This window comes from Erinaceus europaeus, chromosome 1 (assembly GCF_950295315.1).
Source record: "Erinaceus europaeus chromosome 1, mEriEur2.1, whole genome shotgun sequence".
In the NCBI taxonomy this organism is placed as follows: Eukaryota; Metazoa; Chordata; class Mammalia; order Eulipotyphla; family Erinaceidae; genus Erinaceus; species Erinaceus europaeus.
The window spans coordinates 169,880,524-169,952,612 of NC_080162.1; the positions used below are offsets into that span (position 1 = coordinate 169,880,524).

At 37.8% G+C, this 72,089-nt stretch overlaps 2 protein-coding genes across 3 annotated transcripts in view; both read right to left on the bottom strand.

Annotated features, from left to right (window-relative positions):
* The window catches only part of LRRCC1 (leucine rich repeat and coiled-coil centrosomal protein 1), a 36,910-nt gene extending 32,183 nt beyond the window's left edge, over positions 1–4,727 (bottom strand). Inside the window, exons 1-3 of one of the 2 annotated variants that reach the window (XM_007535343.3) lie at positions 4,595–4,727; positions 1,087–1,292; positions 1–25 (exon numbers count right to left, since the gene is read on the bottom strand). The exon at positions 1–25 is cut by the window's left edge and continues 41 nt beyond it. In XM_007535343.3, coding sequence (XP_007535405.1) covers positions 1–25; positions 1,087–1,292; positions 4,595–4,683 — 320 coding nt within the window. In that variant the 5' untranslated portion in view covers positions 4,684–4,727. Of the gene's footprint in view, positions 26–1,086; positions 1,293–4,594 lie in introns of those variants that run through there. The other variant, XM_060199421.1, reaches the window with a different exon arrangement.
* A 15,840-nt stretch (positions 4,728–20,567) lies between these two features.
* Positions 20,568–30,094, bottom strand: LOC103124620 (solute carrier family 7 member 13-like). The gene is made up of 4 exons (XM_016193544.2): positions 29,342–30,094; positions 28,673–28,804; positions 23,269–23,630; positions 20,568–21,209 (listed from the first exon to the last, which is right to left on the bottom strand). Exons 1-4 carry the CDS (start codon positions 30,024–30,026, stop codon positions 20,916–20,918), a joined length of 1,473 nt encoding a protein of 490 aa, XP_016049030.1. The 5' UTR covers positions 30,027–30,094; the 3' UTR covers positions 20,568–20,915.
* Positions 30,095–72,089: the final 41,995 nt, after the last annotated feature.

Consider the following 72,089-nt stretch of genomic DNA (forward strand, 5'->3'; position numbering starts at 1 on the left):
GTCAGATTAACCAGTGTTTCCAGCCCTAAAATGAAATAAATACAACCTTTACAGAATTCAAATAATCAATTAGAGACAAACAAGATTTTAATATTTCAGATTATTCCAAAGCAAATCTAAGTCATAAGCAAACCTATAGTGAATTGGTATTTGCAAAGTCCTTTAATATTTTTCTCCCCCTTTACTGGGAGTTAATGGTTTATAATACAGCTGTTGAAACATAAGTACAACTTCTCATCTCCTCAGGATTGTATCTGCAAGACACTTTCTCCCCCAGTCTAAGTCCTTTTCCATCTTCATATACTAAGGACCTAGAGCCCCTCCTTTCGATCCCTTTTCCTCTATCCCAGAGTCCTTTGTTTTGGTGCAAAAATCTCTTTTTTTCAGTAGTACTGAAAATTGAACCTAGGACCTTACATCTATAAAGCATGCATGCTACCCACTGAACCACCTCCCAGCCCATTAATAGTTTTAAAAACTTAAAAAAAAAAAAAATCGATGACTTTGTTGAAAGACTTTTTATGTAATAATTTTTTTAATTTATTTTATTTTTTTATTTATTCCCTTTGTTGCCCTTGTTGTTTTGTTGTTGTAGTTATTATTGATGTCGTTGGATAGGACAGAGAGAAATGGAGAGAGGAGGGGAAGACAGAGAGGGGGAGAGAAACACAGACACCTGCAGACCTGCTTCACCGCCTGTGAAGGGACCTGCCTGCAGGTGGGGAGCCGGGGGCTCGAACCTGGATCCTGACGCCGGTCCTTGAGCTTAGCGCCACCTGCGCTTAACCTGCTGCGCTACAGCCCGACTCCCTTATGTAATAATTTTAACATCAGTTTTCAAAACTTTATTTATATATTTATGAGAAAGACAGAGACAGAAGGAGAGAGAAAGAACCAGACATCCCTCTGGTACATGTGCTGCTGGGGATTGAACTCTTGAACCTCAGGCTTGAAAAATCCAATGCCTTATCCACTGTGCCATCTAGACCACATCAGTTTTCAAAACTTTGTAATATATAATAACTTCATTGTTTTGAATAGAAAACTAAACTTGAATCACCTTATACAGACATGAAAATCACAAACCTTCTATTCTTGTGATCAAATTGCAGGACAGATTTAAAGTGCATAGTTTCGTCAGTGTGTTTAGACCTTCGATTTGACTTATTTGATTTGATGACAGATCTAAATGTCGTAAATTCCAGATATGATCAATGGCTGAGATCTTTGAGATGTTATTGCAATGAAGATTGATGGCATGAAGGGTTGAATCTAATGACAACTCTGATATACTACAAAAGAAAATCATATTATCAAACCAAGTAAAAATTAATTTTAAAAATCATGATGAGTTAGAATTAACCAAGCAGATTATAGGTGATAAATATGCTTTACTCATTGTTATAATGAAATCCTTCCTATTGGTGGTACCTTTGAAATGGTTCACAAGATCTAGAGCTTTGTAATGTGAATTATTAACTGTTTGTCTTTGAAAAACACTAAGCTGTGTTTTTCATGTAGAGAGAGAAGGGACTCACGGAGAGATTCTATAGCACTGAGTGCCATGGGGACTGGACTCAAGCCTGGGTCATGAGCATGACAAGGTATGAATATTAAACCAATTATATGAGAGGTGGGGAACATCCAATCTGCAAAACATAAGGCTGTGAAATCATTTGGTTTGGTCTGGCCAAGGCAATTGCAGGCAGGACTTGAAATTTACTAAATCAAGGTTTCTCATAGCAACATTTAAGTGCTATTTTTTTTAAGTTGGTAATTTTGTATGGCCAGTGAATGAAGTCATAAATATCCAATGGCCCATGGTAGAAAAAGGTTCCTTACTACAAAAAGACGCTTAGTTCCATCTGCTCTATTCTTAACTTTGGGTTCCTGATTATTAAACAATCTATCTTGATTTATATCTTACAGCTTTTCAGCCACCAAGTTGCTACTATGATTCTATCCTGACTTCCCTGGGTGATGACCTCACCAGTGTGTTATGAAACCTCACCTCAGAAGAGCCCTATCCCGCTAGAGAAAGATAGAGACAGGCAGGGAGTATGAAATGACTTGCCAATGTCCATGCTCTGCAGCGAAGCAATTACAGAAGCCAGACCTCCCACCTTCTGTACCTCATAAGGAATTCTGGTCCATATTCCCAGAGGGATAAGGAATAGGGATTCTTCCAATGGAGGGGAGAGGGTATGGAATTCTGGTGGTGGGAATTATATGGAATTGCACCCCCCTTATACTACAATCTTGCTAATCATTATTAAATCACTAATAAAAAGATCTCGTCTGGGAAGATAGTGCCACTATTGAGAATAGGACTAGAAAGTTGGATTGAGGCAGAAGTAGCTCCCAAATTTCAAGAGAGTACATTAATATAATTAACTGTTTACCCCATAGATCTGACCCAAGGCCCATGTATATTCATATTTAACACAGGAGGCTTCGTAACCTCTCAACCCCTGTTGCTCTGAGCACACAGTCTACGGTCATAGCTGGCAATATTCTAGACAGCACTCATTTCAGGACCAGTCTTCCTTGAGTGGCAGAGTAAGGTGATCCATCCTCCCTTTAGAGAGTGCAATACCTACCACTGCTACTTAATAGTGAGGGCAAAGTTCTGGAGAGGTCCACAATAGGGCTGATGATGACATTCCTGACGGAAGTGACCAGTGATGGTGGAGAGAGGGATCTATTAGAGGTGTAGGCCCATATTATCTATGTGGAAGTCCAAGGATTCCCTGACTAGGGCCCCAGATGATGGGGTGGCCTTGTATTGACTAAAAAAGTTGTCATTAAGTGAGCCAGTCTCTTTCCCTTATCCAGCTTTTGCAGTCCTTTTTTTATCTGACAAGACTTTCATTATTAAAATGTTGAGTGCCATTTGTTGTATCCAAACAGGTATTAGGTTTGCGGGGTTGTGCCCCAAGTTATGCTAACCTTAAATTATTTTTTTTTAAAGATTTTATTTATTTATTTATTAAGGAGAAAGATAGGGAGAGAGAGAGAGACAGGCAGACAGACAGACAGTCAGACACAGAATCAGACATCACTCTGGCACATATGCTGCCGGGATTGAACTAATGACCTCATGCTTAAAAGAGTCCAGTGCTTTATCTACTGCGCCACCTCCTGGGCCAAAGGAAAAAAAAGGGTAAATCTATATAAATATAGTTTAAAAAGTAATTAACAACAAAACCCTAATGAATGAAGCACATAAACCCTGGCAGAAAAAAAAAAATTAAATTTCAAGTAAGCAACCTCAAAATGTGACTGAGAACATTTCCAATTATCTAGTTTCTCACTTATTGAACTCTTATTTAGTGCAAGGTCTTCAGCTTTTAATGTTATACCTTTTTTAAATTATCACTTCAATTTCTGGAAAATCGATATAGTACAGAAAACATAGCATAAGAAAAAATGCAAAGAACAAAGTTAAAGGATTGAAGTTGAAAGAATCGCTCACCAGTTGCATGTAAATTGAGAAAGTTATTTCTTCTAAGTCTTAGATTTGTCACCTGTAAAGCGATACCTTGTGGGTGTGTTGTGAGGATAATTATTGAAAACACAGTTAACAGGCATATAAAGGTGGCGTTCAGTAAATGTCAGCTATTATTAAAAAATGAAAGCGAATATTTCTTTCTGGAGTCTTTTGGCAAATTTGGAATACAAAATGGAACTAAAATGCTTTAATAATCAGAAGCAAATCTGCACAAAGGAGGGTACACCACAATGGATTTGCAGGTGCAGGTGCAGGTGAGGAGTCTGTTATCCAGGAACTGCCTGTAGCCCAGTACAGCTAATCATACAACGTATAAGACGAAAAAGTAGGCAGAGCCCATCCAATAAAGGACAACCAAGAGTCTGGTATGCTATGCACAACTTGAGACTGCATGAGAGAAGTGGCGAACAAAATTCAGCACGCTTAATTATATATATAGTTTAATTAATTAGTTACCAGAGCACTGCTCAGTTCTGGTTTATGGTAGTGCAGGAGATTGAACCTGGGACTTTGGAGCCTCAGGCATGAGTCTTTTTTGCATAACCATTGTGCTATCTACCCCCCCCCCACAAACACGCCCTGCTTAATAATTCTTTTAAAGAAAATAGATGGATATATGAACCATCGCGTCCTGCAAAGGGCATAATCAGGATGAGGTAAAGAGAAGAGGCAAAACTAATAAGAAGGAATAACCCCACCGCTGCCAGAGACACCATGCTGTCAGCTCTCGTCAAGGTGAGAAGAAGAAAAAAAAACAAGGCAGAATCCGAGAAGACCTACAATTACAGGGCAAGCAGAGGCAGAGGAACAAAAGCCAAGAAAGAACCAGCAGAAAAAAAACAAAAACAAAAAAAACAAAACAAAAGGTAGGGGACGGGGCGGATGGTCCCAAACTGGTGGAGATCCAGGATGTTCGCGGGGGCAGTCTCCAGGTTGCTCAGTAATCCGGAAAGGAGGGGAGGTTTGCTCCGTCTCCAGGGCGGGAAACCGACGGCAATCGCCGCTCAGCGGAGGCCGCCGGCCGCCCGGGGACCGGGATCGGGATCGCTGCGCGGGTCGCTCGGGGCAGCGCGGCGCTCTTACCTCATCAGGCCTTTGTCCATGAAGCACAAGTCCCCGCAGGTGCTGTCGCCGTCTTCATTTTCGACTCCCGCCTGCACCAGCGCCTCCATGGCTCCCGCGACGCGGAGGTGGATCTTAACCGGCCACAGAGCTGGGACCGGGAGCCCGGGACACCACTCCCGGTGGGCGGAAGTCGGGCCTGAGGGGGCGGGGCGGAGACCCGCCCTTCAACCAACGGCTCCGCGCTTTCCCGCCCAAACCCGGCAGCGAAACCGGAAGTCTGGACCTCTACCCGAGGGCTTCCCGCGCCTTGCAATAAAACGAGGCTGCTTTTTTTTCTTTTCTTTTTTTTCCCTAGGCGTGAACAACTTGAGCAATGTTGGATGTGAGTCTTAGGTTTGATGTAAGGCGATTTCACAGCAATTTGTCTCATGTATATGTATATGTATATGTATATGTATATGTATATGTATATGTATATGTATATGTATATGTATATGTATATGTATATGTATATGTATATGTATATGTATACAATCTGTCAGTTCAGTTGTTTCCCCATCAGTCACTGTAACTGCTGTTAAGTTGGTAAATTTTCATGGATTAATGAGTTATCTTGCATCAGGGTGGCATTGGATCCACCTTCCCGTGGTGCATCCCGTGAGTACCCATTCATTGGGGAAACTGACGATCCTTCCTAGCCGACTGAATCCACATGGATCCCAATCACTTTCAAAGCCATTGACTGGCTAAGGAAGAAGGGCAAAGGCTAGAAGAAGAAGAAGGGTGACTATTTATGATAGCACATAGCACAAGGACATTTAAGCAAAGTGTACAGTGCTGTAGGTAGAAGGGATGCTTTCTCAAAGGAAAGGTAGATCCTTTGAGCTACCAAAGGGGAATGAATGAATGAAAATATAATAAAAGAACCTTCCTAAATAGATTGCTATCTGAGTCATGGAATATTTAAAAGTGATGGGGGTATAGTGTATGGACATTGATCATGGGGTGAGGGGAGAGACTAGAAACTACATATTTTTGTCTTGTGACAATTGTCCTCTGAATTATTATTTCCCTCCACTAAAGTGATTTTAAAAAGAGACAAAAGATATTTCTCAATCTGAATGTTTTACTTTCTGGAATCAAAAATTTAGTGGTCCCACATGAGCAACCAAATAAAGACGTAACTTGCAAATCTAGCATTGAAGATATTTACAGATTTAACTACCCTTAATCTCCTACTGTTTTGCAATTTCTAGCATTTTCTAAAATTCTTTACCACAGTTCACTTTTCCTATAATTACATGCTGTATCTTCTGTCGAGCTTTTTTTTTTTTTTTTTTTAACAAGAGGTGGAAATAGAAAACACTTACTGACTGCTTAATTCTAGGTTGGCTTCTGACTTATTTTTAAACCTCTAATATTCATTGAAGAGTTGGTGTGTTAGTTATAATTCAAGGAATCAAGACATCTTTGCAATACTTTTTGCTCCCTCTTTTGGAAGATTTGTGAGGTACTATTTGCCAGGCACCAAACTATTGATGGTAGTCTATTAGTTTAATAAGATAATTCAGTATCAATTAAAAATAGGGATTTTCAAGAGGAATAAATATTTCAGTTTTATATGGTCTCAGACTGATATGGGAAAAAAGCTACGTTATTAAATGTACTATATCTTCCAAAATCATAGTAATTTAAATTTGTCTGAAATATTGATTATAGTTAATAGAGTTCAAAAATTACAGGTTGTATCTGAGTTGTGTCAGCACTTTACGACTAAATAAAGATCTTTTTAAAAAAATATTTATTTATTCCCGCTTGTTGCCCTTTTTTTATTGTTGTAGTTGTTATTGTTGTTGTTATTGATGTCGTTGTTGTTGAATAGTACAGAGAGAAATGGAGAGAGGAGGGTAAGACAGAGAGGAGGAGAGAAAGATAGACCTACTTCACCACTTGTAAAGCGACTCCCCTGCAGGTGGGGAGTCGGGGACTCGAACCTGGATCCTAGCACCAGTCCTTGTGCTTTGCTCCATGTGCACTTAACCCACTGCACTACTGCCCGACTCCCAAGATCTTTTTTTAAAAAATAATTTGGTTAATATATTTGTTGTTTGCTTGCTTTAAAAAAAAATCAAATACTTAGAAACCTGCAGTTTTACTTCTAATCCTTTATCTGCCAAGCAAAATTTGTTGAGTTAATTTCTATTTATTTGCAATTTCACTTCTAAAATTCAAAGAGTCTGTCTTTACTCTTCTAAATAATCCATAACCATTGCTTCAATTACTACACTCTAGTTTTGTTGTTTTCATATTTATTTTATTTATTTCATATGAGATAGAGAGTTTTACATAAGAGAGACTGAAAAAGAGAGAGAAACCAGAGTACCACTCTGGTATATGCGGCACTGGGATCAATTGGTCCTACCAAGTCCTGTGCTTTCCTAGTTGGGTTATTTTCCCCAACCACCTAGTGCTTTTGTTTTTTTAAGCTGCATTTCAATCTATGTAGAACTAGATTTATATGAGATAGTTGTCGAGTCAGATGGGCAATATATTTGCAATCAGTTTTACTAGTGTGAGATCAAGCATGAGACAGACGGTCACTCTGGGCAATTAGGTGACATTGTGAGGTGAGGTAGAAAAAAAATCATGTCTAATTTGGACATGGCAAATTGTTTAGAAAGGCTGGAGTGTGGTGAAGGTGTTTGCCTGAAGACAAGAGATGAGGGTTGGAACTGGACTGGAACTAGAACTTTGTTGTTGTGCATGGGCTGCGGAGAAGAGAGAGAGGAGGGGTCCGGAGCAAAGAGGAAACACAAATCTTTATTTGCGCTGGCACCTCAAAGTTGGGTGCTAGAGAAGCAGGTTGGGCCACGTGGAGGTAGTGAAAATGGCCGCCTCACGCAGTAACCTTTCCTGTGTCTGAACACCGGAGTGAAGCGCTGGCAAGAGAGTGAGGTGCGGAAGAAGAAGGGCTTTTATAGGAGTAGCTTTCTCGAAAATGGGAAGGGGGAGGAGTAACCATAGCACTCCAGGATAGGATAATAACTCTCGTGAGAATGGGAGGGGGGAGGAGTAACAAAAGCACTCCAAATATCGCGGGGATATAGACAATGCCTTGAGGGCACAACATGGCTGAACAGGCACTCTGAGAATGTCCTAACTCTCTGGGGAACTAGCAGTAGCCTGAGGGGACAACATGGCAGATGTGACTGCATCGGCAAAATTTCCCAGCAGAACTTGGAGAAATGCTTATTTTCAGCTGTGAAGATGCTATTTTGTCTTAAGGGAAGTGATGATGGTATGATGATTGCAGCACTTGTGAGGCTAGGCAAGGAAGCAGAAACAGTGTTTAATTAAGCAGGTAACAAAAGGAATGAATTTGTGGTTTCTCATATTACCCATAGATAATTAAAGGAGGCTAAATTGGAAGAGAAGATTAGAGACAAGTGTATACGTTAGGAAATCATTCTACTACTAAACCTGGTGAGAATAATGAAGACTAAACCGTGGAATAGCAGGGAATGATGTGAGAAAAATGCTTGAGAGGATACTATACGCTTTTTTGAATGATTTGAATGATACACATACATACACACAAACACACACACACACACACACACACAAGTTGCTCTTACTTTTTTTCCTTCACAGTTTTAAAATACCTTTTTGCATTTTATTTCATTGCCATGAGAATATAATGTTGGCCAAGTATTGACTTCCTGTAATTTGTTTTTTTCTTTGTTAAACTTGATATAGCACTTTTATGCTAATTTTTCATCATTTAGCTTTTTTTAAAAACATATGTTTACAAATATTTTTTCCAAAATGAATCTCAAAGCATTAAAAATTGTACAGTGACTTTAAGCATAATATCTCAATGAACATCATCAGGTCAGAGATATTGGAGCATGAAATTGGTTCCTTTGTGACTTCTAGTCTTTGAAAACTTTATATTACTCATGAATCCTAATTGTATGTACTAAGTAGTATTTACTATTTCCTCTCCAATTATACAAACTATTTACCTTTTTCTATGTCAACCTTTATAGACATTATTTTGCAGTTTGTTTTTTGTGGCGTACTACTTTATCCAGGTTGGTTGGAGAGTGACTTCTCAAAAAAATTAAATTTCCCAATAATGACATTTTTTTTAAAGAATCAAATAACTCTTGCAATTTAAAATTTGATGTTATATTTTCTAGTGTACTCCTTCTGTGTATTCTTAAATTAATATAAAATGTTATTTAAACTTCTTAAAGTCTTTTCTGACAAAAATTTGCTAATTGTAGAAAATGTTGAAAAGGATAAAAATGAAAGATATATCACTTGTAGTGTTTTTTTTTTTTTTGCCTCCAGGGTTATCACTGGGACTTGGTGCCTGCACTACAAATCCATTGTTCCTGGAGGCCATTTTCACCATTTTGTTGCCCTTGTTGTAGTTGTTATTGTTATTGTTGTCATAGCTGTTGTTGTTATTGGATAGGACAGAGAAACCGAGGATGCAAAGAGGAGGAGAGATAGACACCTGCAGAACTGCTTCACGGCTTGTGAAGCAAACCCCCTGCAGGTTGGGAGCTGGGGACTCAAATTGAGATCCTTACTCTGGTCCTTGCGCTTTGCACCATGTGCGCTTAACCCACTGCGCTACTACCCAGACCCCAGATCACTTTTAATTTTACCACCAAGAGAAAAATGTCACTATTCATTTTATTTCTATGTGGCCTTACTTATGCATGTAGATACATGTAAACATAAATAGTAATATACTTTTTTCTAATATAATCAAACATTCATTGGATTACATAGTAATCTAAGTAAATCTCAAAAGCCTTTAGCAACATATGGAGTACATTGACTGGTGGCAACAGCTTAAACAAAATAAAGAAGTCCCATTCAAAATAAAGTGTATATATATAATTTCATATTTGAAAAGTATGTTCATCTTTGGAAAATTGAGAATTGAAACACATGAATTTAGCAATAAAAAAAAGTAACCTGTCACTATCTCTATGAGTTTGTGAGAACTGTGGTGGTTATCATGGGGGAGGGAGGGTACACAAAAGTTGCTATCTTACAATTATGTAAACTATTATTAAATCATTTATGAAAATAAAATAAAAGTTACACTCTGTAAATAAAACAATTGCTGTTTAGAGGGCTGGCAAGAAAACTTATTGGATAGTGTATCTGCTTTGCTACACATGTAACCCAGGTTTGAGCCTGGATCCTACCACATTGGTGGAAGAACATGGAAGCAGCTTTGGTAACATGGTCTCTCTCTTTCTTTATCTCTCTCTCTCTCTCATAATCTGAAAATGTTGACCTGGATCACTGAAGCTCTGGTGATGACAAGAAAAAAAAAATGCAGTTTAAAGCTGTATGATAAAGCAATCCATGGGGAGGGGGGAACTAGAAGAAAACCTGAATTTTGAAATAGTTTACATTCCTGACATACCTTTTCTCCTGGAAAGCAAAACGGTGGGGTAAGAAGTTTCAGGCTTCAACCACCCCTCACCCCTAGAAATACTGAGTTAGCGATCATATGTGGCCAAAAAGCCTTTCTGAGAAGTTTGTTTTATCCATACCAGCCTTTCTCCATGTCAGTTCAGTCAGAACGTACAACGTTCAGTATGCTTGAGATGCTGGTGCTTCAGAGGAGCGTTCACTAGTTTGGTGGAGACAAGAACAAAGAAAAGTGATTTACTGCCCTCCCAAGGCCTCTGCTAGATTGGGAGAAGGCACCTATTGAGGCTTCACAGGGAAGGAGGGAGAACAGAGGAGCTTGCCTTCCATGTTTTGGCCTGTAGTACAACATTTAGACACCAGAGGGAGCAGGAAATTACTGAGCTCCTGAAGAAAAGAGTAGAAAAAAATAGAAAATCAACTAAATGAAATCTGCTTTTTTAAACGTTACACAAACCTGATAAACTGTTAGCTAGAAAAACAAAAAAATTAATACTCATAAGCTAGAAAAAGAGCAAATACACTCTAAGTTGACTGAAGAAGGAAATGAAATAAAATTTCATTTGGTTGATTCAATATTTCTTCATAATTAAGAAAAATCTTACTAAATTAAAAATAAACAATGAACCCTTGAATAAATAAAGGGGAATTTTGCAAACACACAAAGCAAATATCATAGTTAATGTAAAAATCAGAAGTATTCTCAGAAAATTAAATTTTTTATTGTATTGAAATAATATTATGCAGTGGTGTGCATCGTTGAAAATGAACATATCACATTATGGACACCTAACTTTTGATAAGGGGGCACAAACTATTAAATGGAGGAAGGAGGCTCCCTTCAATAAGTGGTGCTGGGAAAACTGGGTTGGAACTTGCAGAAGAATGAAACTGAACCAATTGATCTCACTAGATACAAAATCAACTTCAAGTGGATTAAGAACCTGGCTGTTAGATCAGAAACTATCAAATATATAGGGGAAAATATTGGCGGAACACTCTCCCATCTAAACCTAAAGGGCATCTTTGATGACACAAACGCAACTGCAAGGAAGACTAAAACAAAAACAAAGCAACGGGACTTAATAACATTGAAAAGCTTCTGCACAGCAAAAGAACTAAGCACCCCCCAAAAAGAGATGCTTCAGAGAATGGGAGAAGATCTTCACATGCCACACATCAGAGAAGAGACTAGTAACCAAAATATTTAAAGAGATCACCAAACTCAACATCAAAAAAGCAAATGACCCAATCCAAAAGTGGGGAGAGGATATGAGCAGAATATTCACTACAGAAGAGATCCAGAAGGCCAACAGACATATGAAGAATCGCTCCAGGTCACGCATTGCCAGAGAAATGCAAATAAAGACAACAATGGGGGAAGGATCCTGATTCCAGCCCTGGCTCCCCACCTGCGGGGAGTCGCTTCACAGGCAGTGAAGCAGGTCTGCAGGTGTCTTTCTCTCCCCCTCTCTGCCTTCCCTTCCCCTCTCTATTTGTCTCTATCCTATCTGACAATGACGACATCAGCAATAACAGTAACTACAACAACAATAAAAAACAATAGCAACAAAAGGGAAAATAATAATAAAGACAACAGAATGTCATACATCAGAAACAGAAGCAACAAAAAATGCTAGAGAGATTGTGGGGATAAAGAAACCCTCCTGCACTGCTGGTGAGAATGTAAATTGGTCCAACCTCTGTGGAGAGCAGTCTGGAGAACCTTCACAAGGCTTGAAATGGACCTTTCTTATAATCCAGTAATTCCTTCCCTAGGGATATATCTTAAGGACTCCTTAGTACCCATCCAAAAAGATGTATGTACACCTATGTTGATAGCAGCACAATTCATAATAGCTAAAACCTGGAAGCAACAACAGATGAATGGCTGCGAAAGTTGTGATATACATACTCAATGGAATACCTCTCAGCTATTAAGAATAATGAGCTCACCTTTTCTGACCCATCTTGGATGGAACTAGACGGAATCATGTTAAGTGAGTTAAGTCAAGAGAAAGATGACTATGGGATGGTCCCATTCATAAACAAAAACTGAGAAAGAACTGCCAGGAGCCAGCCCAGGCGAAAGTAATTCAGAATCCCTGAAGGAAAGAGGGAGTCATCAATGAAGAAGTGAGTGACACATCAGCTACTTCAAGTGCAAGAGAGAGGTGTCTCTGCCCTCTGTCTGCAGAAGCTTATTATTTAAACACTTTTTGCCTAGATTTAGTTGGCATCATGTAAGATTGTTTTCATTAACATCAAGGATACAGATGACATCATGTATAATTGTTTTCATTAACATCAGGAATAATCTTAGACAACATTATTATTATTATTATTGGCATGTATTCTTTAAAAAGTTCCTTAGGTCTGTGGCATCCTAATCTCCCCTTGAAAGTTTCTTGGGTCTGGGGTAGCCTAAATCTACCCTTGAAAGTTTCCTTGGTCTGGGGTAGCCTAAATCTACCCTTGAAAGTTTCTTTGGTCTGAAGTAGTCTAAATTTTCCCTTGAAAGTTCTCTTGAGATGACCATCTGTGTTTTGACCATCTCCCTATTCTGACCTTTTGTATGAATCAACATTTCTCCCTGGAACTAAATCTAATAGCTTTACTTCTTAGCCCATTCTTGAGTGAATCTGACTAGATCATAAACCAAGTTTTCTTGTAATAGAGTAAGCTGTCCGCCTAAAGAAATCTGCTGTAAAATAAACACACACCACGAGGGCTCTTTTTCTGGGTGACCTTACATATGTGAAAGTTCACTGACTTTTAGCTAATGAAAGTTTGCTAACTTCTACCCATATATCCTAACATTAGCTATTTAACTACACAACCTTTATACTCATCATGAATGCCTGTAAGTGGAAGCAAGGGGTTTGTGGGTGAGGGTAAGCAATAGGGCCTCTTTATATTTAGATGGAGACCACAGTCTGCCACTCATGCTACAAGCCACTCATAGTTCTGGTTTTTGGTCCAAGTCTAGCTAATAGAGAAGCTATAATAGTGACAAATAGCTCTTTTTTTCTGAAAACTTCCCAATGGGAACAGCAGCTTCTGCTCCTAGTCCATTTTTAGCTTTGTCACACTCACTGCCATAATTGTTGTCATAATGTACGTTCCCCAGGGATCTCCTTTTATTGTCCCTAGGTATTATTTGTGCACATTCAATATAGCCAATAGGTCTTTATCAATGTAAGGAAAAATAGCTTCAGTTTAGTCTTAGGACTCCCTGCTTTGCAGTTAACCCTAGCCTGCTGGGGCTGTGCCATACACTAGGCCTGACTTTGCTCTCGCCAAAGAACAGACAGGTAAAACAAAGTAGAATTTGACTGAGTTTGGAGTATTTCAACAAACTAAAAATCTCTGAGGGGAGGGTATATTTTTAGCTTCACTATGGGTGTGTGTGTGTGTGTGGGGGGGACATAGACCTTTGGTGGTGGGAATGGTGTTAATATACACTTCTATTAACTTATAATCTTATAAATCACTATTTAATCAATATATGAGGGGAAAAATAGATTGAAACTCAAAACACTTGTATGCATAACCACCCCTCCCCCCAGTTCTGAGTATGTATTTCGTCAATCTAAGCACTTAAGATTTCAAATTGGTAACTGATTGAATTTTAACAGTGGGCTGAAATTTTAATATTTTTCTAATAATGACTTTAATTGAAATATTAAATCACCTATAGTCTTAGACCAGGTAAACAAGAAGCAACTGCTTGTGTCACAGTATATTGTACAGCTATATGCAAATAGCATTATATGGTATAAATCATGATAAGGTCTTGTATGATACAGCAAATCCTAGCTATGGGATTTTCAAAGTAAACCAAATTCCTTAGTAACTTGGTTACAGTAATAACTATCTATTTCCTTCTTAAACGCCAAGACAGCTGGAACTCTCCCCATTCTATATAAAACCCATATTTCTGGGAGTCGGGTGGTAGCGCAGCGGGCTAAGTACATGTGGCGCAAAGCACACGGACTGGTGAGAAGGTGAAGCAGGTCTGCAAGTGTCTATCTTTCTCTCCCCCTCTCTGTCTTCCCCTCCTCTCTCCATTTCTCTCTGTCCTATCCAACAACAACGACATCAATAACAACAGCAATAGTAACTACAACAATAAAACAACAAGGGCAACAAAAGGGAATAAATAAATAAAAAAGAAGTAAAAAAAGAAAATGAACATATGTGTTTCATTAAGTTCACTACTAAGTCCAACTCTGTCCTTCACTATACCAATGTTTTCTCTGTTTTTCCTATAAAATGAGTTGTAATCAAGGCTTTAAGAACAAAAAAATATATATATTTTTGAAGAATTTGAAAAGAAGAGCTATACTGATTTTATTTACAGATAATATAAATTTATTCATACATATGCTTGTACTTTTTTTTTTTTGTCATTTCCAGGGCTTCACTGCTCTGGCACCCTAAAAATATTGTCTGGGAAGATGGTGTCAGAGAATAGGGCTAGAAAGTGGATTTAAGGCAGAGAGTAGCTACCAAACGGGTGGTGGGGGGCGGGCATCTTGAAACAACATCATGAGCATGACAAAGCAGGTGCACTATCCATATAAGCTACTTCTTTGACCCTCTCTTGAACTGTCTAAATTGATATAACAATGAAAATTGTGCAGAAGTGTGAAATAACTATAACAGAAAGTATATACAATTTAGTGAAGGAAACAAAACCATACTGAAATCTATTATCATTTCTGTAAAGATTTCAATTTTTCCTAAATATACTTCAAAGGAATTTCTATCATTTTGGGACCAGGTGGAGGAGCACCAAATAGAGTGCCTATATTACCATGCATGAGAACCTGGTTGGAGTTTCCCCCGGCCTCTCTCCACCCAGCCCACTTCCAGGAGGTGAGTTTCGTGAGTGGTAGAGCAGTGCTGCAGTGTATCTCCTCTCTGTATCTCTTTCTTTCTTTTTGTCTCTCACACTCTATCAAAAGAAAAATGAAAATAAATGATGTGGAACCATGTGCAGTCACTAAGCTCCAGTAATAGCTCTGTGGTAAAAAAATAAATAAAATTCTACTGTAATAGGAATCCCAATTGAGTCTGTTATGAAACTTGACAAGGTTATTATGATTTAAAAAGTTAATTTTAAAGATGGAACAGATTTTATATTTCAGATGGCTACATGCTTTGATTAGAGATTAGGGAGATATCATAATTGTTATGCAAAAAAATCTTTCATGTCCAAGGTTCCAAGTTTCAGGTTCAGTCCTCTATACCATCATAAACCAGAGCTGATCAATGTGCTGCTTAACAAAAGTAAATAAATAAATAGTAATCCAACAACGACCCACTCTGTGCCGATTTCTTTCTTTCTTTCTTTTTTAAATATTTATTTATTCCCCTTTGTTGCCCTTGTTGTTTTTATTGTTGTTGCAGTTATTATTGTTGTTGTTATTGAGTGGGTCGGGCGGTAGCTCAGCAGGTTAAATGCACATGGAGCAAAGCACAAGGACCTGCATAAGAATCCCAGTTCGAGCCCCCCCCCCCATCCCCACCTGCAGGGGAGTCGCTTCACAGGTGGTGAAGCAGGTCTGCAGGTGGCTTTCTCTCCCCCTCTCTGTCTTCCCCTCCTCTCTCCATTTCTCTCTGCCCTGTCCAACAACAATGGTAACCACAACAAGAGCAACAAAAGGGGGAAAAAATGGCCTCCAGGAGCAGTGGATTCATGGTGTCTGCACTGAGCCCCAGCAATAACCCTGGAGGCAAAAAAAAAAAAAAAAGAAATTGGCACAAGGAAGCTAAAGTATAGAGGTAGATAGTAGTAAGGTTTGAACATCTTTTGCCAAGGAATAAACAAGTTTGATCCAAAGCCAGAAGGATTCAGCAGAAGATCCAATATATTTTTTGAAAATACAAGACATTCCACTTCCAGAGGAGTGTCCCAAACCAGTTTTAGTTACTATGATAGTTACTATGCCACTAGCAACCCTAGTATTTAGGGAGGTAACTATGTCCTACAAGGAATATTTTTTTGAGCACAGTAATTATTATTTATTCAGAATAAAAACTCAAAATTACAGTTTCTGGGTTAAGGAATATACAGAAATGTAGGGTTTTTTTAAACATTTTTTTTCATTTATTGGGGGCATTGATGTTTCTGTCACCAGTAAATACAATAGTTTGTACGTGCATGACATTTCTCAGTTTTCCATATAACAGTACAACCTCCACTAGGTCCTCTGTCATCCTTTCAGAATTGTAGATTTTTAATAGCACTATGAATCATCCATCAGAAGATTTTGCCTATTTTTACTTTCACCCAAAGGTCATGCAATTACTTGCATTTTAACAACAGGGGCCATTGTGTTAAGCATTTTTAATGGGTGACTATTGAGCTAGGGGTTGATCCTGGGGCCTCATGCTATCAGTCCTGCACTCTACCCTGCCCTAAGTCACCTTCCCAGATCTCTTACAAGGAATATTTTAATACTTACTTTAAGGGACACATGATTTCTGTTTCTACTGTGTCACTAATAATAAAATGTTACCATAGAAGAATCCTTTTCTTCACACAAGTTGTTTTCCCTCTCCTTCTTTCTTCCCTTCTTTCCTCCCTTCCTCCCTCCCTCCTTCCTCTCTTTTGCATGACTGCGGTCTCCCACATAAACAACTTCATCTCTCTGGACTACTTTTCATTCAGATAGTGAGACAGAGGGAGAGAGAGGAGAGAGACTACAGCACCAGATCTTCTCCTAGTGCCACAGCACTTTCTGTGAGACTGTGGGGTTCAAATTTGTACTGTGCATGTGTCAGGATAGCCCCATTCAGTGAGCTATCCCTCCAGCCCTCTTTTCCATTTATAAAATCCTGAAGAGTACTTTTTATGCATTGAGTCTATTTTTTAATGCTTCTTTTCTTTCATATTTCTGCAATACTTTCCAAAGAGTGACATGGCCTTGAACTGGCCATATCCTCTTTCCACAGGGACTGCAACATTGAACTTAGTTTGGTTTTCACAAATTATTAACTTGTGAATTGCTCTGTGGTGTTAATGACTTCTTCAGGGAAATAGTTAAAATGTTTAATATGTTAAATATTTTTTAAAAATTGCATATGCCACTGAACAAGTTAGTCACAGTTAATTGGGAAAGAAGATTTTGGAATTTGGGGGTGCTTGAAATCTTCTTTAGAGGTATAACCTTGATATTATTTAACTCTGAGATAATATTTTGTAGAAGAGTATTGGGAGAAGAAATTTTAATTTAATAGAAAGAATGTAAACCTTGTATTCAGGCAAGCAAAAGTTTGAATCCTACTTTGCAATTTACTAGTGATATGCCTTTTCAGCAAGTGGCAATATATTTTCTTCCACATGTCACCATTGTTATAATAATATTAGTATTAGTAACATTATATTTTAGGATCACCTATATAATATTGAAAGCTATAATATATGTAAACACTGGATTATTTCATGTATTTGGACCAACTAGTATATGTTCATTGATTCTGTAGATGCAAGCTGGTCAGTAATAAATGTATTCAGATCCCTCTTCCTCTAATTTATCTCAGTCTATAGGCATTAATACACCCATTCATATATATATTTGCTCATTGATTTATACATTTATTCATCCACTACATTCACAGAAAAATTAATTACAGTGAAATTAATTTCATTTTTGTTTATTTTGTACATATAATGTAAACAAGACACAATAAACTGTGTGGTGGCCCCTAGGACTGAGACCCTTTAATTCAAAAAGAAGTCAGGACCAAACTCAAGTTTTCTACACATTCAGCTTTTTTAAATTAAATAGTTATTTATTTTTAAATGAAAGAGATTCAAACTGAAACACACACACACACAAAAAAAAACAAAACAAAACAATAAACCAGAGTACAGCTCAGCTCTGGCTTGTGGTAATACTGGTGACTGAATCTGGAGCCTTAGAGCCTCAGGCAGGAGTCTTTTGCATAACCATTAGGCTACTTCCCAGTCCCCACACCCAGTTGTTTAAAGTATAACCATGTAAGCAAATTTTAGCAATTTGAGGTTTCCTGCATTGTACATTCCACAAAACCACACTGTACACCTATTAGCACCAGGAAAACAAGCCTAGGGTAATAAAGACCAAGTCACCACTGCTCTCTTTGAGAACTCTTATGCAAGGACGGCCTGCTAATGTCACTGAGTGGTACACACATACCCTCTCTGACTATTGTCTTCTCTAGGCTCTCCTCCGCCTATCTTATAACTGCTGGACAATGGCTCACCTTGGTCTCTAGGTAGTCCACATTCTAAGTGACTGTTCTATCTGCAAACCAAAAATGTTGGATCTAATTTTATCCTCAACCACCCATAAAGTTTCTCAGCACAGTTTCCCTGATGATTATTTTCTTTTTCTAAAATTGAATTTTCATCTTGTATTAATCCTTTCAATTTTTGGCTAAAGGGGATTTATGTTTTGAGTTTTAATGTCAGATCAATAGTAACCAACATGATAAATACAAACAACTATTTATGGAGACATCTGGAGGGTTATATTGATAAGAATCAGTTTAGAGAAGTCATCTGTGAAAGAGAATACGTAATTGGTAAGAATTAGTACTGAATTTTAAAAAAAAATTATATATATATAATTTTTTATTTTCCCTTTTGTTGCCCTTGTTTTATTATTGTTGTAGTTATTATTGTTGTTATTGATGTCTTTGTTGTTAGATAGGACAGGGAGAAATGCAGAGAAGAGGGGAAGACAGAGGAGGAGAGAAAGACACCTGCAGAGCTGTTTCACCGCTTGTGAAGAGACTCCCCTGCAGGTGGGGAGCCGGGGGCTTGAACCTGGATCCTTCTGCAGGTCGTTGAGCTTTGAGCCACGTGTGTTTAATCTGCTGTGCTACCGCCTGACTCCCCTGAATTTTTTTTTGATAGTATCCCTATATGTCAATACAGTCATATGAAAACATAGAATTTCACTCAATAATGGGATATTATCGAGGTACTGTTAAGAACCCAAGTGGAAGCATTCAGGTGGTGACATATCTGGTTAAGGGCACTCATTACCATGCGTAAGGATGTGGGTTCTAACCCTGGCTCCCCATCTGCTGAGGGGAAGCTTCACCAGCAGTGAAGCAGGTCTGCAGGTGTCTGTCTCTCTCCTTCTCTATGTCTCTCTCCCCTATCAATTTCTCTTAGTCTTACATAAAACAGGAAGGGAGGAAAAAAGGAAGGAAGGAAAGAAGGAATGCAGGCAGGCTACTGGGAGAGGTGGATTCTGTTGCCCGCACTGAGCCCAGGTGATAACCTTGGTGACAGGAAGAAGAAGGAGGAGAAGAAGAAGGAGAAAGAATCCAAGTTGAGACAATATGTTGTTAAAATTCGGAAGGCTCTAGCCGGGCTGGCTTGCTTCACGGGCGGGTAACAGAGACGCGGAGACAACGGCTGGGCAGGGAAGCTGTATTTCTTTATTCAGGAACAATGATTCATAAACTAAGACAAACTAATCACCAAACAGAACTCTGCTGTGGCGCAAGCACTCTTTCTTTTACTCTCAAACTCAGGAACTCAGGAACTCTCCAACTATGACACTCTGGAACTCTCGTACTGGGGAACCCTCTGAAACCCTTCCACTGTGGAACTCTCTCTTCCTCTGTAACCCTGAAACTCTCCAACTCAGGAACCCTCTCCCTTACTCTCGAACTCAGGAACTCTGGAACTCTCGTACTGCGGAACCCTCTGAAACTCTGGCACTCTCGAACTCAGGAACCCTCTCTCGGGGTTCCTTCGGGCGGGGCCAAGCGGGCCTGCGAAATTAACTGGACTGATCCAATTCTCTTGGCGAGGGAGGGCTAGAACAAACCAATGTAAAGCATACGACAACAATATAAAGGGACAATATCACCTGAATATCTGTATACCTATTACTGACACACCTATTTACTCATTCGTTTATGTATTCAGGTTTTGTTTCATCAGAGTTTTTAGTCTTAGAGATTGAAGAATGAATGAAATAATAAAATTGAAAAAATGTATGAGAAATAACCCCCACTACTGGGGCCAGGTGGTGGCGCACCTGCGTAAGCACACACACTACAGTGTGCAAGGAATGAGTTCAAGCCCCTGGTCCCCACCTGCAGGGAGAAAGTTTCACAAGTGGTGAAGTAGGGCTGTAGGTGTCTCTTTGTCTCTCTCCCTCCCCCATCTTCTCTCAGTTTCTCTGTCTTTATCCAATAATAAGTAAATAAATTTAAAAAAAATTAAAGAATAATTAACAAATAATAATAACAAATTTCACTGTCTTTAGAAAACAAAAACAGACAGGTATGTAGACAGGAGAGTATTATCTAAGACCAATAAACCCAGCCGCACTAGCACATGTGAAAGGGACATTTATCAAAAGCCTTGGGAAATTTACTTCAGCATGGATTGTTTGGGAAGTAGGTTTTCAGTTCAAAATAAGAAGAGTGAAAATGTGAAAATTCTGGTATTTTGTACTAGTTGTGCTTTATCATGTTTATATGTATAAAGAAAGAGTCTTTAACCTTTTGAAAAGATTTTAAATAAATTTTATTTATTTTTCAATAAACACAGAAAAATTGAGAGGGAAAGGGGGATAAAGGAAGTGGAGGAGAGAGAGAGGCCTGCAATACTGCTTAACAGTTTATGAAGCTTCCCCTACAGGTGGGGTCTAGGGGCTTAAACCTAGGTTCTTGCACATTGAAATGTGTGCATTCTGACTGGTGTGCCACTGCCTGATGCCTTGCCAAACATTCTTGATTCATGTGAGAATAAGAAAGACAAAATAATCAGAGCCTCACTCCACCATGTAGGATGTAGGGAATACAGACCTGAGGCCTCACCAGGTATATAAGGCATAGCCATCTCCCCAACCACAATTTATTTTTTATTTGTTGCAATTTCAGATGACTTTTTCTGTAATGTTCCCTCTGTTGAAATATATTCATCAATGTCACTGGCTGGTGAAACGTTCAGTAGTAATTGTAAAAAGCATGTTATCTTATTGGAGTATGTAAATCCTATATTAAAATGAACAAAAGGTAAATAAAACAAAAGTCCACTGAAGATAAAAAGAAGAACATAGACATAGTGCATTTTAGGAGACTTGATGATTGGTGTCAAAACTAAGAACAAAGACATGGCCATTGTTCCCAAAATAAATGACAAGTGCACCTAAAAACAAAAACAAATTAGTGTTAGAGGTCTTGGAGATTATTATGCAGTAAATAATAATGTAATTTTTACAAATCTACAAGTGGTTGTTTAATACAGAGAATGCTGATCAAGGAACAAAATATCTGTCAGGTCTTCCTCAGTTTTACTTAAGAGAAAATAATCTACTAGTAATTTTGAAAGGGGCATAAAATGGCTGAACTAAAGGCTTTTGCTTAATTATTGTTGAACTTTGATATTTTCATCAATCCGTACCACTTATATACTCAAATCTTTTCATAAAGAAATAGCATCTCGGGCTGGGTGGTGGCTCACCTGGTTGAGCTCATGTGTTACTGTGCGCAAGGGCCGAGGTTCGAGCCCCTGGCCCCCACCTGCAGGGGGAAAGCTTTACAAGTGGTGAAGCAGTGCTGTAGGTGTCTCTCTGTCTCTCTCCCTCTTGATCTCCCTCTTCCCTCTCCATTTCTGGCTGTCTCTATTAATTAAATACAGATTAAAAAAAAAAAAGGACATTTCATATGATTAGCATAAAGCATTTTTTACTATAAGCTTTCTTTTTTTCCAAAATGTTTTATTATCTTTATTTATTTGATAGACAGCTAGAAATAGAGAGGAAGGGGATATAGAAAGGAAGAGAGGCAGAGAAACACTTGCAGCTCTGCTTCACCACTTGTGAAGCTTTCCTCCTGCAGGTGGGGACTAGGAGCTTGAACCTGGGTCCTTGAGCATTGTAACATGTGCACTCAACCAGGTATGCCACCACCCAGCCCAGCTTTCTTAAGTTTCTATCTTCAAACAGATAATTATCAAAATTACCTTAACCTAATATATCTACATAATTGACTTTTTTTGACATCTTTTCTTTCTTTTTCTCCTCCTCTTCCTTATTAAAATTTCTTTATTGGGGGATTAATGTTTTACAGTCAACAGTAAATACAGTACTTTGTACATGTGTTACATTTCTCATTTTTTCACACAACAATACAACCCCCACTAGGTCCTCTGCCATTCTGTTCCAGGACCTGAACTCTCCCTGCAACCCCCACCCCAGAATCTTTTCCTTTGGTGCAATACACTAATGCTTAAGACCACCGAGGTGCCTGCTACTTCTCCTTCTCCTCTTCCTTTTTTTTTTTTTTTTTAACAGACCATTGCTCAGTTCTAGTTTATGGTGGTGTGGGGATTGCACCTGGGACTTTGGAACCTCAGGATGAGGTGACAATGACTGCACTGTAACACATTAACCCCCTCATTAGAAAAAAAAAACGAAAACAAATAAAAATATAACACGACAATCTCCTTACAATAAAAACAGAAATGAGTTGTTAGAAGTTGTTTCTCTAAACAAAATATTTTGGTTCAATACATAATGAAGGTATATAGGTCATAGTACACAATTAGAGAAAAGAATCTCCATAGACTTACTTATATGAATATGTCTGTTATAGTTAATCCAGAGAGATTTTAGTTGTTTGTGTAATTGACCAACTATTTATCTGTCAGGTTTCCATAGAAACTTTGCTTCTGAAGCAAGCTTTCAAAAGACTTCATCTGAGACTGCACTATATAAATATATAGAGTATGGCTTTTTTATGTTGATTACTAGAGGCAGAGTTTTATACATTGAGAAACTTGAAATTACTAGGCAAGCTTAGTTTCTCTAGAGAGTAATCTAAGGCAGCACCACTGAAGGGACACTCAGATAATCACTGGGCCTGCAAATTGATCAATCCCTTCAGCAAAAATCTAGTCAAGCATTATACATTCCATATTTGGCTATTTGTATTTGTCATAATATAACAAGCTCCTAAGGATTCTCTACCTTTTCTAACAACATTCAGTCACGCACTTTCTCTCTTGAGACTTCAAATTGAAATGGTCTAAGAAGCTTATGGACCAATGAGTAGAAAATCCATACTTCAAATCAAGTGTACTTAAAGTTGACTCACAATGGTTTTGAAGAATTTGACATATAGAAATAAGAAAAAAAAATAATCAAAAGTACAAAATGCTATTTAGGAAGATGAAAGGCATATTTTCTTTTTGGGATTTGATTTACCTTATAAGGTCTGGCTAGATTAGGCTCTTGAAGTCTCAGTTTCAGTAAACCTGCCATCATTATTCCAAGTTGAATCCACTCTGTGAATCCCACATAATTTATTAAGAGGATTAAGTCTGAGGGAATAACTATAATGGAAGCAAAGATGAGCATCTGAATTGTAGCTACAACTGGACAAGAGTGGATATTAAGAGTTGAAAGGATCCAAGGTAGCTGACCCTCCTGGCTTGCAGCATACCATAACCTTGATGTTGAAAATATAGTACAACTGAGAGAGCTAAATATCGAGGCAGAAACACCAAGTGAGATGGCCCATTGCATGGAAGGGATTACTTTATCCATCCAAGTGACGGCAACAGCATCTGTGGAAAAAATATCAAATTGATTAATTACATAATTGATGTAAAATATGTGCTGTTTGGAAATGTTTCTATTTTAATTAAATTTTTTTCCCCAGAGTATTGTTCAACTCTGGCTCATGGTGGTGTTGGGATTGGTTCCACTTCTGGGACCTCCAGTGCGTCAAACATGAAAGTCTGTTGCATGAACTGTTGTGTTGTACTCCCTCTACCAACCCCAGTCCTTTGTATAGAAATTTTAACTTAGTTACTGTAAGAATTAAAAATTATTTTTAGGGAAGACAAAGGACTGATGCCAGCAGCATTCTATTTTCAACCTCCTTTTTTCAAAAGGAGGAAGCACAATTCCATCCCAACTTTTTAATCATGAATGTTCTATTTTGGCAAATAACATTAATTTTTAATATTTTAACATTATAATGTGACTTCTGCCCTTCATTGTATTAGTATAGTGTGAACTATTATTTGATTTTAAAATATTAAGTTAGTCTTGACCACAGAATGCTATTTTTTATATATTGCTACATGTTTGCTCAGTTTAAAGTATTCTTATACTCTTCATTCAACAACATATGTTATATGTAATTTTCCTTCTTTGTGGAAAAAAAAAACTTCTTCTGACTTTGGTATCAAAATAGTACTGGATCCATAAAATGAGTTGGAAAATGTTCCGTCTTCTACTATTTTCTGATAAATTTACTATAGGGGCCTTTTTTTTTCTTAAATGTTTGATACAGTCTTATTGGGGTCTCAAGTTTGATTTGTGGGTATATTTTAAATTAGCTAATTAGAAAATGTGATTAATATATATATATTTTCAGATATTATATTTCTTCTGAAGGCAGTACTGTAAATTCAAGACATAAACTGCTTTTTTTAAAAAAAATTTTTGTTTTATTTATTCCCTTTTGTTGCCCTTGTTTTATTGTCATAGTTATTATTGTTGTTGTTGGATAGGACATAGAGAAATGGAGAGAGGAGGGGAAGACAGAGAGGGGAGAGAAAGACAGACACCTGTAGACCTGTGAAGTGACTCCCCTGCAGGTGGGGAACCATGTGCTTGAACCGAGATCCTTACGCTGGTCCTTGGGCTTTGCGCCACCAGCGCTTTACCTGCTGTGCTACTGCCCCACTCCCACATAAACTGCTTTTATGTGTTGGTATAATGTCACTTTCTCTCCATGGTGCCTCTTTCCCTTTTCCTCAACCATAGATATTTTAAGTAGAAAAGTGACTAGGGCTATGGCTAAATGCCTCCTATCCTGCAAGCTGAGAGTATTTAGGTAAACTTTGTGTCAGCTTATTAGAGATTTCCAGGTTATCATCAAACCCTGCCCTTGGGGTGAGGGAATAGATGCAGGTAAGGGAGTTTAGGTGAAATTCATAGTCTTGAAGGAAAGGCTCTTTATCCACAGGAGTTCCTTGGTAGATAAAACCCTTTATACACAATTTAATATACTATTTTTTTTGTGATTTCTGTTGCTGAATGTACTGTTAGCATTGTTGTTTAACAAGCTTGGATTATGAATAATAAAAAAAATTTGGAGTTGATTCACTTGTTCAGGTACCTGTGCATATAGAATTAACAGGTTGTGTAGGTTCCTTTCTATGCCTTCTCTTTCTCTCACTTTATACAGTTTCCCCCCCCTTTTTATTGAGGGTTTAATGCTTTACAGCACAATGACTGATATATGAGTACAGTTTCATTCTGCACCAGGACCCCATAGTTCTCTTCCACCCCTTCCTCTCTTTCCACCAAGTCCTTTGCTTTGATGCAATACTATACAGTCCACATTTCATTTTTGTGCTCTCCCTCCCTGTCCTTATTTATCAAGTCCCACTTATAAGTGAGATCTTAAACAATATAGAATCTCAGAAGGGGAAGACTGATCTCAAACTTGACTAATGATATAAAGAAGCAGAAATAATAAATGGTGAAATATGTAATGCTGGCATAGGAACAGCAGTACAGATTACTGGGAGACAGAAATGTGCGGCAGACTCTTGCCCACTGAATTCAGTGGTTGCTCCTCTAACCTGGGTTCTTCCGGACATTATGACTATACTTGACAGTATCATACAGATTGAAGCAGCTTGATAAACTGTCTGTGCATTGCCAACACTGCTGTTCTTCTGGCACTTAAGGACCAAAACCAATTCATGTGGTAAGGTTCTTGCTATAGTTTCATAGTATTATCCTAAAAATTACTAAATTACCTTATATTTGCCACTAGTCAGCAGAAAGAATTTTGTAGGAGTGCTATGTCTTTTGACATCTGAAATTTGGACTGCATAGAGTTTATATTCTTTTGATTGGCAAGGTCAGAAACCTATATAACAAACCTTACTCAGGGTGGTGTTATTCAACTTTCAACAGTGGACTATGAACCCCAGCACAATGCAGGCCACTGCTTGCCAAGTGAAGTTTCTTGGGAATATTCAAGTGGATTTGCAATACTTAATCCAGGTAGTTAAGAAAAAGACTTCTTGGGAGTCTGTCGGTGGCGCAGCAGGTTAAGTGCACGTGGCTCAAAGCTCAAGGACCAGCATAAGGATCCCTGTTGGAGCCCTGGCTCCCCACCTGCAGGGGAGTCTCTTCACAGATGGTGAAGCAGGTCTGCAGGTGTCTATCTTTCTCTCCCCCTCTTTATCTTCCCCTCCTTTCTCCATTTCTCTCTGTCCTATCTAACATCAATAACAACAACAATAATAACTACGACAATAAAACAACAAGGGCAACAAAAGGAAATAAAAAAATTAAAAATAGAATAAGACTTTTTTCTAGAAGAGAGAAAAAAGAGGAAATATATATATTTATATTGTATATATTATATTGTATAAATACATATATATTATATATGTATGTATTTTTATAGAAATAATAGTCAACCCATATCTGTGACTTTGGGAGAGCTACTGCTGTTTTCAATGGAATGAATGGGGATACAGAACTCTGGTGGGACAATGTGGAATTACACCCGTTAGCTCATAATTTTGTAAATCAATATTAACTCACTTAGAGAGAGAGAGAGAGAGAGAGAGAGAGAGAGAGAGAGAGAGAGAAAGGCAGCTGGGTGGTAACGCAAAGCATGTGAAGCCGTGTAAGGATCCGGGTTAGAGCCCCTGGCTTCCCCTACCCACCCACCCCTCCCCAGGGAAGCAGTTCTGCAGGTTTCTTTCTCTCCCTCTCCCTGTCTTCCCCTCCTCTCTTGATTTTTTCTGTCCTATTCAATACCAATAACAACAGTAATAACAATGAGGGCAACAAGGGCAACAAAAATGGGAAACACCTGCATCCAGGAGCAGTGGATTTGTAGTGTAGGCACCGAGCTCCAGCTATAACCCCTGGAGGCAAAATAATAATAATAATAATTAATAATAATAATAACAATAATAATATATATGAAAAGAAAATTATTTCTGCCCCCTGCTATATTCATAAGATGTTGCATAATTGAATAGCTGGCTTTTGATGTGGATGATTGAGACATAATAGACTAGATTTCTATAAAACTAGACTCAAATATTTAAATTGAACTTTTAAGGACTATTACCTATCAATAATGATACTCCTTGTCTAATGTAGGACAGGAAAGTTGATCATCATTAAGTTAAAGGACTTAACTGGGCAGAAGGAGACAGCATAGTGGTTATGCAAAAAACTTTTATTCCTGACACTCCAAAGTCTCAGGTTCAATTCTCTACACCAACACATTCCAGAGCAGAGCAGTGCTCTGGTTAAAAAACAAACAAGCCAATCAAACAAAATGCAGGACTTGCAGATCTGATACCCTAGAGTTTCAGGTTCAATTGGCTGCACTGCCATAGCTGAACAGTTCTCTCTCTCTCAAAACATTAACTAAATTGGTCTTTCTCTACATATATACAATGTATACATATGTACATGTTAACATATTTGTTTAAATATGTTAAGTTTAGTTGACCAATGAGGGTTTTAAAATTTACCTATTTTTACGACAAAAAGATACTCAACATTAAGTTTCTTTGCCTACAGGATAGCAATGAAAACAAATTCTGAAATTATGAATAGCTTTTATTGTAAAATTACATTATACACTTTTTGATACATTGCATATACATGCATATATGTATTGCAGGATAATCTGTACATTCAGTAATGAGAAATGTTAAACACACAAGTTTTGGATTCCTTATAGTTTTTTCAATATTTTATTTAATTGTTTATTGGATAGAAACAGGGAAAAATCGAGAGGGATGGAGAAGATAATGAGAAAGAGAGACACCTGCAGCTCTAATTCAGCACTTTCGAAGCTTCCCTCTCTGCAGGTGGGAACCAGGGCCTTGAACCCTGCCAGGTCCTTACACATTATAATATGCATTTTCAATCAGAAACACCATCCCCTAGCCTTTTATAGGTTTGGATACATTACTGGAGACAAAAACACGAGTTGTAATTACTGGGTCAGACTTTAATGTAGAAACCATGATAAGCTCAAAAAGGAGATTTTGATAAATACACATATATTTTCTGTTTTATTCTCAGCTATGTTCTTTTTTTCTTTTCAAGTTCTTGGAGAATATATAATCTTTCTTTCTTTATTTTATTTTATTATTATTATTTTTTTTTACCAGAGCACTGCTCAGCTCTGGCTTATGGTGGTATGGCGGATGGGATTGAACCTGGGACTTTGTTAGCCTGCCTCAGGTATGAGAGTCTCTTTCCATAGCCATTATGCTATCTACGCCCATCATACACACACACACACACACACACACACACACACACACACACACACACACGCATGCATATTTCCACCAGGGTTATCACTGGGCTTTGGTGCCTGCATGAGAATCCGCCACTATTGGGGCCATGTTCCCTTTTTCCTTTATTTGACAAAACAGACAGAAATTAGGAGGAGAGTGGGATAAAGAGTGAAAGAGAGACAGAAAGATATTTGTAGTGTATGCTTCACTGCTTGTGAAGCTTCCTTTCTGCAAGTGGGCTGCAGAGGCTTGAACCTGGGTCTTTGTTCATGGTAACGTGTGGTTCTATGTAGTCATACCTGAGGACAAGATTTCCTTTGGAGTCAGGACTGCTAAGTAAGAAATGTTAACCAGTAAGTACATCAGTGCCACAAAGGTAAGTGCAGTAACCACACATCTGGGTATATTCTTACTAGGATGTTTTATTTCTCCTGAAAAAAAAGCCACATATAAGAATTATGAGTATGTAATTTTAAGTGATTTCAGCAAAACATATACTAAAAGGAAATGACTCTGCAAACATTTGATTTTTTTTTTTGTTGTTGAATGCTTATGTACTATGCGGGTAAATTATAGATTCTATTGATACTTGCAATAGAGTTGTGTTGAACACTTCGTATTTTATGAGTTAAAATTTTTTTTCCTTCTGGTGAAGGTCTACTATAATTAGAAAATACAGGTTGCTAATGTTTTGATCGCTTAAGGTGTAATTACTATGAAGACTTTAAGATGCCCCAATCTTATGTTCATTATTTTGATTGTACACATCTAAATGTATTCTACTTTTCCCAAAAGGAAAGTACTTTTGTAGAGAAATGCATATGTCTCCACTCATATGATAAAGAGAAAAACACATAACATCAAATCACTGCAATACTTATTTCTGAGAACTAAGGTACTTGAATATTATAAGTCTTGTGTGCATATAGTCTAGTAGTGATTTAGAATTTTAAAAATAATCATTTTACCTGCTACTCGAACAAGGACTCCCCAGCCAGAATATGCATATAATCCTTGCAAGAAGGCTTCTGCAATCTGTGAGGCATCTGGAATTTCAGCATCGAAAGCTTTCTCTAACCTGGCTAGATTCCCTTTTCTTCCTCTCACTAACAGCACAATTCCAGTTATGGAAATGAAGCCAAGCACTGTCATTTTCACAACTGTACTGACAGTTTGAAACCAAGCCACATCTTTGACTCCTCGTGCATTCAGGATCCCCAAACACCACAATATGGCCAATGCCAAACATTTTCTTGGCATCTCAGGAACAAAACAACCAGGGTAGAAAGGTTGTATTATATACCCTGACAGTAACAATCCACGTGCAGCGATTCCTGCAGGGGTACTGAAGAGATTGATCCAGAGGTAGAAGAAAGCAACTATGGGGCCTAGAGATCTCTTGAGGAAATAATACTGTGCTCCGCTTCTTGGGAAGGTGGTTCCCAGCTCTGCATAACTAACAGCTGCCATCATTGACACTATGGCACAGGCAGCCCAAATACTCAGGCAGACTCCCATATTGCCTGAAGAGTACTTTAACACCCCTTTCGGGGCAATAAATATTCCTGCACCTATTATGATACTGAATAACAAAATCGTCCCATGGAAATGTCCTATTACCCTTTGAAGCTGAGTACTTTCCCCAGCCTTCATTTCCTTAAACCTGAATTGTAGTTTTATAAGCTAACTTGAATTCACTATTTTCTGTTTGTCGTACCTCTGAAGAGCTTCAGTCACTCTTTTTATAAGTAACCGCTTTGCTTTTCTCCTGTCATTAAAGTATGGTTTGTTAAAGCACCTAGTATACCAAAAAATAATTAACTTGTACATTAAGTTAACTAAAGTGTCTGAAGTCTTGATGGTAGAGTTAAAATGTTTACACATTAAACAGTTATAGTGTTATGCACAAATAAACAAGTTAGATATGGATCATTTGGAATAAGATATTAAAAATGTTAGCTCTTTTTTTCCCCCTATGGAAATGAAGTCTCCATAAATGCTCTCCCTTAAACAAAATGTCACAAGGAAGTTTGTACTGTATGATTTTGGTTTGACACATAATCAGCCCCCCACCCACCATTACTAGTAAAATGTTCATTTTCTGAATTTTGAGTTTGCTAGTTTATAAATGGGGTAATAATCTCTATTTTCCTTATCTTATTATTTAAATAGGATGAAAGAATTTACCTATAAACCAAATATTATTAAGAAAACTTCTTAATAGTTTGTCTAACATGAATTAGAAGTACATAAATGTCAGTCTCATAATTTGGTTACTTTATCAGCATTTGCCTTTTATACAGAGTGCTTCAGATTCTCATTTTAAAGTTTTTTTTAATATTATATTTATTTATTTATTGGATAGAAACAGCCATAAATCAAGATCTATTCCATGAAACCTTAAAAAAGCCAGGAAATGGGAGTTGGGCTGTAGCGCAGCGGGTTAAGTGCAGGTGGCGCAAAGCACAAGGACCGGCATAAGGATTCCGGTTTGAACCCCGGCTCCCCACTTGCAGGGGAGTCACTTCACAGGCGGTGAAGCAGGTCTGCAGGTGTCTATCTTTCTCTCCTCCTCTCTGTCTTCCCCTCCTCTCTCCATTTCTCTCTGTCCTATCCAACAACTACAACAATAATAATAACTACAACAATAAAACAAGGGCAACAAAAGGGAATAAATAAATAAAATAAATATTTAAAAAAAAGCCAGGAAATAATTCAGTAACAACATAAACTGAGTCATCCAGTCTCACTGTACTAGGCAGTCATTGGAATACCTGTTAACTCAGCATGACTTGACTTTATTCCCTTTCTACCTCTTTGACCTCTTCTACTTCTCTTCCTTTGGCTCACTTTGCTCGCAGCAAACTCATTTTCATTTATGTTTGATCCTCAAGGTATGCTGCCAACTTAGGATCATACTACTTTTCTTCCTAGACAGCATCTCCTCCAGTTTCTGGTTGCTTTGTCCCTCATTTCAGATCTCTGTTCCAATGCTATCTAATCAGAGAATGTTCTGTGAGCCAGCTATATAAGTAACTGGACCATAGTCAATCTATTTCCTTAACTAGCGCAACATATGTTAATACTACCCCCTGATATATCTATATTTTCTTGTCTTTCCCTTTTATGATTCTACTAAAATGAACTGTGAGTTTTCTGATTTATTTAATTCTATGACATTTGTTTTATTAGAGAAGTGATGATATATAAGACATTCATAGTCAGTGGGTACAATTTCTCATCCTTCCATGATAGATAGCTGACTACCACCATCAAACTAGGTCCTCCTCTGCTATGTGCTATTGAGCATGGGTTCCCAATGCTGCTTTTCTGATTTTTTTTTTTTGCTGCTATATCTGTAACACCTGGAAAGTATCTAACATATAGTAGGCATACATGTACATTATTAAAATAAAGGAGAAAAGCAAAGAAATTATGTATTTCAGAGAAATACATTTCCCTGAATATTGAACTAGGTCTTCCAGGTGTTAACATACAAGGTGGTCTTACCAAAGTCTTCTGCATTCATGGAGGCATCAGAAAGTATATCACTAAGGGCATTTGTAAGCCCATTCAATATTCCTCTTTTTATATTTTATTTCCATTTAAGAAATTAAAGTGGAAAGCATTTATCCTCATGTGAATAAAAACTATGCCCATAAGTATTAAATAATAAAAAAAAATCCTAAAAACTGTGAAGTTTTTGAATAAAAAACTTTTCTTGAAAGTTCTACTTTATCTAACAATGACTTTTTCTTTGAAATATTAAGTCACCTATTGTCTTAGACCAGGGAGACTGGAAGCAACTGGCCCTGTCAGTATATAAGATACAGTTATTTGTAAATAGCACTAAATGACATAAAATCATGGTAAGGTCTTGTATGGTATAGTAAATCCTAACCATGAGATTTTCAAAGTAAACTAAATTTCCAGGTAGCTTGGTTATGACAGTAACTATCTGTTGCCTTCTTAAACTCTAAGATAGCAGGAACATTTCCCATTCTGTATAAAACCCATATTTTTCCCAGTCCCAGAACCTCTGGGGCATGGCACTTTTTCCTTCACCCCTCTCTTAGTCCATACCATTTGATACTGCATCTACTGATCTCAATCAAATCAATGCAACCAGTACCACCTTGACATGTTTCACTCTGGACAGTGTCCAGAGATGCCAGACCAGGAATGTCAACCCTCCAGCTCCCATTACTCTAGTGAGGACTTTCCTAGCTCATAAGACTCCTTAATCCCACTTTGGGTGTCACACTTCCTAACAAAGCTACAGAACCTAGATATAGACTAGGGCCCATAATATAGGGAACATGTGCACATATACCCATAAGTTATGGGAAAATATGCGCCTTAAAGTAGAAGTTCATAGTAGTGTATAGTGACTACAATGAATGTAGCTAGAAAATAGAAATATCTAAAAAAAGATACCATAAAGTACTTAGTCAAATAGTTTCTACTTAGACCTTGATACCCTTCTCACCTCTTATTTCACTTCCTTCAATCACTGTAAGGTTAACTGTTGCTATTTAACTTAAAAAGGGTTTTTGGGGAGCTGTGGTGCATAAAAGGATTCACAGTGGGGAGCTGGGAACAGATTTAAACAATACAAGATTTATTAGGGTGAAAGAGGTAACAGGCAAAATAAGCACTTATCATCAAGGGTTAAGAGTACGCTAGATCCATAAAGTCTGAGTATAGTTATCAAGTTCAGTCCCGTAAGACAAACAATTATCAGCTCTGATAAAGTTTGCTTGTGGCTGTAGAGTGGTCTAAAAGTTTACCAGCTAGCAGAGTCACAGGTGTTCAGTACCTAGGAGAAGTAGCCATGGTGGATACTTGGAGTACCTCCGTTGAGATGCTTCTGACTAGAAGAAGCATCAGCCAAAAAAAAGTGGGCTGCTCCTAGTCTGGGTGTTTATACATTCCCTTCTGTGTCCCAGCCTCAGGCTGATGTCATTCATATGCTAATAGTCCTAAACTCCTGTTGGGGGTCACAAGAAGTCTACAGTGACTACAATAAATGTAGCTAGCAAGTAGAACTATCTAAAAAAGATACCATAAGGTATTTAGTCAAATAGTTTCTACTTAGACCTCAATACCCTCCTCACCTCTTACTTCACTTCCTTCAATCACTCTAAAGTGAAACTTATCAGGTAAAGTAAGGACTACAAAAGCTGGATAAAGGCAAAAGTCCAGCATACTTCAATGATGGCTCTCTTGGTTATTACCAGGCCACCCCATCATCCAGGGCCCTACTCAGCAATCCTGGGACTCCCACAGAGATATGATGGTCCAAGACCTCTAACAGATCTCTCCACCATCCCTGGTCGTCTCCATCAGGAACAGCCTCATGAATCTGCTTGTGGGCCTCTTCAGGACCTTACCCTCAAAGTAGAACAACAGTGGTGGGGACTGCCCCAGTCTCCAAAGGGAGGCTGGGTCTACATACTTGAGGAAGATTGGTCCTGTAATGACTGCAGCCTAGAATGTTTCTATCTATGACCATGGAATACAAGCACAGACCTACTGGGATGCAGAGATTACATAGGCTCCTGTACTGAATATGGACCCCAGATCAGATTATGGGTTTTATAGTTAATGGTATTTATATACCTTCCCCATACTTGGGAGCTTCTCTCTGCCCTTATGCAGCTTTCTAGCCTTATTTCCAACTGTGACAGCATCTCCCCAGACAATACCTTTAGCCCGCTTGCATGTTAGATGTAGGGCTCAGGCAAAAATCAGTAAAGTCACAGGCCCCTTGGAATATACCTAAAATAGACTTCCTTTTTGCATAATGGAGACCCCAAATCTCATCTGCCATATTCTTGTCTTTAGTTTTCTGATTACTAAACAATTTGTTCTGGTTATATCTTAATGCTTTCAGCCACCAAGCTGCAGATACTACCATGACAAGGTGACCTCACCAATGTGTCCTGGAACCCCAACTCTCCAGAGCCCTGCCCAACTAGGGAAAGATAGAAATAGGTTAGGAGTATGGATTGACTGGTCAATGCCCATGTCTAGTGGCGAAGCAATTACAAAAGCCAGACCTTCCACCTTTTGCACCCTATAATGATCCTGGGTCCATGCTCCCATAGGGATAAAGAATAGGAAAGCTTCCAATGGAGCGGATGGGATGCAGAACTCTGGCAGTGGGAATTGTGTGTAATTGTACCCCTCTTATCCGATGGACTTGTTCATAATTAAATCAATAAAAAAAAAGGTTCTACTTTAAGTGCAAGAAGATAGCTCACTCAGTAGAGTACACATTTACTATGCATGAGTATCGGATTTGAGGCCCTGATCACCACATGGGAACGTTACACAAAGGGGAAGCTTCACTGGTAGCGAAGCAGTGCTGAGGTATCTTCACTGTCTCCTTTTCTCTGTCCCTCTCTTCTTCTAGTTGAATTAAAAAAAAAAAAGCTCTGCCCAAGTAGTGGAGTTAGGCAATGTCCTAGTCAAGCCCTGGTGACAGAAGAAAAAGTTCTAGCAATAACACTCTTTACGAAACATAGTTTTACTCAGGTTTTTTATGTGTTTCAGGAATTTTGTAGTTATGTGTTTTAGGACTGTAAATCAAGTTAATCAGTGAGTACAAGAAAGATAAACAAGTTTAAAAAGGCTGTATGCTGCCATTTCATTTTTAGCTTCACTAAACAAAATGGACACTAGATGGCTCTATAAAAACATATATAATTAGAATGTTCTATTTGAAGAATTTGAAGACATCATAAGACCCTGTACAACAAGTGATAATGAAAATACAAATTAAATTTTCAGAGGCAGAAGTTTAGTTATAAGAGAGTTAAATCCACTATGAGTCCTAGAAAAAAAATTCACACCTTTTAAAATTCTCCAATTTTCTGTTGTCAATAATATTTATTGAATTTCTGCCAAATTTCAAGTATTATGCCTACTGGAGCTCTAGAGATAACAAAAACAGACATGATCCTTCCCACACAGAGTTTACTGTCAATAAATCTTTAGGAGATAAACAAATAATTACGAATGACAGTTTGAATTCTATGAAATTAAATGGAAAGTTGTAAGATGCTGTCAAAATACATATCAAGGGAGTCGGGCGGTAGCGCAGCGGGTTAAGCTCATGTGGCACAAAGCACAAGGACCGGTGTTAAGGATCCTGGTTTGAGCCCCTTGCTCCCCATGTGGAGGGGATTCGCTTCACAGGTGGTGAAGCAGGACTGCAGGTGTCTGTCTTTCTCTCCCTGTGTCTTCCCCTCCTCTCTCCATTTTTCTCTGTCCTAACAACAACAACATCAATAACAACAACAATAATAACTACAACAACAATAAGAAACAACAAGGGCAACAAACAAGTAAATATAAAAAAATACATATCAAAATATCAGAATACTAAATTTAGACTGGGTCAGGAAAGGTCCTCTGAGGAAGTGAGGTTCAAGCTCAGTTCTGCAGGGTGAATAGATTAAAAAATACATTTATTTTATTTAATTTAAAATATTCTATTTATTTATTATTTATTTTATAAAAACAGAGAGAAATTAATAGGGAAGGGGGAGATAAAGAAGGAGAAAAAAAGACATCTGCAGTACTCCTTCACTGTTAGAATTGTGAAACACTAAATGCCCAGAGGAAGAGGGGGAGCTGAGCAGAAGTGATTGCTCTGCACCCCCCTCCCGGGGTTTTGGCACCAAATGTTAGAATTGTGTGGCACGTGAATATGGCCTCAGATCAAATTGTTAGGATTTATAGTTAGCAATGGTTATATACTTGTCCCATATATAGGAGCTACTCTCTGCCCTCATCTAGCTTTCTAGTCCTATTAGAAAGGTTTCCAACTCTGACACCATCTCCCCCAGACAATACCTTTAGCCCACCTGCATGTTAACTATAGGGCTCAGGCAAAAATCAGTAAAGTCATGAGCCCCTTGGAATATACCTAAAATAGACCTACTAGCTTTTTCCAAAATGGAGACGCAAATATCATCTGCTCTATTCTTACTTTTAGGTTCCTGATTATTAAACAATTTGTTCTGCTTTATATCTTAATGCTTTTCAGCCATAAAGTTGTAGTTGCTACCATGACATCAACCTGACATTCCTGGGCAGATGACCTCACCAGTGTGTCCTGGAATCCCACCTCTCTCGAGCCCTGCCCCACTAGGGAAAGAAAGAAGGAGGCTGAGAGTATGGATCAACCTGCCAATTCCCATGTCCAATGGAGAAACAATTACGAAAGCCAGACTTTCCACCTTCTGCATTCTATAATGATCCTGGGTCCATGCTTCCAGAGTATAAAGAATAGGAAAGCTTCCAGTGGACGAGATGGGATACAAACTCTGGTGGTGGAATTGTACCCCTCTTGTCCTACGGTCTTGTCAATCATTATGAAATCAATAAAAAATAATTGTATGGCACAAATGGCAGTGGGTAGATGGAGGAGAGTGTCAGTTCCATAGCCCCCTTCCAGGTTTTAATACCAGTTGTTAGAAATATGAGACACTTATTTCCAGATCCTTTTCCAGGTAAGGATTTGGAAATATGAATTTGAAGAAGTACCCCTAAGATTTGCTTTAAGAACAAATATTTTGGAAGATATTGTTCTGCATATAGATTACATGATTGTAAGGCAATATTAAAGAATAAATTAGATCATTTAGTTGAATAGCTAGAAAAATTGCTGGCAGCTAAATTTATAGAAGTAATATTTATGTAGACAACAGAGGAACAGGGGAAGCTCAGTGACAGAACATATATTTGTTTTTTTAAAAAAGAATTCTAAAAGACTTATTTTTTCTTATATTATTTTATAGGGCGTTAATAGTTTGCAGGACAGTTGTTGACACGACACATTGGTACAATTTCTCTTCTTTCCATGATAAGTGTCTGGAAAACATTCTCACCCCAACTCGGGTCCTTTCCCGTCACTATGTACCAAGACCTCAGAGCCCTTCCCTTAGACCCCTCCCCATTCTCCTTCCCCAGAGTCCTTTGCTACGGTAACTACACCAAGGCCAATCTAAGTTTTTCTTTTCCTTTTCTCTTTCTATCCATATTTTGCTTTTATGGGCCTTGGCTACTTGATCCCCAACAATGTATACAGTGGTAGAATGCTGTTCTTCTCATTTGCTAACACATACACTCACCTTCCCACTCCCCGCCCACTTTTTCTCTCAACAAAAGTAAAATGTATTAATGCTCTAATACTTTAAATTTACTGAGTGATATTAGAGGGGGAAAATATCAAAGACCTTAAAAAATGGACAAAAAAAGATTATCGGTGTCCCCTGTGGAAATGTAGACATTGCCTAATATACGAAGTCAGGTTGCATATTGTAGATCTAAAGTAATTTTACTTTATCAAAGTAGAATAAAGGTCATGATGCAAATGATTCTTTTCCACTGAAAGGCATATTTTATCCCTCTCAGAAACAACTTAATTATTATAACTCTTCTATACTGGTCACTTTTACATGTTGTAAGCAAATTTGCTGTTTCAGCATTTATCTGTATACGTTTGTTTCTCTCTACTTTTTGGATTATTCTTCAGAAGACTTGTAACATCTTAGTGTTTTTTTTTCTGGGACTAATGTCATATTTCTGGGGCATGTTCATTCAGAATTTATATGAAAGCCACAAACTATTCCATCTAAGTCCATCACTGAATAATATACTGTCTAAAACTTCTTTATCTTCTCTGAGATGAATTGGAACAAAATCATTAGTTATTCTAAAACTTTTTACACAAGTATCATGTATCCAGATTACAGGTTGCCTAACGGAGTTTACTTAACCATGGCAGAGCTTGCATTTTATTTATTTTTATTTTTTAAATAGTATATGAAATGGCTTTAGATTAGTGTTATTTCTGTAAATAGAACTTCTTTCCATTTTCTAATATGTGCTGAACTGTGTAATGTAGTTCTTATCAAGAGTCTTAATAATACAGGAAAGAGAATCCAGTAGTGTTATTTCAGAAATGGATTTTGTATCCATTCAGTAACATATACTGAAGTGTTTTAGTTCTTAATAAAAAGATTCATAATACTATAAGAAAAAGGCTTCCAGCATGGTGTTCTTTCAGAAAATGGAACTTTTTTCAACTCTGTAACACGCACTAAATAAAACTTGCTTTTTGAAAAACACATTGTTACAAGTTTAAAGAAAATTAGAGAATAGTTTCTAGGAGTATGGATAGTGTAGTGAGAATCTTCACTGTAACATATATGCTCAACCAGGTACTCCACCACCTGGCCCCTGGGAGTCTTCACTGTATTGATAATTGTCACACAACAGGATAGGGATTACAATTAAGTTACTCCACAAAAATCTAAACTGGGGTGGGGGATTGGTGGTGCATCTGGTTGAGCGCACATGTAACAATGCACAAGGACCCAGGTTCCAGCCTCTGGTCCCCATCTGCAAGGGGAAAGCTTCACAAGTGGTGAAGCAGGACTGCAGGTGTCTGTCTCTCTCCCTCTCTGTCACCCCTTTCCCTCTCGATTTCTGGCTGTCTCTATCCAATAAAGATAAAAAACAAACAAACTAAACTGGGGGCTGGGAGGAGCCAATATGGAGGCGTGACTACAGTTCCTCACTTTCTCTCTGCAAAGAAGCAGCTTAAAACGTTGGTACTATAGATTGAGGACAGGATTTACAGGCCAGTGATTGAGAGAGCACACAGCAGGACTCAAGGCGAGGCCAAGGAGGAAAGCAGCAGATCGCATGTTAAGCTGGAACTAGCTATGGAGAGGACACGCACATCCTGAACTATGGAGCCCTGCTATCATGATGCCAACATGACTTCACTGGGTAGACGACCCAACTAATGTGTCATGGAAACCCACTGTAGGCTTTCTGGTGGGGTGATCTCCAGCAGGAAGGAAACTGGCCGGCTCTTTTTCACTCGCTCAAGGGACGAAACGAAGCAAAGACACCGGGAAGACTGAGGTGTGCTCAGATCTCAGATCTCAGATCTCGTTTATTAGCAGGTGGGCAAGAGTTTAAATAGAAAACCAGACAAAGAACATATTTCAAACATGTCAGAAATTACAGGTATCTTAAAGGTCAGCTTGCCCCTATGGTAGGGGGCTGGTATGATAGGAATTGATGAGATACAAGACAGTTATTCTCCATGACGCAAGCAACTTAATTATCCAGAGGTATTTGAGAGAAGCATAGGGGTTAAATCAGTAGGGTGAGACAGAGAGAAGATGGATATCAAAAGGCCATATAGTTTGGAATTTCTCTTGTCTGGAGTCTGAGGTGTATGATGGAGTGTGTGATAAGGTGTGTTTTCCTTTATGATCAGAAGGTGAGGTGAACTTTGAGTAAGTGAATCATAAAGTAGGCGGACAAGTGGCCTGCAGTGAATGGAAAGGGGTATTGAGGTTTCTGTGGGCTTGAGAGTCAAGAAGAAGAACTTAGTCTGAGAGATGCTTTCTTCCCTTTGCTCACCTCGGTTGAGAGAGACTAACAAGAGGGTATCTTCTCAGACCTCCATCCAAGGATGGGGGGAGTTCTCCCTAAGCTCTATCAAGCTTACACATAGCCCCACACCCACTTCCCCTGACCCCCACCCCACTAGGGAAAGAGAGACAGACTGGGAGTATGGATCGACCTGTCACTGCCCATCTTCAGCAGGGAAGCAATTACAGAAGCCACACCCAATAAGGATCTGCACCCAATAAGGATCCTGAATCTATACTCCGAGAGGCATAAAGAATAGGAAAGCTATCAAGGGGAGGGATTAGATATGGAGTTCTGTTGGTGGGAATTGTGTGGAACTGAACCCCTCTTATCCTATGGTCTTGTCAATACTTCCATTTTATAAATAAAAAATTTAAACTGGATCATTTGATATTTTTACCTGCATACTATTCTGGGATAGAAAAGTTCTAAGTGGATCCTGATCTGGAATAACCAAAGGTATCTGATGTAACTAGTGCATTTTATACATTTTTGTCTTTCTAATTATTTTTTAATTGAAGCAACATTAGGTTATAGTACTTAGTATCCCCACCAATTTCTGGAAACCATTAATTTGGTCTTACTGTCTAAAAATTTAATTTAATTTTATTTATCTAGTTTACTTATTTGTATGACCCTCTGTATACATGGATTAAGCCAATTGGGCCTAGTTCTGACACTTGATAATGAGGGTGATTTAAGGCATGCTGTTTACTTTAGTGGTTCAGAGTGGAGGCAAACACATATTCCTGTTATGATATTAATAATAGAGGAAGGAAGAAACTACATAATTACTGGAGAAAAACAGGTAAATGAGAAAGAGATATCAGGAGATTTTAACATAATTGGTTAAAATAGCCATACATCCCCTCCCCCCGGTATAAGATATTTACTTAAGTTTTTAATGACAAAAAACGAACATGATTGCATTCTAGTTGTAAAAATGTCAAACACTGAAGCAAGGTCTTTAAGAATGAACTAGGGAGTAGACAAATGCATGCATGTGAACAGGGTCAAATGGAAGGATGACATATTAGGGAGTAGAAATACACAAATAAAACAGATATAGATGGGTATGGCATATTTGGAGGGCTCTCAACAAGTATTTCTTTGTTCATATGACTTAGAATATGGTGGAGCAGTGATAAGTGATGAAATTGCAAAGAAAGTAGAGTCAAAGCTGTAAAGTTTTCCATATTATGTTTAAAGATAGAAAATGTTTAGAACTGTACCCCTCTCATTCCACAATATTGTTGATCATTATTAAATTACTAATAAAATTAAAAAAAAATCCTGTTAGAAGAATCATCCAACTAGATCTTCATTGCAATGATAGTTTTAAGAATAAAGAGAAGAGAGTCTGGAGTCAAGGAGTCTCAAAATTTATTTCAAGCCTCACCAAGTTAAAGTAATTGCTGTTTGCATTTTCTGAATTGCACATTTGAGCTAGAGGTCAGGTCAGTCTTCCGCTAAGGTCATGAACCAGTAAGTAGTAGAACAGAGATCTGATCTCATACCTCTATGAGTAATAGTTTTTGTTCTCATCTTTTCTGCCATTCCAGTGGAGAACTAGCTGTAAAGAGGAAAATAAGAAGGCATTGAGGGCAGGCAGGGCCATAGGCCTAAATAGCCTAGAATCATGTAAGGATGGTTATTTATAGTAGTGACAGTTTTGGGGAAAAGCAATGGAGAGAGTATGGGACTAGAAATGGGAAGACAGAATTTTTTTTTTCAATTTCAGTATCACTTTATTGAGGAAATGGTGACTTACAATGCTGTTGCTGTCATAGGAGTACAGTTAGTTCTACATTTTCCTAAGATAGATATCTGTACATTTATTTCACCCTCCACCAAACCATCATTCTATTCTACTATAGGACACAAAGCCACTGCCTTCCCCGTAGCACTCTGTCTCTTCTTTTCTGAGTTCCTGGATTTTCTGTGACAGACCACATAGTCTGTTAGGCCCCAGTCTCATCTAGACTGTGTTGAGTTAAGGGAAGAAATCGTGTCATTCTAATTTTGAATCTCAAGTCCTAGGACAGTGTTTGTTGCATAGTAGGTGCCCAGTAAATGTTTGTTAACAAATAATCTCCAATTTGTTGACAAATAATCTCCAATGATTCCTCAGTGTTAGACAGTTTCATGTACTTAGTATATGTAGGTGTATTATATGTTTATAAAGAGAGAAAATTATGCTGAAATAACATCTTTAGAAGTAAGCTACCTGAAGAAGATATCATGTTAAGTGAGATAAGTCAGAAACAAAAGGATGAACATGGGATGATCTCACTCATAGGTATAAGTTGTAAAACAAGATCGGAAGGGAAAACACCAAGCAAACTTGGACTGAAGTTGGTGTACTGCACCAAAGTAAAAGACTCTGGTGTGTGTGTGTGTGTGTGTGTGTGTAGGGGGATGAGGGTTCAGGTCCTGGAACATGATGGCAGAGGACGACCTAGTGGGGATTATATTGTTATGTAGAAATGTTATATACCTCGGGAGTCGGGCTGTAGCGCAGCGGGTTAAGCGCACGTGGCGCAAAGCACAAGGACCGGCATAAGGATCCCGGTTCGAACCCCGGCTCCCCACCTGCAGGGGAGTTGCTTCACAGGCGGTGAAGGAGGTCTGCAGGTGTCTATCTTTCTCTCCTCCTCTCTGTCTTCCCCTCCTCTCTCCATTTCTCTCTGTCCTATCCAACAACAATGACAACAACAATAATAATTACAACAATAAAACAACAAGGGCAACAAAAGGAAATAAATAAAATAAATGTAAAAAATAACAAAAAAATAAAATTTAAAAAAAAAAAAAAAAAAAAAGAAATGTTATATACCTCTATAAACTATTGTATTTTACTATTGACTGTAAACCACTAATCCCTCAAAAAGGAAAAAATAAAAAGAAGAAAGCTGCCAGCTCTGGGGGCAGTCACAGAAATATCTAAGATACTTGGAATTCATTCATTTACAGTGACTTCATTTCTTTTCTTCCTTATTGAGTCAACTATATCATAAAACTTGAATTACTAAAATTTCCCTTTTCGTTTAAATCAAAAAGTATTTCAAGGGCACAACCTTATTATTTCCTCAAACTTACTTTATAAGCTGTACCATTTTTAAAAAAAAATCTTGCCAGTGTAGGCTTAAGTCTTATCAGTGTCTCAGGGCTCTCCTTTCTTAATCTCTTCTTGACAGCTTGTCCTTTCCCTGATTATCTAATCATGTTGTACTGTGGTTTTGAGTCTTCTACAAGCCCAGGATGGCTGATCCATCATTTAAAATTTATCTCAGAAGTACCTGGAAGAAGGAAAAGAATGTTAAAAGTAAAGAAATAACTGTGGCCAGGACATGTTAGAACTCTCCAGGTAGTACAAATAATACCATCAATTGTGCAATCATTAATCCCATTCTCTTCAAACTACCCTAAATTGGATTAGACTGATAACACAGCTATGTTGGAGACAAAGAATTTCAACAAGAATATATATATATATATATATATATATATATATATATATATATATTCTGAATGTATTTTTCTATGTTCTGTGTATTTTCAAAACTGTAATAACTTTCTGTGTTTTAAGAATTCTATGATTTGAGTTTGTCTATTTTGTCCATTTCTCTCATGTAAATACTAGTTGATCAACTTTCTCTCTTTCTTACTTTTTTTCTTTCTTTCTTTCTTTCTTTCTTTCTTTCTTTCTTTCTTTCTTTCTTTCTTTCTAAGACAGGCAGGGGAAGGGGTAGAGGGAGAGAGTGAAAAAGACCACAGCACAAAAATTTCTTTCAATGTAGTGGAGGCACAGGCTTGAAGCTGGGTCATGCACATGACCCAACAACACACTAACATTTATTTCACAACCCTTTTCTAGATGAATAGTATTTTATTGTACACTTTAGGTATCTTATATGGAGTTTTATCCAAGTATATTCATTTCTTCTATGCTCTAAGTCAATAATATGCTTTGTAGCTGGAACATGATAATGGAGATGTGACATGTGACTAAGAATTATACAAGGACATGGACTCCAGAATCCATAATCCAAATTCAAATTCTGGCTCTCCTCTCCCACAGTTTTTACATCTTTAAGAAAGTTACTTTATCTGTGATTATGTGTTCTAGTATTTAAAATTATGTAATAGTGATAAATAAATCATAGAGCATTTTTTATTGATTTAATAGTGATTGATAAGATAGTAGGATAAGAGGAGTACAATTCCATACAATTCCCACCACTAGAGTTCTGTAGCCTATTCTTCTCCATTGAGAGGTTCCCTATTCTTTATTCCTCTGTAAGCCTGGACCCAGGATCAGTGTGGGGTGCAAAAGGTGGAAGGTCTGGCTTTTGTAATTGCTTTTCCACTGGACATGGGCATTGGCAGGTCGATCCATACTCGCAGTCTATTTCTATCTTTCCGTAGTAGGGTAGAGCTCTGATGGACATGGGCATTGTCAAGTCAATCCATACCCCCAGCCTGTTAAAATTATAATCATTATTACTTAAAAGAAAATTTAATTTAATACAAAAAAATGCAAGAAGAATATTTCAAGACTGCTGATCAGCTTTCCAAGCTTCAACTACTTTCATGCTTTCAAAGTCTCAAGGTAAAAGAAAAAAATTAAATAAAAATAAAGAAAAACCTTTATATTCTCACTTAAGACACAAATTAGGAAATAGGGAAAATAAGTTTGCTATTAAGTTGTATTTATTTTATCTGCCAGTTTTTATATTTGTATTTTTTTCATCTTAAATACATTTTGCATTAGAAATTCCTTTCTTTCTTTTAAAATTTTATTTATAAAATAGGAACATTGACAAAACCATAGGATAAGAGGGATACAACTCCACACAATTCCCACCACCAGAACTCCATATCCCCTCCCCTCCCCTGATAGCTTTCCTATTCTTTAACTCTCTGGGAGTATGCACCCAAGGTCATTGTGGGATGTGAAGGTCTGGCTCCTGTAGTTGCTTCCCCGCTGAAGATGGGTGGTGACAAGTCGATCCATACTCCCAGCCTGTTTCTTTCTTTCCCTAGTGTGATGGGGCTCTGGGGAATTGGAGCTCTAGGACATATTGGTGGGGTTGTCTGTTCAGGGAAGTCTGGTCAGCATCATGGTAGCATCTGGAACCTGGTGGCTGAAAAGAGAGTTAGCATATAAAGCCAAAGCACAGACTGAGTCTTTTATTAAAAATAAATAGGCTGAGTCTATGTTGACTCTCTTAAAAGCTTAGACCAGGGAGAACAGAAGCAACCGGTGGCACAGCTTATTACAAATAATGTCAAAGGACATAAATTATGGTGATGTTGAGTATGATACAGCAAATCCTAACAAAGGGATATTTCAAAGTTACCAAATGCAAATAATATGATTATAACAATATTTATCTATTGCCCTCTTAAACTCTAAGACAGCAGGAACCTCTTGCTTCCTCTATAGAGCCTCTATTTCCCCCAGTCCTGAAACCTCTAGAGTGGGGCTCACTTTCCTACATGCTTCTCTCAATTCATACCAAATGATATTGCATCCACTGATCCCAACTTAATCAACGCAAGGATTACCACCTCAGTATGCTTTACTTTAGACTGTGTTCAGAGACGTCAGGCGTGGAATGCCAAGCCTTCAGCCTCATTGCTTGGGTGAAACCTTTCCTTTCATAGGATTCTCTAATTCCATGCCAGGTGGTTCACTTCCTAACAAAGTCTCAAAATTTAACTAACTTTCTTCCTTTCTTTCTTTCTTTCTTTCTTTCTTTCTTTCTTTCTTTCTTTCTTTCTTTCTTCCTTTCTTTCCCTCTTCCTTCCTTTTTTTCTTTCTTTCCTTCTTACTTTCTTTCTTTCCTCTCTACTACAGCACTGATCAGCTCTGGTTTATGGTGCTGTGGGGGACTGAACCTGGGACTTCTGAGTCTCAGGCATGAGTCTTTTTGCATAATTGTTATGCTATCTATACCTTGTAGTCTGTTGTATGCTTTACATTGGGTTGTTCTAGCTCTCCCCCGCCAAGAAAATTGGATCAGTCCTGCTAGTTTCGCGGCCCGCTTGGCCCCGCCCCTAGGAACCCCAAGAGGGTTCCAGAGTTCCAGAGAGAGAGTTCTTGGTGCTGCCACGGGGAAAGAGGCAGCAGAGTTCTGTTTGGTGATTAGTTTGTCTTAGTTTATAAATCATTGTTCCTGAATAAAGAAATACAGCTTCCCTGCCCAGCCGTATGTCTCTGGCCGTCTCTGTTACCTGCCCGTGAAGCTAGCCCAGCCAGCTGGAGCCTCCGAATTTTAACAACAGTAGTCCTTTTCTTCAGGAGGTTTTTCTAAATTGTATGAGACTTAGGTCCTTCAGCATCCAGGTCTTCTGATGTGTGCCTTTACAAATCCTCAACTTCCTTTCTTCCTGAAGGTATTGGCTACCTGTCAGATTATGTCAACCCAACGCTAATCAAATGGCTACAATCTGTTAACCTTTGAACTTTTGAGGCTTTCATTTTCTTTCCACTCAGCCATGCTTACTTAATTGCCAACTCACCTTGCCTTCAAGATACAGATTAAATACCAGTTTATATAGTTTATATATATAGTTAGCTCACATAACCCAGAGTATGAAGAGTCAGGGAGTGAAACTTGATCAAGTCTGAAGTACGAGAAGAAAGAGAGTTCACCAGGTAACTTTTCCTCCGTCACTGTAAATGTATGAACTGAAGAGTCAGAATGTAACTGTTTAGGCTCTGTGAAGTGTATGTACCCAAACTCCAGTCTCACACTCTGTGAGGGTACAGGGTGATAGTGATCTAAGCTGTGATATTCACCGACTTTCAAGAAGTGCAGCAAAACCATCATCCCACAGTCTCCAAACACTCAGTTCCTAGAGGAATGAATTAAAATGACAGTTTAAGGAAAAATAAATCACATTATTTGCCTATTCAAGGTACAGATGACATTGTAACAGTGTGCTTTGTACAATTCCTAAAATACTTATTACAACCATCCCCCATCTATGTAAAATGTATAAATCTCTATACCAGTACCCAGACCTAGGAGCAAGTCTCTCAGAGTAATCAAAGGGCTGATCTCAGCCTTGACTTCATGTGAGTTTTAAGTCTTCAGTTTGATGTTTTTTAAATATACACATCCCTAAAACTTAAGTTTGTCAGTTTTCAGCTAATACTTGCAAGCACTCTGCTTGCTGAGCAAGCACTCTGATGAAATATGACACTTTTCTTTGCAGCTTGTTGCAAATGCTGCCCGTTTGGGTACTGTATTATATCACTTCAAATGTTTCTCTTCCTTCCTCTCTTCCTTCCTTCCTAATTTCCTTCCTTCCTTCCTTTCTTCTTTCCTTTGAAAAGTTGAGTTTTTTTTTTCAACTGAAGTGTCACTTGGAGTGAATGTTGATTTACGGGATTTTTATTGTCACAAATTTACATTTCCAGACTTTTCCAAGACAGATATCAATATATCCGACCCTCTAACAAACCATCATCCTGTTTCACTATAGGGACTCGAATCTCCACCCTCCTCTTACCACCATAGTACTCCTCCCTCCCGCCCCCTCTGTTCTCTTAAACATAGATGTGATCTAAGAAGCAAAACAAAGGACAATACCAGACGAAATCTGGTATTGTGAGCTAGTGAGCTATGCTTTTTTGCTGCAGATCCATTTTTCTTCATCTTTGCCTCACTTGGCTTGTACTTCCTTACATAATGTCAAAGCTTTAATCTTTGCCTCTCGCTCCTGCCTATGGCAATCTTAGTAGTCTATGACAGTATTCATGGGAATAACAGGAAAGGGAAGAAGATAAGAGATGTCTTGTCAGTGTTTTCATTTTATAAGTAAGTACATTAAAATAACAACAACAACAACATAATAAAGAAGTTGGTTTCTAGCCTAACTTCTAAATCTTTGATCCATTTGGAGTTAACTTTTGTATATGATGAGAGAACCATGGTTAACATACTAACTAGTGATAGCAAAGACATGAAAAATATTCTTAAAATAGAATGTTTTATATTTTGTTACTAGAAAAGTTGGGTACTGTACTGGGGGGGGGGGAAGACCGGCTCTTGTTTCCCCAATATTTAAAAAGTTCGTCATAGATTATTTCAACAAAGAATTGAGGAAAGGCTGGGGGAGATAGCATAATGGTTATACAGTCCCAGGTTTAATCCTCCGCACTACCATAAGCCAGAGTTGAGCAGTGCTCTGATTAAAAAAAAAAGGAAAGAATTGAGGAGAGCCATGATTTTTCAGGAATTTTAGATTTTATTTGGGAAAATTGAGAACACTCAAATGTTAGGCGCAGAGAGAGAGAGAGAGAGAGAGAAAGAGAGAAAGAGAGACTAGTACTCACCTGGGCAGAGAGTGAGCAAAGCCCATCTCTAGCTTTTCACACCCAAGCCCTACCTTCACCTTTCCAAGCCACACCTGTCACCATCCCCATTTTCTGGGTAGTATCCTCCAGTAACTTCTGTCCCTCCACTGGTACTGCATATCAGAACCCTCATTTTAGGATTTAGAGAATATTTATGTTGCTTCTAAATTATGCTATGTATGTCCAACTTCCTAACTTTTATAAAAATGTATTTCTCGGGGAGCATGGTGGTAGCACAGTGGGTTATGTGCACGTCGCACAAAGCGCAAGGTCCTGCGAAAGGAGATCGGTTTGAGCTCCCAGCTCCCCACCTGCAGGGGAGTTGCTTCACAGGTGGTGAAACAGGTCTGCAGGTGTCTTTCTCCCTCTCGTTCTCCCTTCCTCTCTCTATTTCTTTCTGTCCTATCCAACAATGACATCAATAACAACAATAATAACTACAACAATAAAACTAGGGCAACAAAAGGGAATAAATAAATAAATTAAAAAAAAAGTATTCTCTGGGAGCCAGGCGGTGGCGCAGCGACTTAAGCACACATGGCACGAAGCACAAGGACCAGCATAAAGATCCTGGTTCGAGCCCCCGGTTCCCTACCTACAGGGAGTTTGCTTCACAGTTCTCTCCCCCTCTCTGTCTCCCCCTATTCTCTCCCTTTCCCTCTGTCCTATCCAACAACAACAACAGCAATAACAACAACAACAATAATAAAAAGGACAATAAGTAACAAAAGGGGAAAAATAAAATAAATTTAAAAAAAGAATGTATTACCCAAGTTTTTTAATTTCAGCCTCTGATCTCTCGTAGTACAGTGCTCAGAACAGTAATACTTTGGTAATTTTTCTTTCAGTATGTGAGTGTGTTTGCGTTGAGAGTAAGACTATCCTTGTGAGGCTTGTGTACCTGCTTAATCATATTCATAACTGACTTTTTTTTGTTCCACTGTCTCACTGAATCATTATGTAAATGTCATTATTGTGCAGTTAGTCTTTGCAGGTAGGAGTGTGAATATAGATTCCCTTATTTACATAGAGATTTCTGATCTGAGGGTTGGATATGTTAAATGACTCACAAGTGTTCAGGTGGAGGAGAACATCAAGGGTGCAGTCTCACGATTTAACAAATTGACTCTAATTATCCATCTTTTCTCCACTTCTCAATGATTTTTGTGAATCTTGTACCTAGTTGTCTTTTTATTTATTTTTTTTTTAGTCTCTCTGAAGCCTAGCTGATGAAATCAACATCCTCCTCCTCCTCCTTTTCCTTTGTGTCACTAGGGATCTTGCTGGGCTTATTTCCCACACCACCACTCCATTGATTACTCTAGCCATATATTTTGATTGTGATAGAGTGGGGGACAGAGATAAAGTAAAAGAGAGACAGAGAGATAGAGAGCCACCTGCAGCACTACTCCCCTACTTGTGAAGCTTCCCCTCCTGCAGGTGGGAACTGGGGGCTTGAAGCTGTGTACACTTACATGTACACTTGATGGGTGTGCCACCACTCAGTTGCCTCAAATAACATTCTTTAAAAAATTCTATGTTAATATTATTAAAATTTCTCCATTTTGTTAGATTATATGAAGCCTCGAAGAGGAGAATCATGTAGAGTAATGCAAAAAATTAATCAAGAATCAAAAGACCTAGGTCCTAGCTCTAGGTCACAATTCTTGAAATAAGTTGATATATTAATAGGTTCTTGGACATACCTTCTCAAAGTCTCAGTTAAAAAAAATATTTTGTATTAGTGATTCAATATTGATTTACAAAATTATATGATAATATAGGTTTAATTCCACATCATTCCCACCACCAGAGTTATGTGTCCCCATCTCCCTCATTGGAAACTGTAGTTATTCTCTCAAAGTCACAGATATATCTATCACTTTATATCTATCGCTATCTAGCTATTATATACATATATTTCCCATTTTTTCCTATGGCCCTGCCTTCACTTCCTTTCTAAGTCACACCTACTACTACTACTTCTGAACACCCTTCATTTATTTTCCTTCTTTTTTCTCTCAGGTAGAAAAACAGTGCCTGACTTCCTCTGGTGTTTTCCAGATTTGCCTCCTTTTCAAGGATGATATATAAACAAGACAACTGGTGACAGAAGCTTCAAATCCTCATGGAATTTGGGTTCAGAGACCTCTAGTCATCTTCCCCTCTCATTAACCTTTATAAGAGTATGGATCAAAATTCTTTTTGGGGTGTAGAAGGTGGGAGTTCTGACTCTATTATTGCTTATCTGCTAGACATGGGCATTGGCAGGTTGGTCCATACCCCCAACTCTCACAGTCTAATTTTTATCTTCTGAAATGATAAGCTTGAAGATTTGAATATACTATTTGGTAGTTACTTGATTTTCATTTGGAACAGTTTCTGAAACAGTCTTCTTGCCAAGGTCTTACTGACTGTCATTGCCAAGTTGTTGCTAAGGGGAAGCAGCTGAGATGTGTCTAATTTATAATTTATTAATTATAACTAGCTGCGGGGAATGCGAAGGGAGAGTGGTTTGGAGGAAAATATTGAGGAAAGTAAAATAATTATATGTTATATAAATAATGATGTCTACATATAGTATACACAAATTGGAGTGTGAGAAATCAACACTGAACTTGGGGAGAGAATATAACAAAAGCAAAAATTAATGGAAAAGAGCACCTATGTTCTTTTTCAGGATTTTCAGGTAACAGAACTCTCAATAGTCCTGTAAGAGTTCCTTTCACCCAAATGAAGAAAGATAAAAGACATGGCATGATTCAGTTTATTGACTAAGGGGCAATACTTTAAGAAATGTGTCAATCTACCTAAGATTTTTTAGGACAAAATATCTCAGGACTGCTTCAGATAAAGATGGAACAACTCTGCATCTGCATCCTCCCTATCCCTTCATATTATCAGCCCTTCTCTATTTATTTCTTGCTGTGATTTTAGCTTAAAAGGGGTCTGGGGATGCTGTAGCACATAAAAGGATTCACAGTGGGGAGCTGGGAACAGGTTTAAACAATACAAGGCTTATTAAGGCATTACAAAAGCATGGGACATATATTTAGATACAAAAAAATAAGCAATTATCATCAGGGGTTAAGAGTACGCTAGGTCTATAAAGTCTGAGTATAGTTATCAAAAGTTTAGTCCCATAAGATAAAAAATTATCAGCTGAGGTAAAGGTTGCTCATGGCTGTAGAGGGGTCTAAAAGTTTATCGGCTAGCTGAGTCACACGTGTTCCGTTCCCAGGAGAAGTAGCCATGGGCAGATACCTGGAGCATCTCTGTCGAGATGCTTCTGACCAGAAGAAGCAGCAGCCAAAGATAGTGGCCTGCTCCAAGTCCCTGTCTTTTAGACCTTCTATTTTCTGAGTGTCCCACCTCAGGCTGATGTCATTCGTATGCTAATAGTCCCAAACATCTGTTGGGGTTACAACAATTTCTTTTTTTTTTTTTTTATTGGGGAATTAATGCTTTACATTCAACATTAAATACAATAGTTTGAACATGCATAACATTCCCCAGATTCCCATTTAACAATACAACCCCCACTATTTCATTCATCATTTTTCATGGACCTGTATTCTCCCCACCTACCCACCCACCCCAGAGTCTTTTACTTTGGTGTAATACTCCAATTCCATTTCAGGTTCGACTTGTGTTTTCTTTTCTGGTCTTGTTTTTCAACTTCGGCCTGAGAGTGAGATCATCCCATATTCATCTTTCTGTTTCTGACTTATTTCACTCAACATGATTTTTTCAAGGTCCATCCAAGATTGGCTGAAATCGGTGAAGTCACCATTTTTTACAGCTGAGTAGTATTCCATTGTGTATATATACCACTACTTGCTCAGCCACTCATCTGTTGTTGGACACCTGGGTTGCTTCCAGGTTTTGGCTATTACAAATTGTGCTGCCAAGAACATATGTGTACACAGATATTTTTGGATGGATGTGTTGGGCTCCTTAGGATATATCCCCAGGAGAGGAATTGCAGGGTCATAGGGTAGGTCCATTTCTAGCCTTCTGAGAGTTCTCCAGACTGTTCTCCACAGAGGTTGGACCAATTTATATTCCCACCAGCAGTGCAGGAGGGTTCCTTTGACCCCAAACCCTCTCCAGCATTTGCTGCTGTTACCTTTTCTGATGTATGACATTCTCACAGGAGTGAAGTGATATCTCATTGTTGTCTTCATTTGCATTTCTCTGACAATCAGAGACTTGGAGCATTTTTTCATGTGTTTCTCGGCCTTTTGGATCTCTTCTATGGTGAATATTCTGTCCAAGTCCTCCCCCCATTTTTGGATGGGGTTATTTGTTGTCTTGTTGTTGAGTCTGGCAAGCTCTTTATATATATTGGTTATTAAACTCTTATCTGATGTATGGCATGTAAAGATCTTCTCCCATTCTGTGAGGGGTCTCTTGGTTTGGGTATTGGTTTCTTTTGCTGTGAAGAAGCTTTTTAATTTGATGTAGTCCCATAGGTTTATACTTGCCTTAGTCTTCCTTGTAATTGGATTCGTTTCATTGAAAATGTCTTTAAAATTTATGCGGAAAAAAGTTCTGCCAATATTTTCCTCTAAGTATCTGATAGTTTCTGGTCTAACATCCAAGTCCTTGATCCACTTGGAATTTACTTTTGTATTTGGTGAAATACAGTGATTCAGTTTCATTCTTCTGCATGTTTCAACCCATTGTTTCCAACACCATTTGTTGAAGAGACTCTGCTTTCCCCATTGAATATTCTGGGCACCTTTGCCAAAGATTAGATGTCCATAGGTGTGGGGCCTCATTTCTGGGCTCTCAATTCTATTTCACTGGTCAGTGTGTTCCAGTACCAAGCAGTGTGTTCCAGTACCAAGCAGTTTTGATGACAATGGCCCTATAATACAGTTTGAGATCTGGGAGTGTGATGCCTCCAGTTCTGTTCTTTTTTCTCAAGATTGTTTTGGCAATTCTAGGTCTTTTCTGGTTCCAGATAAACATTTGTAGCATTTTTTCTATTCTCCTAAAAAATGTGCTTGGGATCTTGATGGTTTTACAAATGAATTCTACAAAACTTTCAAAGAAGAACTAATACCTCTACTTTTAAAAGTCTTCCAGAAGATTGAAGACAATGGAATACTCCCTGCCAGCTTCTATGAAGCCAACATCACCCTGATACCAAAAGCAGACAGGGACACAACCAAAAAAGAAAACTACAGACCAATATCTCTGATGAACATAGATGCGAAAATATTGAACAAAATTCTAGCCAACCGGATACAGCAGTATATCAAAAAGATTGTTCGTCATGACCAAGTGGGGTTTATCCCAGGCATGCAAGGTTGGTTTAATATACGTAAATCAATCAATGTGATCCACCACATCAACAAAAGCAAGACCAAAAACCACATGGTCATATCAATAGATGCAGAGAAAGCCTTTGACATAATACAATATCCCTTTATGATCAAAACACTACAAAAAGTGGGAATAGATGGAAAATTCCTCAAGATAGTGGAGACTATATATAGCAAACCTACAGCCAACATCATACTCAATGGTGAAAAACTAGAAGCATTTCCCCTCAGATCAGGTACTAGACAGGGCTGCCCACTATCACCATTACTATTCAACATAATGTTGGAAGTTCTTGCCATAGCAATCAGGCAAGAGCAAGGAATTAAAGGCATACAGATTGGAAGAGAAGAAATCAAACTCTCCTTATTTGCAGATGACATGATAGTATACATGGAAAAACCTACAACAATTTCTAATGTGATCTCCAAATCACTGAACATGAGCTTTCCCCCTGTACCTGGCTTATTTGTTTGCATTAAGTCTGGCTTTTGGTCTCATCAGAGTGGGAATCTGTTGTATGCTAATAATTCTGGGGGTCCTTCATGCATGGCAGACCAGTTTCTAAATAGGAACAATTCTTGTTATTATCAATTCAGTTATGGTCATCTGGTTATTTGGAAGGTGGCACAGTGGCTAGAATGGTGGATCTGATAGTATGAAGTCCTGAGTTTTATCCCTAGCATTACATATCAGCCAGAGGGATTCTCTCTCTCTCTCTCTCTCTTTGCTGAGCACAGATCAGTTCTAGTTCAAGTTCATGGTGGTATGGGATATTGAAATTGAGACCTTGGTGCTTCAAGCATAAATGTTTCTGCATGACAATTATGCTGTCACCCCACCCTCTCTCCTTCTTTCTCTTGTATTAATAAAGAAATGCTTTTTTTTTCCTCCAGGGTTACTGCTGGGCTTCAGTGCCTGCACTATGAATCCACTCCTCCTGGAGGCCAGTTTTCCCACTTTGTTGCCCTTTTTGTTATTCTTGTTGTTGTAGTTATTATTATTATTGTTGTCACTGCTGTTGTTGTTGGATAGGACAGAGAGAAATGGAGAGAGTAGGGAAAGATAGAGAGGGGGAGAAAAAGATAAGCACCAGCAGACCTGCTTCACCACCCATGAAGTGAACCCCTTGCAGGTGAGGAACTGGGGCTTAAACTGGGATCCTTATGCCGATCCCTGTGCTTGGTGCCACCTGTGCTTAACCCACTGCGCTACTGTCCAGCTCCCAAGAAATGCATTTTTTTAAAAAAAAAATCATGTCCGTTTTATTTTACTTTATTTATTTATTTATTTATTTATTTATTTATTTATTTATTTATTTTAACCAGAGCACTAATCAGCTCTGGCTTATGGTGGCACAGGACATTGAACCTGAGACTTCAGGGCCTCAGGCATGAAAGTTTCTTTGCATAACCATTGTGCTATCTACCCCCACTTTTGGATCTGTTTAGAAAATGGAAATTACCCAAATCTAGTCAAGTGGATGATACATGTGGTAGTCTACAATCGATAAATTCTAAAATAATTTAAGGAGCATTTTTTTTTTTTTTTTGCTATTAAGGTTATTGTTGGTGCTTGATGCTTACACTATGAATTTACAGCAACTAGAAGTCATTTTTTCCTTTTCTTTTTGATAGAGATAGACATTGAAAGGAAGTGGGGGCTGTAGAAAGGGAGAAGGAGTGGCAGAAAGAGACAGAGAAAGAGAAAGACTTAAGACAGAGAGAGAGAAAGAGAGAGGGAGGGAGAGAGAGAGAGAGACAGAGAGAGAGAGAGAGAGAGAGAGAGAGAGAGAGAGAGAGCGAGCTGTGGCTTTGCTTCCCTTATGTAATTTTACCCTACAGATAGGGATTGATGTGCTCTACCAGGTGCTCCATTGCCTGAACCCAAGCATCAAATTCTCGTTGGAAATATGGGACTTCTTTGTGGATATGGTGTTTGAGAGTCTATGAAGTGTAAGGTTTTCATATTCATTATTGTTATGCTCAAAACAACTCTGCAAGCACTTTTCGTGCTAATTTGACAAAGGAGTAGAAGTTCAGAGTTTAAGAAATCAGAGGTAAAACACAATAAAAGGTATCATAGGTATTTAAATCTAGCAGGGCTATGTGTGTCACATACATGATTAGTTTGAAGGATCCACAAGGCTTTCTACATTTAGTTATGATTAAAATTTTAATTTAATTAAAATTTTCAAGAGGCGTTGAGTAGTGGTACATCTGATTGTATGCATGTGTTACCACACACAAGAACCCAGTTTTCAGCCCCTGGTCCCCATCTAAGGGGGGAAGCTTCACCATTGCTGCAGGTGTTTCTGTCTCTCTCACTAATGCTCCCTTTCTTCTCAATTTCTCTCTGTCTTATAAAAAAAGTCAACAAATAACTAAAAGTTTTAGTACTTGAGAAGTTGGACTTCTGTTTATTTAGTGAATATTACTCAATATACAAGCTAGAACATGTAGACCTAATGTCTTGAGCAATTTAAAAGCAAAACTAAAGAATCAAGAACTGGGTCTACAGAATATCTTTTTAATAAGAATCAGTTCATGCTTGTGGAACAGTTTTCATAAGTTATTTTTCAATGTTCTTAAATTTCAGTGTACCTAGTGATCAAACTGCATCTCACTTTCACATTCTGCATCATCAACTGTGAAGGGAGTTCATTTATTCTATTCTCCAGCTTTCTGAAGACTCATTTAACTTCTAATTTTTTTCACTGCTCACAAATGACTTTATTTATTTATTTTAAAAAGGAGACATTAACAAAACCGTAGAATAGGAAGGGTACAACTCCACACAATTCCCACCGCCAGATATCTATATCCCATCCCCTCCCCCAATAGCTTTCCCATTCTTTATCCCTCTGAGAGTATGGACGCAAGGCCATTGTGGGGTGTAGAAGGTGGAAGGTCTGGCTTCTGTAATTGCTTCCCCAGTGAACATGGGCATTGGCTGGTTGATCCCAGTCTGCCTCTCTCTTTCCCTAGTAGGGTGGGTCTCTGGGGAAGCAGAGCTCCAGGACACATTGGTGGGGTTGTCTGTCCAAGGAAGTCTGGTCGGCATCCTGCTGGCATCTGGAATCTGGCGGCTGAAAAGAGAGTTAACATACAAAGCCAAACAAACTGTTGAACAATTATGGACCTAAAGGCTGGAATAGTGCAGATGAAGTGTTGGGGGTACTCACTGCAGACTATTGTGTCCTTTTGCTGTCAGGTATATATTTTGCTCTAGTTTATGGATACGTGTGAACATATGCTCTATCTCAGAGGACCTGGTCTATATCTAGGTTTTGGGACTTTGTTAGGAAGTGAACCACCTGTAATGGAATTAGAGAATACTATGAAAGGAAAGGTCTTACCAGAGTAATGAAGCTGAAGGGTTGTCATTCCACACCTGAAATCTCTGGACACAGTCTGAAGTGAAGCATGCTGAGGTGGCGCTCGTTGCATTGATTAGGTTGTGGTCGGCTGATGCAATATTATTTGATATGAATTGAGAGAAGCATGCAGGAAAGTGCGGCCCACCCTAAGGTTCCAGGACTGGGGGAAATATAGGCTCTATAGTGGAAATGTGAGGTTCCTACCCGTGTGACAACTGTCTTGTAAATTATTGTAAAATAAGACAATGTCTATGAATGTGGCATCATCATTGTTATCTTCCTGTGAAAAACAGGAGATCTGCAACCATTATGTGAACCACACTTAAGTCTTGGAACACAGAGTATTAATATTAGTAAACTGATTATTACACCTATTTAAAATTTTTCTCTAAATTTCTATTGTGTTGATATTTTAGCAAATATCCTTATAGTCATCACTTTTGTTTGTTTCTTTCTTTTTTGTTTGTTTGTTTTTCTAGAGCACTGCTTATCTCTGACTTACAGTTGCCTGGGAATTGAGCCTGGAACCTTGTAAACTGAGGCACGGATGTCTTTTTCCATAACCACTATACTTTCTTCCCAGATAGTTTACTTGGTTTTTAAAACAGTGATTGCTGCTATTTGAAAATATATTTTCCTAAGCTTTTATGAAATGTGACAAGAGGAAGAAAGTAGCCAGACACAGCAATTACCTTAAGAAAGTTGACCATAGCTTTCAGGCTACTTTTATACCAATTTTCTTATAAAATTGTGACATACTGGAGTCAAGTTTTGACATTCTTTCAATCATGGGATAAATCTATAATACATCATGTATCAATTTATGCAGCTTATAAATTCTCCTATTTATTTCTTTAAATTATGTTTCAAATTGGAGTAATTCATTCCCAAGGGCTTTATGGACACTAGTCCAGTCAAATAGTAAACTAAAGTGAAGTATGCTAAATAGCATCAGGAAAGTTTAAGTGTAGTTAGTTCACTAGCAGTCAGTCTGGGTTTCTTTCCTGAGAATGGGTCTGCTGAGTGGTTGGTGACAGAAAGAATGTTCAACAGTGGTAACGTATGTACAAGTTATGTTGAAGCATCCAGGCCAAAGTAGAGTGAGTTCTGTATTCCTCTTGGGTGTGGCGATTTTTACACTTCGTTTGCAAGCTTAATTGCCTTAAGTGGAAGAAGACCAATTTGGTAAGAACCTAGAAGACCTGAAATTCTTGAAAACATATCACAATTGTTGATGTTGAATTCTTTTTTGTTTTTTTCTTGAGTTTTTTTATTTTTATTTTTTTTAAATTTTTTAAAAAATATTTATTTATTCCCTTTTGTTGCCCTTGTTGTTTTATTGTTGTAGTTATTATTGTTGTTGGATAGGACAGAGAGAAATGGAGAGAAACAGAAAACAGAGAGGAAAACAGAGAGGGTTAGTCGCTGTGAAGCGACTCCCCTGCAGGTGGGGAGCCAGGGCTCAAACCGGGATTCTTAGGCCAGTCATTGTGCTTTGCGCCACCTGCGCTTAACCCGCTGCCTGACTCCCCTCTTGAGTTTTTTAAAATGTATATTTGTATGTATTTTCAAGGCATTGTTTTCAGAAAGGCTGCAGGCTGCTTCTGGCAAGAAAGTTTTGTATACTAGTCAGTAGAATCTAAATCAGAAGAATGGTCTCTGAAATGGTATTTCAAATTATCACTCAACATAACAACAGCATTAATGAGACAAATGACGATAACACTTTACAAAATTAGAAGGCAAGAAGTTTTCACATTATATATTTTGTGGCTATTGTTAGTTTTTGAAATCTGTATTTTTATATAGAAGCAGGTTAAAAATTTATACCAGGGCCCGGGTTGTGGCACACCTGGTTGAGTGCACATTACAATGCATAAGGACATGGGTTCAAACCCCTGTTCCCACCTGTAGGGGAAGCTTTGTGAGTGGTAAAGTAGTGCTGCAGAAGCCTCTCTGTTTCTCTCCCTCTTTGTCTTCCTCTTCCCTCTGGATTTCTGACTGTCTCTATCCAATAAACAAATAAAGATTAAAAAATAAAAATTAAAATTTTATACCTGATGGAAAATTATTTTAAGGATTTTCCGACACATAAAAAAGATAATTATAGAATAACTTCCATATTCTCATTACCCAGCTTCAATGATTATCATGTTTATTCTTGTTGCTTCACTTGTTCATGTTCTTGTCTTATTCTTTGGGATATAAAACACTCACATAATACCCATTTCTAATTACATACTAACATCTGAAATTTTAGTAAAGTTCAACTGAGGAAAAAAGAAATAACATGGGTAAATATTGCCAAATGTTTGCAAGAACCATTCCATCTGCAAATATAAAACTTTAGTCGTTGCATTTTATAGTATTTAGGATATCTAGCAGTAAATATTTCACTTAATCTCCAATTGGAGAAACAATTTTTGGATTTGTAAATCCAAGTTTCATTTGAAAAACTATAAAAGTAATTGTTTTATTCTCAAAAGGGGAAGCCTGTTTTTTTTCCCCTTTGGTTTTTTTGCTTTTAATATTCATTTATTTACTTGATAGGACAGAAAAAAAATTGAGAGGAGAAGGGAAGATAGGGAGGGAGAGGGAAAGAGAGACACCCTCACACTGCATCACCACTAGTGAAGCTTCCCCCCTGCAGGTGAATACTGGGGGCTTGCACTTGGGTCCTTGAGCACTATAATATGTGTGTTCAACCAGCTATGCCACCGCCCTGCCCTCATAGAATTAACTGCATACATACACATACATACATAAAACACACACATGCCCACACACCTACCAAAGACACAACTTGTGCCTCCAAGCAAACTCACACGGTACAGGAAGAGAAGAAGGATACTGGAGGCTGCCAATAGGAAGCGGATTTATTGATAATGGTAGGCCCAGAGGGTGTTCATCCAAATTCTGGACCCTGACCAAAGGTAGGCTTCTCATATTATATATTTTTCAGTTCTTCAAAATTATGTGATTATATGTATGGCTAAGGATTGTATGGCATGTCACAGTGTGATTGGCACTCACACACAGCAAGGTTTCTAACTGGAGAGAGAAAGAAACTGGGAAAGCAGAGGAAGAAACTGGGAAAGCGGGGCCAAGGGGGCAAATAACTATAAAAAACTTGTCTGTGTTCAGCTAAATTCACTGAAGCAGGAAAATCTCATCTGTATTGTTTTCTTTCATTTCTGCAACAGTAGTTTTTCCAGGATCAGCCTAACACAGACACACACACACACACCACACACACACACACACACACACACACACACACACACACCCCTTCAAAGAGTATCAAGAGTAATAACATATCTTTTTGGTTTATGCAATTTACTTTTATGCCTGAGGCACCAGACGTCCCAGGTTCAATCCTGGCATCACCATAAACAGGAGCTGAGCAATACTTTTGTGGGGGTGGGATGAGGGTATGTATAAACGTGTTGATCTTTTATTTTGTTCTTGCTGACTTACTTCATTACTAAGATATGTAACAAAATAACAGCCTGGGGACATTTTTAGGTAATATACTTCTCTCTTGCTAACCTAGGTTTTATTTCATACCACTTTGACAAAAAAGCAGGTCCTTACTAGGACCCTGTATCTTCAGTAGGCATTCTGACTGATGGAGCAATAAGTCTCTTAATTCATGCACAAACTGGAGTCACAATAATTGCCCTCTCTTTTCAGCTAAGGATCATGTTTGGAGCATGGAGAGAGTTAAACGTTGGCATAATGGCGAAGGCAAAAGTGAGAATTCATAATGAAGAGAAGCAGTCTCACTTAATAATGACCCTTTTGGTTAATATACCACCTCATCACCTGGGTGCTATCATTAGGGAATCCTTGGATTCCCACACAATTCTGATGGGCCTGGTCCTTTAATGGATCTCTCTCACCACCACTACTGGTCACTTCCATCAAGAACAGTATTGTATGCTATCTTGTGAACCAACCCTCCCCTGACATTTCTCTTACCATAAAGCAGCAGTAGTAGAGACAGCCCCAGTCTCCAAAGGGAGGCTGCTACTGCCGTTCAAGAAAGATTGGTCCTGAAATGAGCGCTGCTTGCAATGTTCTCAGCTGTGACCATGAGTTGTGAGCTCAAACCAATATGGACTAAGAGATTACATAGGCTCTGGTGCTAAATATAAATATAAATAATATAAATATATATATGTATAACTGTACATATATACATATATACCCTGGGTCAGGTGGATAGAGGTTAAATAGTTAAGTTTAGCCACAGAACTTTTTTTCAAGAATGATAGCTACTCACTGCCCTAATCCAGCTTTCTAACTTTTTTCTGTACTCTGATGCCTTTTTCTCACACAATATTTTCATCCAACTTCAGGCGGGCTATCAAACTCAAGCAGAACGACCATAATTGTGTGCCCCTAGGGACATGCCTAAAGTGGACTTCCTAGCTTTCTTCCACCCTAAAATTCCTAATCTTATCTGATCTACTCCTACTTTTGGGTTTCTGTTCATTAACCATTTTGTCTCACTTTATGTCCTGCCACCTGCCAGGTACCAGGTTGCAGAGGTTACCATGATTTCATCCTGAGTTCTCTGGGCAGATGACCTCACCAGTGTGTCCTGGAACCTCACCTTTCCAGAGCTCTGACCCACTAGGGAAAGACAGAATTGGGTTCACAGTATAGATCAACCTGCCAATGCCCATGTCCAGTGGCGAAGCAATTACAGAAGCCAGATATACCTTCTACACCCCGAAAACAATCTTGATCCATACTCCCAGTGAGGGAAAACTGATAGGAGGAAGAAGAGGGCTCTGTACTCTAGCTCCATCAGCACCCTGAGAGAAAGGAGGAAAAACAGAGGGACATATGGAGGTAGTAATGGTGTCATGAGTAGTTTGGAAAGGAAGAGAGGATTAGATCAGGAAGAAAAACATATAGTTGTAGAGATGATGGTTGGCCCATGTCTACAACTTTAGGGGAACTGCGGTAGCTTGCAGTGGGGAGACTGAAGATTCAGAACTCTGGTGGAGGGAATAGTGTGGAATTATACTCTTGTTGGCATGTAATTTTATAAATCAATATTAAATCACTAATAAAATTTTAAAAAAGAAGAAAAAGAAGCAGATTTCCACTCTGTGAAGATTCGCTATTTTACATAAAATTTATTTTACTTACCTAAAATAGCAAACATATATTATATAAAAGGAAATTTAAAAGCATATCCCCTTTATTTCTGAACACCAACTAATCAATGACAGTAAAGTATCTAAAGCTTGTAAGAATTTTTTTAATGTGATTTTGCAATTGTTCTGAAATTCTCTGTACCTTCTCATGTAGGAAAAAAAATACACAAAACTTTTTCTTAGTCTGTTCCTGTACTTCTTTGCCTGTGATTAATGGCTTTTAATGGAGTAAGAGCTGCTTTAATTTAAACTATTTTCTGTAAGTGGTAAAAAATAATTTTAAAAACTACTTTGACAATTATTCTGTGCTTACTCATCTATGTTTTTTTTTTGGTAAAATTATCTTTTGCATTTAAACATTTCTCTAACAGTGTCATACTTTTAAAAAGAAACAATTATAGTTACTTACTTAAGGATTGTATTTAGTTTCATAAAGAAAATTAGAAGAGTATGTTAAAAATTCCCTTTTGATTTCCTTCAAAAACCAGTACAACTTTTGAATCTCATGCAGAAACTTCCAAAATTATTTGATTAAAAAAACAACTGAGGTTTTAGTGTAAGACATAGAAACTAGTAAAAGTAAAAAGACAAAATAAAACAGGGCAAGGGAGTTAGCATAATGATTATGCAAAGAGAGTCTAATGCCTGTGGTGGGTTAATAATCCCCCCGCTCCATAAACCAGAGCTAAGCAGTGTTCTGGAAAAAAAAAAACCGTATAAAGTTCCTAACGAAATAGTATATAATTAGACTTAGATATCCTCCTCACCTACTTCTATTACAGTTCTCTCACTCACTCACTCCAAAGCTATCCTTATCAAAGCAAGGACTGTAAAAGCTGAATAAGGGCAAGAGACTGGCATACTTTAACGATGACTCTTTAGTCACTATCAGGCCACCCCATCAGCTGGGCCCTAATCGGGGAGTCCTGAGATTCCCAAAGAGACATGATGGGCCTAGACCTCAAATAAATCCCTCTCTCCATTGTTACCGGTCATCTCTATCAGGAACAACAAAATGGACCCCTTTGTGGGCCCTCATAGGACCTTGCCCTCAACTTGGATCAGTTATTTTCATTCTTAAGTTCTCATTAAAAATCAGAACTTTTAGGATGGTGAAATAACTCACTTGAATAGTGTGCTGCTTTTCTATGTGCTCCACAGATTCTAGACCTGCTCCCACCCTACTGAAGGGAGCTTTGGTGCTGTGATCTCTTTTAATGTCTCCTGCCTTTTTTTCCTTCACTATAAAAATAAAAATTATATCTTTGTCCAGGAAAGCAGAAGTCACTTTAAATGATTAATTATTTATTATATTATTTATTATCATTCACATAACGACTCAAGCTGACCATTTCTGAAAAAAGTCTAAGCATACAATGTAAAAGAACTTGTAACAATGAGCATAATATTGCCCAAAGTGGCTTTGTAATACATTTACAAAGTCATTTACTACTGACAGTAATTTGGGTTAGTTTTCTGGCCTGTGTGGTGCCATGGATGGAATCTGGAACCTCAGATATGCCAGTCTTATGCACTATTGCCAAACAATCTGTAAAAACTTTCAGTGTCTCTCTTTCAGAGTTCATTATTATAAATGGGTATGGAAATTTTACTATAAAATACAACTCTGAAAATAGAAATGAAGATATGAAATCTCTATGTACTTGAATAGTTTCTGAACTTTGGATAGAAGGTCATGGAAAAAATAGACTGCTAATATGCCCACTTTCACACCACAAGAAAACCAAACCAACAAAAACATAAGCAAACAAAAAACAAAACTGGGGACTGGGCAGTAGCCCAGTGGGTTAAGCGCACATGGCGCAAAGCTCAAGGACCAGCATAAGGATGCAGGTTTGAGCCCCCAGCTCTTCACCTGCAGGGGGGGGTCACTTCACAAGTGGTGAAGCAGGTCTGCAGGTGTCTATCTTTCTTTTCTCCTCTCTGTCTTCCTCTCCTCTCTTGATTTTGTTCTGTCCTGTCCAACAACAACAACAGCTATAATAATAACAACAATAACAACCACAACAAGGGCAACAAAATGGGGAAAATAGCCTCCAGGAGCAGTGGATTCCTAGTGCTGACACCAAGCCCCAGCAATAACCCTGAAGGCAAAAAAAGAAAAAACTCAACAAACAAAAAACTCCAACCCTTTGAATGGTGATCACTCATGTTTATCAAATGTGGATGAGTGTTCAAGACTTAGCTTTCTTAACTCTTGAGTTAGGATTTCTTTGATTGTGAGAAATAAACTAAATAAACCCTAAATATCATTCCATAGACTCACAACAGTAGACTTGGAACAAATACATTTTTGTTACTGTTCCCAAAACAAAAGATTGTCAAGAGGATGAACACTTGCTATCATTATATTCAATTAAAACTAATTCTAAAAGAGGAATAGAAAGTGTTTGAACAATGGGATTGTTACAGGATTGTGTCTGTTGAGCTGACAGTATTATTCACTTCTCATTTGTGCATTTATATTGTGCCTTATTTTCAAAAGGGTTGAGAAAGGTTAATACTTAGAAATGCAAATTTTGACATTTAAAAAAGACATGAGTATATATCTTTATTTTACTGTTATCGCAATTATACTATAAGGATTTTTATCACTCACATTAATAACTACAAAAAATCCTTCAGTATGTTGTTCTTTCTTATTTTTGTTTTGTATATGGGTTGCCAAAGAGCATTTATTAGCACTTTAAATGGAGGTGTTTTTATTTATTTATTTATTTTGCCTCCAGGGTTATTGCTGGGGCTCAGCGCCAGCATCACAAATCCACTGCTCCTGGAAGCCATTTTCCCCATTTTGTTGCCCCTGTTTTTGTTTTTGTTGTTATTCTTATTGTTACACAGGACAGATAGAAATTGAGAGAGGAGGGGAAGACAGAGAGGGGAAAGATGGACACTTGCAGACCTGCTTCACCACTTATGAGGTGTGTCCCCAACCCCACTCCCGCAGGTGGGGAGGCGGGAGCTCAAACCCGGATCCTTGCAATCCACCCTATGTGCGCTTAACCCACTGGGCTACCTAGTCTGGCCCCCTAAATGGTGGTATTTTAAGTGACTCCTGGGGACAATAATTAGATGAAATGATTCATTCTTTTCTTTTCTTTTTTTCTTTCTTTCTTTTTTTGCTTGGTCTGTGCCTAAAAAAATACATGAATAATAACATCACTTTATAATAATCAGTGCTCAATCTCTTTGTTCAAACATTACCATAGTTTTAGTAAGAAAATACATAAAAGAAAGTATTTTGAAAACTCATACTTGGTCTTAGTCGTAACTTGAAAGAATTTTTTTCAGAAAGTTCAGGAATTACATGTTGTAAAAGAAGAGTTGTAGTTCTATTTTAGCAGCACCATTTTTTTTTTCTGTAATCATTAAAAGGAAAGCAGTGATTAATGAGCTTCTCAACCTGCTCTTTGTTTCACCTGTGACTCTGAAATAGTACATTTTGTCAAGTGTTTCAGGCTTCTGAAGCTCAATTATTAACAGACTGAATTTCTTGACTTTCAAACTAATTGAGTTAGATAAAGGTTGTATGTCTTTACTCCCCCCCAAATAATGAACATATATTCATTACTAAGATACTACTCTTTATAAAATGCTCAATTTTTTTTATTTTACTATTCTGTTTCCATTAAAAAGCTGTTTTGTCCTGGTGCTTGATGATGAAAAAGGACTTAAGTGTGAAAGTGTTTTGCAGATGCCTATCAGATGTTTCAGCAATTATACTGTAAGCCATTAACACCTACTGCTTATAAAGTGTTTTAAAAAATTCCATCACTACAACAATAAAAAAAAAATCCAAACAGACACTTTCAACAAATTAACAAAAGGTATAATTGACATTGAAAATTCATCACTGCAAAAATAGTAAGAAATAGCTATTACTATATAATATTGTTAAAAGGAAATATGGAACAATATATAGTAAAATAAGAAAGTTGGGGGGGGAGAGATAGCATAATAATTATGCAAAGAGACTTTAATGCCTGAGGCTCTGACATCCCAGGTTCAATCCCCTGCCCCACCATAAGCCAGAGCTGAGCAGTACCCTGGTTAAAAAAAAAAAAATTACAGAAAATTTGCAATGATCTATGGAGAGAATCATCATATTATTCTAAATCTGAAAGATCAAATTATCCACGATATGTGTGTTATGCAAGCTTTGCCTGTAAGTAGAATTTAACATTAGAAGAATGTAGATGAAAAATGAAAAATTCATGGGAAATACCATATTCCCACTGGAAGGTAAATGCTATTATAGTTCCTATGTAATATAGCTTAGATAATTCTTTTTAAAATGATGGACGAGGCAGTCGGATGGCAGGCAGCCGGTTAAGCACACGTGGCGCAACGCGCAAGGACCAGCATAAGGATCCGGGTTAGAGCCCCCGGCTCCCCGCCTATAGGGGAGTCCCTTCACAGGTGGTGAAGGAGGTCTGCAGGTGTCTGTCTTTCTCTCCCCCTCTCTGTCTTCCCCTCCTCTCTCCATTTCTCTCTGTCCTATCTAACAACTACGACACCAATATAATTACAACAATGAAAAACAACAAGGGCAACAAAAGGGAAAATAAACAAATATTAAAAAAAAATATGGACGGAGGAACTAGCATGATAGTTCACTTGGACAGTGTAGTTCCTTTGACATTTATAGGTCTCGGGTTCATACCCAGCCCCCACTGTAGTGAAGGAAACAGCTGTGTCTTTCCTTCTGTCTATCTCTATCTGAAACAATCAGCCTGGAGTGGTTAAGCCTCAACAAACAAACAAACAAGCAAATAAACCAGGCGAACATGAGTTGATGAGCTGCTCTGGAATTAATTTTTAATCATTTTATTGGGAGGGGTAATGATTTACAGTGGAGATGTTGAGATATGAGCATGTTTCCTTATCTCCTCATGATAGGTATCTGCAAAATGCTCTCAATCAACTTTAGTCATTTCCAAGCATTATGCACCAGGGCTCCAAAGCACCCCAACCTCTTTGATTCCCCTCCTTGTCCAGAGCTTTTTGTCCTGGTGCAATACACCATTCCTATTCCAAGTTTCACTTCATGTTTTCCTTTGCTGTCCTTGTTTATTAAATTCTACCTATGAGTGAGATCATCCAGTATTTTATTTTTGGCTTGTCTCACTTAACATAATTTCATTAAATTGTATATAAGATAACACAAAGCAGATGATCATCATTTTTTACTTCTGTGTATATATACCAAAAGTTTCCTAGCCACTTATCTGTCATTGGGCATATTGATTATTTCTAAGCTTAGGCTATTACAAATTGTGCTGCTATGAAGATAGATGTACATATGTGTTTTTGAATAGTTATCTTTTTTCTTTGGGATATATCTCCAGGAAAGAAATTGTAGGGTTACAGGGTAGGCCTATTTCTAGCTTTCAGAGAGTACTCCAGACTGCTCTCCACAGGGGTTAAACACGTTTACATTCCCACTAGCAATGCAGGAGGGTTCCTTTACTCCTGCAGACTTTCCAGAATTTGTTGTTACTATCCTTTCTGATGTATAACATTCTCACAGGGGTGGAGTTGCTTTTATTAGTATTTCTGACAATCAATGAGCATTTTTTAGACTGTGTCTATCATGAGGTTTTTTTTAATTGATTTAATTATGATCAATAAGTCCATTGGATAAAAGGGATACAATTCCACGCAATTCCCACCACCAGAGTTCCACATTCCATCCCCTCCATTGGAAGCTTTCCTATTCTTTATCCCTCTGGGAGTATGAACTTATGATCATTATGGGGTGCAGAAAGAGGAAGGTCTGTCTTCTGTAATTGCTTCTCCTCTGAACATGGGCGTTGGCAGGTCGATACATACTCCCAGCGTGTATCTGTCTTTCCCTAGTGGGGCAGAACTCTGGAGAGGTGGAATTCTAGGACACACTGGTGAGGTCATCTGCCCAGGAATGTCAGGTTGGCATCATGGTAGCAGTAGAACTTGGTGGCTGAAAAGCATTAAGATGTAAAGCAGAACAAATTGTTTAATAATCAGGAACCTAAAGGTAAGAATAGAGCAGATGAGATTTGGGGTATCCGTTTTGGAAAAAGCTAGTAGGTCTATTTTAGGTATATTCCAAGGGGCCCGTGACTTCACTAATTTTTGCCTGAGCCTGACAGCCAACATGCAGGTGGGCTAAAGATATTGTCTGGGAATTTTTTAAAATCTTTATTTATTTATTGGATAGAGACTGACATCGAGAGGAAAGGGGGAGAGAGTGTGGAAGAGAGACAGAGACACCTACAGTACTGCTTCACCACTTAAAGAGCTTTCCGCTGCGTGTGAAGACAGGGCTTGAACCTGGATCCATGCACATTGTAACATGTGCATTCAACCAGGTATGCCACCACCCATCCCCTGGAGCATTTTTTTTTTAAATATGTCTGTTGGCCTTTTGGATCTCCTCTTTGGTCATATTCTGTTCATATCCTATCCCCATTTATGGATGGAGTCATTTTTTTTCTTTATTGGAGGATTAATGGCATACAGTCCATTTGTCGTCTTCTTGTTCTTGTTCTCCTCCTCCTCCTTCTTCTTTTTACTGAATTTCATGAGCTCTTTATATATTTTGGTTATTAGTCTTTTGTCAATATATGGCATGTAGACCTTCCATTCTGTGAGCAGTCTGTTTGGGTGGTGGTTTCTTTTGCTGTTCAGAAACTTTTTAATTTTATGTAGTCCCTTTGATTTTTGTCTTCTTTGCAATTGGACTTAAGTCATTGAAAATAATTTTAGAATTTAGATGGAAGAGATCTCTGCAGGGCCAGGTGGTGGTGCATATGTAACAATGTGGAAGGACCCCCAGATTCAAGCTTCTGGTCACCACCTGCAAGGGGAAAGCATGAGTGGTAAAGCAGAGATCTCTGTCTCTCTTGCTTTCTGTTTAACTCTTTGTACTTGATTTCTCTCTGTCTCTTTCTAATAAATAATAAATAAAATAAATAATAAAAAGAAAAGAGTTATGCCTATATTTTCCTCTAAGTATTTAATAGTTTCTGGTAAAACATATAAGTCCTTGATCCATTTGGAGTTTACATTTGTGTGTGGAGAAATGTAGTGGTTCAGTTTCATTCTTCTGCATATTTCAACCCAAGTTTCCCAATGCCATTTTGTTGAAGAGACTCTCTTGATTTAATAGTTTGAGCTTCCTTGTCACAAATTAGTTTTATTCTTTAAAAAAATCATGGTACCTTGATGGGAGTGACATTAAATCTGTGTATGATGCTGTGTAGACTGCTCTTTTTTTTTTTTTTGATGTTATTTCTTCTAATATGATAGCATGGGATATTGTTTCTTTTTTTTTGTATTTCTTTCTATTTCCCTGAAGAGTGACTCATAATTTTCAGTGTAAAGTACTTACTTTTATGTCCTTTGTTAACTTTCTTCCTAAATATTTGATTGGGTTTGCTGCTATAGTAAAAGACATTGATTTCTGAATATTTTCTTCTTTTAGTTCAGTGTTTGCATAGAGGAAGGCCACTGATTCTTGTTTAGTTTTACAGCCTGCCATCTTAACTGTATTGTTCAATAGTTTCTAGGAATTTTCTACTATATTATTTTAGGTTATATATTATTACATAATATACTATTATATATACCATCAAATAATCTGCAAATAATGACAATATACATTTTTGCTTCTAACCTGTATCCATTTAATTCCTTTCTCTTGACTAATTGCTATAGCTAGTACTACCAAGACTTTGTTGAGTGAGAGTGGTGACAGTGAACAACTTTGTCTTATACCTGATCAAAAATGTAAACCATTTGTACATTCCTATGTTCATTGCAGCACAATTTGTAATAACCAAATCCTGGAAGCAACCCAGGTGTCCAACAGCAAATGAGTGCCTGAGTAAGTTGTATTATATATACACAATGGAATACTACTCAGCTATTAAAAATGGTGAATTGACTTTCTTTACCCCAACTTGGATGGAGTTTGAAAAAATTATGTTAAGCTAGATATCTGAGAAACAAAAGGAGGAATATGGGATGATCTCACTCATAGACAGAAGTTGAAAAACAAGATCAGAAGGGAAAACACTAAGCAGAACTTGGACTGGAGTTGCTGTATTGTACCAGGTAAAAAACCCTAGGGTTGGGGGATGGTTTGTGTCCTGGAACATGATGGCAGAGGAGGACCTAGTGGAGGTTGTATTGTTATGTGGAAAACTGGGAAATGTTATGCATGTACAAAGTATTGTATTTTACTGTCAGCTATAAAACATTAATCCCCCAATAAAGAAATTTTAAAAAATAAAATAAATGTAGACCATTCAGTTTATTGCTATTGAGTATATGATGTTGGCTTGGGTTTCTTATCTATACTGTACTAGTTTGAGGAATTTTCCTTTTACTCTTATTTTTTAAATGTTTTGATCATGAAAGAAAATTAATCTTTTGAAAGGCTTTCTCTGCATTTATTTATATAATCATATGACTTTGGGTTTTCCTTTTATTGCTCAGGTATTTTAAGCGGAGTCCCCAGATTTGCTGCCCATCCTATTCCACAGCCTCAAGGGTTTCAAGAGGTTGTCAGCAATGATCAGAATGTACTTTCTTAGCGTAAGTGTTCCTTGCTGATAGAAGCATACTTTTAAAAAGTTAGTCTTTACTAAAAAATAATAGTAAATTAAAAGCACTTTAATTATAGTGATTTGGCTTGAATAATAAATATAAGAAACATACTAAAATATCAGTCTTATGTATTATCTAACTATAGGTATTGAATTCATATGACTCAATAACCTTTTTTTCATTTTACTCTATTTCTGTGTTTCATTTTCAGAGAAATTTTCTGTGAAGTTGAAAAATGGCCAGCATAAGTTTTTAACTTTACAAGATCCTGAAACGTAATAATTATGGATAATTTTTCCCCCTGAATTTCATGGAAGTATCCAGAAGTCTGGCTAATGACACTTGACGGAAGTCAACCCTATCTCAACAAATGATATGAAAGACAGGAAGATTATTTTTCTCTCTCTTTCCTATGCTGCAACAACTCTACTTGTAATAAGTATTTTTAATTTTAGTTTGTGAGACATAATATTATAAAGCCCAGTTTTGAAATAACTTTTTAGTTATCAATACAGATCTTAATTCATATCTTTTGAATGCTTCACTAACTTTTTATATTTACTAGGAAATAAACTGAGAACTAAAAGAGGAGTGTGTCAGTTTATTTGAAAGCTCCAAGAACATTACTCACTGTTAGGTTATTTTCTTTAATCTATATTATAATAAAATCTTTACTTCCAGCTTTCAGAAATACAGGATGAAGGCAAAATTTATTTTGAATACTTCTAAAACTATAAAAATGATGCTTTGAAGTATACTTTATTAATTTCATGTGAAGATAACATTTTAAAACTGCTGCTCTTATGAGGTATTAATTTGTGTTTAAAATAGTTAATGCCTTTGATAACCTGACTGATTTTAAATAAAGTGAGCAAAACATAGTTTACTTACCTAAGTAAAATTCAATAAAAAGACTTTCATCTGGTATCAATTATTTTTTTATTGAGGGCTTGATATAATTCTTTTGTTATAATAATGAAAACTGAGATATGTATCAGATCTTAAAATGATTTACAATCAGAACTATTGACTTAATCCAAGAACACATTTAAGTGTAAACTCACTTCAACTTTAATTAATTTGAAAATAATATTATAGTTCCATATCCATTACCATATTTTCCCATCCTAACAGTCTAGAGAAGTCAGTGAAATAATACCAACATAAAATTCACCATGTAAACATTATGTGGAGTGGTGTTGAGCAGTTGAAGTGTACCAGGATCCTTGTAAACTGGCTAGTAGGGTGGAACATGAGCAGAGGGATAGGAGGATTTGGATGCATGGATAGGTAGAGGTGAGAACTCAAGGACAGTTTCATATCTCAGAAGCATTCAAATCAGATGAATACATTGTGGGATACAAACTACAAAGGTTTTTGAAAAC

What these genes read in the sequence shown, in the direction of transcription:
- LOC103124620 (XM_016193544.2), bottom strand. Translation starts at nt 30,026, where the DNA reads ATGAAGGCTGGGGAAAGTACTCAGCTTCAAAGGGTAATAGGACATTTC. An exon ending in AGTCCTTGTTCGAGTAGCAG is followed by an intron (nt 28,805 to 29,341) that starts GTAAAATGATTA and finishes CTTTTTTTTCAG; the next exon opens with GAGAAATAAAACATCCTAGT. An exon ending in ATCTAGCCAGACCTTATAAG is followed by an intron (nt 21,210 to 23,268) that starts GTAAATCAAATC and finishes TTTTGTTTTTAG; the next exon opens with GTGCACTTGTCATTTATTTT.